Raw genomic sequence first — 72,089 nt, 5'->3', positions numbered from 1 at the left:
GAATGACACGGAGGCAGGGAAGACTCGGCAGTTGTTTCCCACGCGGAGGGGCGTACGACTGTACGAGGGTTTACTGGTTCGTCTGCCGTCGCCGAAGAATAACAGCAGGTGTGGGTGAGTAGAGGGATGGCTAGGCCAGCGATGGGAGTACGGTGGGGCGGTGAGGCCTGCGCGGCAGCAGAGCCGGCCGCGGGGAGGAGGGAGCAGGCAGTCCCGCCGGCGCTTGTTTGAGCGGGTGGAGCAGGAAGAGCAGAGATTGATGAAGCACGACGGCCGTTGGATGGCCATCCAACAGTCACTGCTTGTGCGTCAACCTTTTTTTAGGAAAGCCTCAAATCTGTGGAAAACAGCATACAGCCCATCTGCCATTATTTCTAATAATTTACATGCCATTTGCTAATTATTAAGGTTTATTTTGGAGCCCATATTCTTTTTATTAGCATTACAGCCCATATTGTGGCCACGGTTAAAAAATTATACAAAATTTTGCATATTTTGGTGCGGTCCCAACTGTTTTTAATCCCGAAATTTTGATTCACATTCAAACTGATTTTAAAAATAAATGTATATCAATCTAAAATCCAACAAATTCTCCACGCATAAAAATTAATGTAATTTAAAATATCGAAATGAAAAAAAAAATATTTGAAACTAATTGCCGGTTTGATGTGTTTTAAAAATGTACAGCCCATTTCTCATTACTGATGGGTCATTTTCTCGGCCAGCCGAATGAAAGCTCTCCTCGTCTTGAAAGATATGCAGCCCAACAGGCCTGACAAAGCAACTTACTTGGCAAATCATAAAAAAACTGGGCTGTGGCCGTGGACCCAACTGTCAGCCTCTCCATGTACAGTACTCTTCCGATGGAAGTCGTTCCTTGACCACGTTGACCACGCCGTGCGGAGAGCACCACGGTGGTGGACGACGGCGAGGCCTAGGAAGGGCACGATGCGGAGCCGGGGAAGATGCGGCAGTGGAAGCCCGCGCGGAGAGGAGTTCGAGGGTTCACTGGTTCGGCTGTGGTGTGAGGCTGCCATCGCCGTAGGGCCTGGCCAGCGGTGGGAATAGTAGGGGGCGGTGAGGCCTCCGCGGTAGCACAGCCGGCCACGGGAGGCAGGAGCATGCGGCACGACCGGCGCTGCTTTGGGCGGCTGGAGCAAGAAGACCAGAGGTTGAAGAAGCACTACGGCCGTTGGATGGATATCGTACGGTCACTGGAGCTAGAATCGTTCATATTGACTAAAGTTGACAAAGGCCCCCGTCCCAGTCAACTTAGTAGGCCCACAAGTCAGCCTCCCACCATGGTGGTTCCCAGCTAGCAGGGGGAGTATTCATTTTTTTGTGCTCAATAAGGAGGCACTTCCTTGCGTGCGAAGATATAGCTGGTGGGTCCAAGCTGTCAGCGGCGGTAACGTTTTTTTCGCGAAATACAGAGGCCCTTTCGGTGGGTCCCTGATGTTAGGTGGAGGAATCATTATTTTGCGCGTTATAAGGAGGCATTTCCTTGCGTGCGGCCGTGGACCCAGCTGTCGGCCTCTCCACGTACAGTCCACTTCAGATGCATGTCGGTCGTTGACCACGTTGACCAGGCCGCGCCGAGAGCACCAGGGCGGTGGACGACGGCGAGGCCTAGGAAGGGAACAACACGGAGGCTGGGAAGACTCGGCAGTTGTTTCCCACGCGGAGGGGAGTACGACTGTACGAGGGTTTACTGGTTCGTCTGCCGTCGCCGGACAATAACAGCAGGTGTGGGTGAGTAGAGGGATGGCTAGGCCAGCAATGGGAGTACGGTGGGGCGGTGAGGACTGCGCGGCAGCAGAGCCGGCCGCGGGGAGGAGGGAGGAGGCAGTCCCGCCGGCGCTTGTTTGAGCGGTTGGAGCAGGAAGAGCAGAGATTGATGAAGCACGACGGCCGTTGGATGGCCATCCAACAGTCACTGCTTGTGCGTCAACCTTTTTTTAGGAAAGCCTCAAATCTGTGGAAAACAGCATACAACCCATCTGCCATTATTTCTAATAATTTACAGCCCATTTGCTAATTATTAAGGTTTTTTTTGGAGCCCATATTCTTTTTGTTAGCATTACAGCCCATATTGTGGCCACGGTTAAAAAATTATACGAAATTTTGCATATTTCGGTGCGGTCCGAACTGTTTTTAATCCCGAAATTTCGACTCACATTCAAACTGATTTAAAAATAAATGTATATCAATATAAAATCCAACAAATTCTCCACGCATAAAAATTAATGTAATTTAAAATCTCGAAATGAAAAAAAAGATATTTGAAACTAATTGCCGGTTTGATGTGTTTTAAAAATGTACAGCCCATTTCTCATTACTGATGGGCCATTTTCTCGGCCAGCCGAATGAAAGCTCTCCTCGTCTTGAAAGATTTGCAGCCCAACAGGCCTGACAAAGCGACTTACTTGGCAAATCACAAAAAAACTGGGCTGTGGCCGTGGACCCAGCTGTCAGCCTCTCCACGTACAGTACTCTTCCGATGGAAGTCGTTCCTTGACCACGTTGACCACGCCGCGCGGAGAGCACCACGGCGGTGGACGACGGCGAGGCCTAGGAAGGGGACGACGCGGAGCCGGGGAAGACGCGGCAGTGGAAGCCCGCGCGGAGAGGAGTACGAGGGTTCACTGGTTCGGCTGCGGTGTGAGGCTGCCATCGCCGCAGGGCCTGGCCAGCGGTGGGAATAGTAGGGGGCGGTGAGGCCTCCGCGGCAGCACAGCCGGCCACGGGAGGCAGGAGCATGCGGCACGACCGGCGCTGCTTTGGGCGGCTGGAGCAAGAAGACCAGAGGTTGAAGAAGCACTACGGCCGTTGGATGGACATCGTACGGTCACTGGAGCTAGAATCGTTCATATTGACTAAAGTTGACAAAGGCCCCCGTCCCAGTCAACTTAGTAGGCCCACAAGTCAGCCTCCCACCATGGTGGGTCCCAGCTAGCAGGGGGAGTATTCATTTTTTGTGCGTAATAAGGAGGCACTTCCTTGCGTGCGAAGATATAGCTGGTGGGTCCGAGCTGTCAGCGGCAGGTAACGTTTTTTTCGCGAAATACAGAGGCCCTTTCGGTGGGTCCCTGATGTCAGGTGGAGGAATCATTATTTTGCGCGTAATAAGGAGGCATTTCCTTGCGTGCGGCCGTGGACCCTGCTGTCGGCCTCTCCACGTACAGTCCACTTCAGATGCATGTCGGTCGTTGACCACGTTGACCAGGCCGCGCCGAGAGCACCAGGGTGGTGGACGACGGCGAGGCCTAGGAAGGGAATGACACGGAGGCAGGGAAGACTCGGCAGTTGTTTCCCACGCGGAGGGGAGTACGACTGTACGAGGGTTTACTGGTTCGTCTGCCGTCGACGGACAATAACAGCAGGTGTGGGTGAGTCGAGGGATGGCTAGGCCAGCGATGGGAGTACGGTGGGGCGGTGAGGACTGCGCGGCAGCAGAGCCGGCCGCGGGGAGGAGGGAGTAGGCAGTCCTGTCGGCGCTTGTTTGAGCGGCTGGGGCAGGAAGAGCAGAGATTGAAGAAGCACGATGGCCGTTGGATGGCCATCCAACAGTCACTGCTTGTGCGTCAACCTTTTTTTTGAGGAAAGCCTCAAATCTGAGGAAAACAGCACACAGCCCATCTGCCATTATTTCTAATAATTTACAGCCCATTTTCTAATTATTAAGGTTTTTTGGAGACCATATTCTTTTTGTTAGCATTACAGCCCATATTGTGGCCATGGTTAAAAAATTATACGAAATTTTGCATATTTCGTTGCGGTCCGAACTGTTTTTAATCCCCAAATTTCGACTCACATTCAAACTGATTTAAAAAAATAAATGTATATCAATATAAAATCCAACAAATTCTCCATGCATAAAAATTAATGTAATTTGAAATATCGAAATGAAAAAAAAGATATTTGAAACTAATTGTCGGTTTGATGTGTTTTAAAAATGTACAGCCCATTTCTCATTACTTATGGGCCATTTTCTCGGCCAGCCGAATGAAAGCTCTCCTCGTCTTGAAAGATTTGCAGCCCAACAGGCCTGACAAAGCGACTTACTTGGCAAATCACAAAAAAACTGGGCTGTGGCCGTGGACCCAGCTGTCAGCCTCTCCACGTACAGTACTCTTCTGATGGAAGTCGTTCCTTGACCACGTTGACCACGCCGCGCGGAGAGCACCACGGCGGTGGACGACGGCGAGGCCTAGGAAGGGGACGACGCGGAGCCGGGGAAGACGCGGCAGTGGAAGCCCGCGCGGAGAGGAGTACGAGGGTTCACTGGTTCGGCTGCGGTGTGAGGCTGCCGTCGCCGCAGGGCCTGGCCAGCGGTGGGAATAGTAGGGGGCGGTGAGGCCTCCGCGGCAGCACAGCCGGCCACGGGAGGCAGGAGCATGCGGCACGACCGGCGCTGCTTTGGGCGGCTGGAGCAAGAAGACCAGAGGTTGAAGAAGCACTACGGCCGTTGGATGGACATCGTACGGTCACTGGAGCTAGAATCGTTCATATTGACTAAAGTTGACAAAGGCCCCCGTCCCAGTCAACTTAGTAGGCCCACAAGTCAGCCTCCCACCATGGTGGGTCCCAGCTAGCAGGGGGAGTATTCATTTTTTTGTGCGTAATAAGGAGGCACTTCCTTGCGTGCGAAGATATAGCTGGTGGGTCCGAGCTGTCAGCGGCGGTAACGTTTTTTTCGCGAAATACAGAGGCCCTTTCGGTGGGTCCCTGATGTCAGGTGGAGGAATCATTATTTTGCGCGTAATAAGGAGGCATTTCCTTGCGTGCGGCCGTGGACCCAGCTGTCGGCCTCTCCACGTACAGTCCACTTCAGATGCATGTCGGTCGTTGACCACGTTGACCAGGCCGCGCCGAGAGCACCAGGGCGGTGGACGACGGCGAGGCCTAGGAAGGGAACGACACGGAGGCAGGGAAGACTCGGCAGTTGTTTCCCACGCGGAGGGGAGTACGACTGTACGAGGGTTTACTGGTTCGTCTGCCGTCGCCGGAGAATAACAGCAGGTGTGGGTGAGTAGAGGGATGGCTAGGCCAGCGATGGGAGTACGGTGGGGCGGTGAGGCCTGCGCGGCAGCAGAGCCGGCCGCGGGGAGGAGGGAGCAGGCAGTCCCGCCGGCGCTTGTTTGAGCGGCTGGAGCAGGAAGAGCAGAGATTGAAGAAGCACGACGGCCGTTGGATGGCCATCCAACAGTCACTGCTTGTGCGTCAACCTTTTTTTAGGAAAGCCTCAAATCTGTGGAAAACAGCATACAGCCCATCTGCCATTATTTCTAATAATTTACAGCCCATTTGCTAATTATTAAGGTTTTTTTTGGAGCCCATATTCTTTTTGTTAGCATTACAGCCCATATTGTGGCCACGGTTAAAAAATTATACGAAATTTTGCATATTTCGGTGCGGTCCGAACTGTTTTTAATCCCGAAATTTCGACTCACATTCAAACTGATTTTAAAAATAAATGTATATCAATATAAAATCCAACAAATTCTCCACGCATAAAAATTAATGTAATTTAAAATCTCGAAATGAAAAAAAGATATTTGAAACTAATTGCCGGTTTGATGTGTTTTAAAAATGTACAACCCATTTCTCATTACTGATGGGCCATTTTCTCGGCCAGCCGAATGAAAGCTCTCCTCGTCTTGAAAGATTTGCAGCCCAACAGGCCTGACAAAGCGACTTACTTGGCAAATCACAAAAAAACTGGGCTGTGGCCGTGGACCCAGCTGTCAGCCTCTCCACGTACAGTACTCTTCCGATGGAAGTCGTTCCTTGACCACGTTGACCACGCCGCGCGGAGAGCACCACGGCGGTGGACGACGGCGAGGCCTAGGAAGGGGACGACGCGGAGCCGGGGAAGACGCGGCAGTGGAAGCCCGCGCGGAGAGGAGTACGAGGGTTCACTGGTTCGGCTGCGGTGTGAGGGTGCCGTCGCCGCAGGGCCTGGGCAGCGTGGGAATAGTAGGGGGCGGTGAGGCCTCCGCGGTAGCACAACCGGCCACGGGAGGCAGGAGCATGCGGCACGACCGGCGCTACTTTGGGCGGCTGGAGCAAGAAGACCAGAGGTTGAAGAAGCACTACGGCCGTTGGATGGACATCGTACGGTCACTGGAGCTAGAATCGTTCATATTGACTAAAGTTGACAAAGGCCCCCGTCCCAGTCAACTTAGTAGGCCCACAAGTCAGCCTCCCACCATGGTGGGTCCCAGCTAGCAGGGGGAGTATTCATTTTTTTGTGCGTAATAAGGAGGCACTTCCTTGCGTGCGAAGATATAGCTGGTGGGTCCGAGCTGTCAGCGGCGGTAACATTTTTTTCGCGAAATACAGAGGCCCTTTCGGTGGGTCCCTGATGTCAGGTGGAGGAATCATTATTTTGCGCGTAATAAGGAGGCATTTCCTTGCGTGCGGCCGTGGACCCAGCTGTCGGCCTCTCCACGTACAGTCCACTTCAGATGCATGTCGGTCGTTGACCATGTTGACCAGGCCGCGCCGAGAGCACCAGGGCGGTGGACGACGGCGAGGCCTAGGAAGGGAATGACACGGAGGCAGGGAAGACTCGGCAGTTGTTTCCCACGCGGAGGGGCGTACGACTGTACGAGGGTTTACTGGTTCGTCTGCCGTCGCCGAAGAATAACAGGAGGTGTGGGTGAGTAGAGGGATGGCTAGGCCAGTGATGGGAGTACGGTGGGGCGGTGAGGCCTGCGCGGCAGCAGAGCCGGCCGCGGGGAGGAGGGAGCAGGCCTAGATGGGGCAGCCCAAAACCACGTCCAACACTTGCCAAAACTTCGTCCCTCGTTTTCTCTATGTTTCGCACACTCGACATTGTGTTGGCATTTTGACTGTGCATCATATGAAGATGTGCTATGCATGAATGTTGATCAGCATGATGTTAACTGGCTGGTAGTTCCATTTTCGACCATGAATAAAACTTCCAACATGGTGTTAACCCTGTTTGAAAAGGCCGTGTTAATATAAATGCTTTGCCTCTGAAAGTTGCTGTTTCTTATCTGAAACTGAACTTGCAGTTTCTTATCTGAAACTGAAACTTGCAGTTTCTTCTGTGAGAATCACATTGTCTGCACTTTTATACTCATATGAAACTACATTTTTTAAGTGCTAAAAATAGATCTCTAGAATTCATAAAATACTTCATATGCTCAATACTGCAAATCTGAAATTCAAAAGACATTCATATCTGAAAGTACTCTCAAAATACACAACACAAAACACAATTCACAACCTGCAAATACTGACAACCCTAAGCTCCTCCTGACAATTCACAACCTGCCCGACTATTGGGCTAGGGGCAGCCCCTTCCTATTCCTCGGCAGCAGACAGCCGCCCCGTGAGACGATGTGAACGGCGAGGGAGACGATGGCGGGGAAGCGTCGTCGGGCCAACTGCTTTTCTCCTCTTGCAGTTGGGTTCGGTCGACGAAGACTCCGCCGGCTCGCTCTGGCAGGACACCCTCACAAACGGCACCCTGTAGATGCTCGATCCTTCAATCTCTGGTGGATGCTCCATCTGGGATCGATACTCCCACCACCGCTCCCTCACGATCGGATTCGGTGAATCTGTTTGCTCCATGGCCCAGAGGAGCAGCTCTATGTACTCCGGCGCGACTCCCTCCAGGAGTATCGCCGCCTTTTTGCTCTGTTGCAGATATTTGGCCATGGATGTCACCGTCGCCGCTAGTTGGTCCTTGTTGTCAAACCAAGACTGTATCTCCAACATCCTAACTAGCTTTACAGGGTCGCCGTCTGCGATCCTCACGTATCGGTTGTACTCCTCCATCGATCTACTTCTCCACAACACCTTCACTCGCCGGCGGTAGTTTTTGAATGGAAGAGGAGAGGAGCAGCGCTGGTTTTGGATTAGAACAGGAGAGGAGCGACGCTAGTTTTGGACTGGAACAAGAGAGGAGGGGCGGTGGTTTAAGACGAGAAGAGCGGAAGAGCGGCGCTGGTCTTGGAAGTATTTTTTTATTGTTTTGCGTATTTTGGGTCAAAGTTTGACCACGTACTCTATTTGACAAGCAAAATGTGAATGCATGTCACCAAAAATTGTATTGTTTGGTTCGTATCTGAATGTACTTTCAAATTATATTATTTTTGCAACGTATAACATATATTTTATGTGCGAAGAGAGCAACACTAGCAAGAAAGCGCGGAGGCTCCTGCCTATATAGTGGAGTAGTACTAGTTTTATTTTGTCTACCGGAGCCGGCTTGACCTCGTCAATGACTGTCGAGAAGTCTTCATGCACGTGGCCCGGAGGCGCAGTTGTCGTCATTTTGATCTGAAGCGCCGGATTATAACATATAACACGAAAACATGCCACATGACAAGAAATCATAACCTCACTGCCCAAAGGAGACAACATGAATCCCGACGGACAAACTAGACGAGGAACAAAGCTCAAATTAAAGATAAACTCGTACAAAAGGGGTCCGTTGATAGATGTCCTAATTAACATAGCTGGCTTGACCTAGATGGCAGCCGAGTAGTCACTGTTCGTGCATGTGCCCCCAATGACTAGCCCAACTCAGTTGTCGCTGTTTAACCCTCGCAGTGATCCGAAGCACATGACACATAATTTTGCGAGATGACAAGAAACCTTTTTTTAGATTTCTCACCACAACTACAGCCATGTACAACACAGCCTGCATGATATGTAGACGATAGCCAGTCCAGGCGTGTCTGCTGGAGTATGGTCACATGCATGGACGAACTGATCTTCCGTGTCTTGCAGGGATCGTCCAGGCACCAACGTAGTACAACACTTCTCTAGTACTATCGCTCGTCTCCCTCTTCTATTAAGTCACCCGACTTGCGGGGCCGGGGAGTGTGCCTATGGTCGGTTCTCAATTGCCGTCCCACATGTGTGTGCAAACGCAATATGACGTGTGTTCCATTCGGAGAGCAGCGTGCCAGACCGACCGACCGTCTGGGGTGCGACGCGAACGCGACGGGCGTGCTGTATACTCCGTACATGTGTACCGCCGTTTTCTAGACGCTTTGCTCCATGGCGCGGGTGCAATCCATGGATACAAAATTAGTATACTGTATACTATTTAAAAGTCGAGGGCGGGGCTTTTCCTGCGCGGTAGGCGGGGCAGTTCCGCCTAGTCGGTTCGACAGAGACGCGAGAAGACGAGGGAGTAGGCTGCTGCAAACGTAGGGCTGTGTGATTTGACAGCGAGTTACTGCTGGACAGGTGGGGCCCCGTGATTTGACTTGCCATTATCATTTTAACTGCGGCGCTACGACCGGCGTGAGTCTCCCGATTCCTGACCACCTCCATACAGGTGCCTCTCCCAATGCTCCACCATGTAGTAGAGGCTGGCTCTTGCATGAGAGCCCACTTCTCCACTTTTTCCTTGCCTCTCTTTCCTCCACATATGCAAAAATGCCATGTAAAGCGCACTATTGTACTTACTTTTACTTGCTCCTACAGGTGCTTAAGCTTGCCACATAGGCATAAAGTCTGATGTGGCAAGTTAATCAAGAAGAGAGAGACTAGTTTGGTGACCCAAGGAAGAAACGGTGCTAAGCGCGTGTACCTAGGTGAAAAGACAATTTTGAGTCTATAGCTAATTAAATGAAGCAAACTTAGCAACACCATTTCATTGGAAGAGGTCACTCCTTGGCAAATGCAATAAATACTAGTACTCCCTGTGTCCCATAATATAAGAACGTTTTTGGCACTACACTAGTGTCAAAAACGTTCTTATATTATGGGACGGAGGGAGTACGAAGAAAGAGATAGAGAGGAGTAAAAAAATTACACTTATAGCCAACCTTATAGCCAACCTTGTTGTAGTATGAGTGACTAAGTGATGACTATGTATGACATGCCAACATCAGATAGCCTAACGCACCGTGTTAAATCTCCAAGGGCGCGACCGCGCGAGCGACGCGACGGTCGTGGTAGGCGCGACCATGATACGGGCTGCTGGCAGCCCTTGGATCTGAGATCAAACGGTCGCATGCTAAGTTGCTGAAAATTTGCAGAATAACCCTCCAGGATAGGATATTCACCCATAGGTCTAGAATCACGCCATGCAACCGTTCGATCTCAGATCCAAGGGCTCTCGGAAGCCCGTATCATGGGAGAATGGAAAGCCACTACCCTGCCGTTCGCACGCTGGCAGTTCGCTCCTACTCGTCCCCGCACGTCCTTCAATACTACGGCGGTTCGCTCCTAGTCGTCCCGTCCATTCACATTACGGCAGTTCCACTAATCCTAACCCTCCTCCCAAATCCATGGCGTCCCAAATCTCCACGATCGGCGGTGAGTACAAGGTTAGAACCATCACCGGCGATGAGTTCGACGTCATCTACACCCGTTCTTCCGCGAGGTGAAAGGATGCCTTTCTCGCTTCAGACGCATGTTCGAAGACTCAGATGATGAGTGGGTCGCTGGGCTAGATGTTGAGTACACCACAGTCCTGGGACGAGAGAAGGATCTAAAGGACGAAGAGAGGAAGAAGCCCGCCGTGATCCAGGTTTGCGTGCATGACTTATGCTTGGTCTACCACATATGCCATGCCGACGTTGAGTGCCAGGATTTTAAGGACTTCCTCGAGAGCAACCTAGTCAAATTCGTTACTGTAGACTTTGGTAACGACAAAGAAGTCCTGCGTCGGATAGGCCTCGTTGTAGGCAACACCTTCGACCTCCAGAAGAATCGGCTGGTGTCCTCTCGTCAGCCTTCAATGCTGACCCTGGCAGGAGCCATGGTTCATCCTTCGTACGGTAAACTGGAGAAACCTCCATACACGTTTCATCGTCATGCATGGCAGCGGAATGTACTAGATATAGACCACATCCACTACGCTGCAATGGATGGCTACCTTTGCTTCAATATCTACAAGGGTTGGATGAAGAGCAACAGCCAAGTGTGCGGTTCAAGCAAAGAAGTATCGGCCAAGAGGAAGAGGGACAAGGACGAAGTCGAGGACGTGGACGAGGACTCCGAGTAAGGTGGCAGTGTCGTTGCTCATGGTGGTTCTAATGCAGTGTCTACCGGAATAGTTGCAAAGTTTAATTTCAGGTGTGCTTAATTTAATTTGAGGGGTGTGTTGTGCTGAGCCCCCAGCAGAACTATGTTATGTTTCTTCTCGTTACTTTAACTCTTCAGTACGTACATACTAGTATTTCTTACATTTCATCTTTTAGTTGGTATAGTACTACCACTCGTTTCTTCACATTATATACGTACAATATATATGGCCAACATCATATAGCCAGCAGTTTAGTTGTCAAAGAATTTCAGGGTGCTTAGTTTTGTCAAAGAATTCCAGGATGCTTAGAGGGTGCTTGGATCCAAGGGACTTATTTTAGTCTGACTAAAAATAGTCTCTTTAAGAGGCTAAAGTTCCAAGCACCCCTGACTAAAGAGGGGCTAAAACTAGTCTTGAGACTAAATTTTTTTAGTCAGGGGTACCCCTACTAAAATGTGGATTAGTCCTCTCTCTACTCATTTAACTCCTCTCCTTTAACACAGGCGAGTTCTGGATTGGAGGGTTTGGAGGATAATAAATGCTCATTAACTTGATTTTAGCCTTTTTAGTATTTGGATCCAAGCATGGGTGAGGCTAGCATGTTTTAGTCCCACTACTTTTAGTCATGGGACTAAAACGTATCCAAGCACCCTCTTAGTTTTATTTGAGGGGTGGGTTGTGCTGGACACCATTATTGTGACTAGCCTTTTTAATAGTACTATATGCATAATTTGGTGACGAGCGCTCTCTATATGTACCACCTTTTTTTAATTTCAAGTTTTGCTCCATGGCGCAATCCATCGATACTACTGCTGTACAAAAGTATACATTTTTTAAAAGGCTAGAGGGCGGGGCAGTCTAGCTTGGTCGGTTTCACGAGAGGCGAGGGCCTTTGTGATTTGACGGCTCATTACTGCTGGAAGGCGGGGCCTTGTGATTTGACTGCTCGTATAAATGCGCCGACGACCTGATCGAGGAGGAGCAAAGAACCAGTGCGGTATACTCAAGTTTTCCACTGGAGTAGTACTGCGACGGAGGAGCACGAAACACGGCAGCCCAGTGCCATATGGCGATAAAAAATGATCTAATTTGCTAGTCATCTCATTGTTAGCATTGTTCTATTCATTCCCTAAAAAAACATTGTTCTATTCATGCCTCGCAGAGAACGTGACACGTGCGGCGAAACACCCGAAGCAAAAGATGAAACACAGGAGCAAAGAAGAAGGAAGATTATCACCCCAAATGATCTAATTCGCCGTGGAGTCGTAACTGCTTCTTCATCGCCTCCACGACCTCCATCTCCTTGCGCGTCTCCTCCGCCATCTTCTTCATTCTGTCCATGACGCGGGATTTCTCGACGCGAGCCTTCATCATCTGTTCCACGGCCGCATTACGTACCTTGACAGCAGCCGGGTGCTCGATGCGGAGCTTCGCCAACTCCTCCTTCTGTTCCATGACGAGGGCCTGCAGCATCTTCATCGAGGAACTACTATTCTCATGCAGCTTCTTCCAGCCGGCGTTCTTCTCCTTCAACAGGTCGATCTCGTGGCAGAGCTTCGCCTTGTCCTCCTGAAGTCGCAGGATTTCGCCGGTCGCCTTCTTCTCCGAGGCAATGCTCTTCTTCAGCAGCATCACCAAGCCGGCGGTCAACTCCCCCTGCTGATTGAGCTCAGCGGGCATGTCGTCGAGGCTCTCCTTCAGCAACTCCATCAAGCCTTGGATGAACTCCTTCTGCTTATTGAGCTGATCGGGCATGCCGTCGAGGGATAATGACTCCAGCTCCGCCGGCTCGGCATGTTCGCCTCCGCGGCTAGGGCACTCCTGGGAGCCATCGCCAGCCCGTGAGAGATCTTTCGAGGTCTCTGCGTGGCGGCGTGCCCTCTTTTTTTTCCGCAGCCTTGGTTGCCGCTCCCTTGTTACGAGTAGTTCTCGACCTAGAGCTCTGCTCACCGGCCATGGCAACGACGGACGAAGAAGAAGCACTTATGAGGAGGAAAGGTAGAGTAATTTTCAGTTAGGTAGTTCCCCTTTTTATAACCTAAGTACTAGCACTAGTACTAATACCTGCATAGTGGGAACACGTTCAGGTTTGGTACGTACTAGTAGGTGTGAGCAGGCTTTCGAATGTGATGGGAACAAGGTAAAGATTAATTGATGGTTTTGGTTTCGAGGCCCGAAACGGCTCCCGATGAGTTTAGCGGAACATAAATTTCAAGTACTACACTGCTCAAATGCGTAAATATTATGTTACTGTCAAAAATTGGCACAAAATACGAAGGAGACCAATGGAAGTACTACTAGCAACCCACGATTTAACTACTCGCATGCGCGCAGTGGAGTAATAATGTCTTTCTTCCGCCCTCACGTCCACTCAATTTGCATGCGTTGTATTAATTGACCATCAATGAAGTGAACGACTTTACATGCGTCAAATTATCACATGGGGTGGATCTTGGTACAAAATTGCGTCCGCCCGTGTACCCGCGTGTGCGTGCGAGGGAATGAGTGCGTGCGTGGCGTGCGTGCACATCTTCGCTTCGTGCATGTACCGCCAGTATGGCTCAGGGAGGACGAGTACATTCTTCTAGAACCAGCAGCACGTCACTGTGATCAATCCACGCAAGGAGGTCGCGACAACGCCTCCACATGTGCCACGTGGCTTCATGAACTGTAAGAGAGACACTGTGTAGCTTGCCATTGGTATTCTAATTTACGTGTTTTGCACATACTCAAAGTACTAGTAAGGTACACGTGCATTGCACGCATCAGATTTTGCAACCAAATTATGAATAAATACCACACTATAGCATGTAAGCTCTGAGTCATGTATGCCTGATGTAGCCCTTCGTTTAATTCTTATAGTTCATCTCATTCAAAATCAATTAGTTCTTATAAAAAAGCTAAGAACGCGGGAATAGGAAAACAGGGGATTATAGTGGAATGTCGTCTTGAATCCTACAAGATTGTACGAGTGTTTGATTGTGCATAGAAAAAACACAGAATTCTTTCAAAGATGTTTGAGTGGATGGGATGTTTCCTATGAAATCTAGTGCAAATGAATCATATGGAAAAATTCCTACGAATCAAACAACCAAGATAGGAAAAATTCCTAATGATTAGAATCCTCCAAAATTCCTTTGAGAATCCTTTGAATCAAAGAAGCCCTTAATCTATTTTATGATTCATGGAATTGTGCGTTGTAAAGCATAAAGTAAAAACAAATAATGGCAATTCAACTAGAAAAAAGTTTGGGCAGTTATGATATGGAAGATTCTAGAACAAAAGAGAACCACTGTTGTTTTGAGGTTTGTCCATTATGCTTAAGTTCAACCAAGGAGTCTGCTAGATTGTACATGTGGCAAAATCCGGTGGGGGGCTAGAAGATGGTGCGAGGGGCCGAGTGGAGGGAGACTATGAAGGAATGCACAAGTGCGAGATCGATATTTAGAGAGAGGGGGCGAACACGTGCGCTGTTGCGCGCAGTGGCGGAGCCATGAAAAATAAATGAGCTAGGGGGCCAAGCATTGCTAATCCTTTACAAGGAGGGTCAATTCATGAACTTAAACCATTTTTAGCAGCAATTGTCTAATGATCACATTCATATTAGCCTCGATATATAGTGATGTTAGGGGGGAGGGGGGCGGGGCCCTTACTGCCCCCTGTCTTCGCCATTGTGCACGCGTCTGAGAGATGAAGCGGAAGGCATGGATGATGAGAGGGGGACGTTGGATATATAATTAATGTGGGTGTATTAGCTATATATTTTAATCCTATATAGAGGGGTATAGATTGATCGATGTGGACGTGGGAAAGAGGGTGAGACCTCACTGGATATATCGATTGATCGGTTTGTGTGGAAAACTATGAAAGACCTAGCTATATACACACATACATAGAGGAACATCGATCGTTGCGCATGCACGCGTGAGAGATAAAGAATGCCCGATATGATGGAGAGGGGGATGTGTGTGGGTGTGTGCCTTCATGGGAGACCGACCTGAAGAAAAAGATTGTATGCGTGCGATGGATAATGCCGACTGGTAGTGTGTGTGCATCCATGCACGAGAGAAAGTTAGTGGTACAATTATAAAGAGAAGACTACTGTGTGGGTGTAAAAGAATAGGTGAGGTCATAATCAATGTAAAGTTGAATTCAAATATTTGAATAAGAGATCCTGATGTTTGAAACCCATGCATGCATGAATATAACGGAGATCTGCGCGGTGTGGTTTGGAAACGAGCATGTTGTAATGTATACACATTGAACAAGGTCAGACTGATTTAAATTTGAGATACCGATGGCAGACATCATTTGTCCACGTCGCATCCGTGCATGGACACACTATTCTAATTGGAGATGATGGGCGGCTTTCGCATCACATATCTATTTCTATACCCCTATATATATTATATATTATATTTTTTTTTATATTGTGTGCGGGTAACTTTAACTTTGAAAGATGGTCGTTGGATGAGGCGAATCCGATGGTCCAAAGATGGCAAATTTGAGCACTACTGGCCGTTGGATATCATCTAGATTCCACCAGATTTCGCCACATGTATAATCTAGAAGACTCCATGGTTGAACTTAAGCATAATGCACAAACATCAAAACACAAGCACTTCTTATTTGTTCTAGAATCTTCCGTATCAGAATTGCCCAAATGTTTTTCTACATGATTTGCCATTATTTGTTTTTACTTTATGTCTTATGATGCACAATTCCATGAATCTTAAAATAGATTAGCTTTCTTATAAAAACTAGATGATTTTGAATGAAATGAACTATAAGAATTAAATGAACAACTACATCATGCATATATGACTCAAAGCGTGCATGCTATAATGTGGTATTTATTCATAATTTGGTTGCCAAATCTCATGCGTGCAATGCACGTGTACCTTACTCTAGTCTAAATGGTGTTTGTGTGTGTGTTGTGCGTGTCGAGGTGCAAATTGTCTTTTTTTGGGTACACGTTAAGCTTGTTCTTCCGAAATTTCAAGCCGCGCCTTGTTATGCCGAAAATTCAAGCTAGCGTCTCTGTCTATCGTTCTGCGAAACTCCCGCCTCTTCAACCCGCGCCTTGTTAGCCCAAAATATTTAAGATATATCTTTGTCTCGTTGTGCTCCGACAACTCCCTCCATCTCAACCCGCGCCTTGCTATTCTGAAATTACAACACGCACGAAAACTCCCTCCTCCTGTGAAATCCCGACACGCGAAATGCCCGTGGTACCCCTGAACCGAAAGAACCGCCTCAAATCGGTGGTGGTACTTTCGTAACTTACCCCAAATTTCGGACAAGCGCGTCTCTAAGCCATGGTTCCCCACTGCCATCCCATCCGCCCACCCATTCGTACATCGAGGCCGCGAAAACCCGCGACGAAACCCCACACCCTGCTCCGTCCGCCACCTGTGACACCCAAAATTTTATTTGGATTTTTCAAAAAAAATTATTTTGACTTGAGGGAGGTGATTTAATTTTTTTTAAAGAACCCTCCCTTTCAAATCATTTTTTTTGTGGCAAGAGTTTTAATTGGATTCACCCAAGACTTGTTTTGATCTTGGAGGTTCTTGTTTTTATTTGGACTCAAACCAAAATGCTTTTCACTTGGGAGAAATGCCTTTTGAAAATCTCTTTGAAAATGCACTATGGCTTTCTGTTTTGATTTTTGCCCCCAAACCTTTTTCCCTTCCTAGTCCTTTGAACCCTCAACCAAGATCTATGAAGATCCACTGGTCTTCAGTTCAAAATTTTCAAACTATACTTGCTGCAAGTTTGGACCAGATTTGTCAAATTTGGTGAAATTCATTCAAATCCTTCTCCAAAAATTCTGAGTAAAATCAGGCAGTCCCTGGGTGCATTGAGTGGTCACCTCACCAAGTACCAGCTCCAGAAAAAAATTCTGCTTGCCTAATCATTCTGTCGAACACCTACTGGACACTGTTGATGTCATTGTTCAGTTAAGTTCAGAGAACAGTTTCAGTGCACTGTCGTTTTCTTCAGAACCCGACGTCGATCTCGCCAGTGCCGCGGTGTCGCCGTGCACCCTGCGCTTTCCTCCTTGTCTTCTGCACCGCACGAACGCCTGGCAGCTTGCGGACGTCGGCGACGAGCAACAGAGAGGTGCGCCGCCCCGTGACCGACGCCAGCGGCGGCTTTGCGGCCGCCAGAGAGAGGCGCGGCGCTGACGGCGCCACCCAACGCCGCCCAAGCCACCGGAGGTCGCCGCGTGGCCTTCCACTCCCCAGAACGCGCTGCCACTCTCGTCGTGAACCGCTGGGCGCGGAGCGCGCTCTCTGCCGCCGTCGTGCCCGTGCGGCCACCCCACCGTGGACCGGCGCCGTTACGCCAAGACCGACCAGGATTAGCGGGGGAACGACACCAGTAACTTCCACTGATGCTGCCTGGCCACTCAAACCTCCTGCCAATCCACTGCATCGCCGTAATTGCTCACCGGAGATTCTCCGTTCACGGCCACCCCGTCGATCCGCCTATAAATAGAGGCCCCGAGCTCCAACTCGAACCCACACCACCTCTGCACTCCACCTAGAGCACGCCTAGCCACTAGTAGAGCCACGGGAGAGCTTTCTTCCCCGTCTCCGGCCGCCACGACGCGCCACGGGATCCAGCTCGATTCGCTCCCGTGTGTGCGCCTCTGCATCCCATCTCTTGCCAGTAGCTTCACTATGCATCCCTCCTTCTGACCCGCGCTTCAATTCGAAGTTTGCAGCCCTCCACCGGAGTTCTCCACCATTACCCGAGCCGCCGTCCGCCGGAGAAAGTGTCGCCGTCGATGTGGTGCTCTCCGAAGGTCGAGTCCACCACCCACCGACGCGGAAGAACACGCTGAAGCTCTTGAGCTTGCGCATTTCCAATCGAACCGTTTTCTGTTTTCTCAGTTAAAACCATGGAACTTTTCTGTTTCATTACAGATGGGTCCCTGGACAGAAACCTTTATAACTTTTTGGTAAAAAGTGATTTTTGAGTGATTCTTTTTCTGACAGTCTTAAAATTTTGTCTAGTTTTTTATGGGATTTATTTGGAAAAATTTTGGAGGATTTTTTATGCACGCGTTGGTTTTCACGTTAGTGCCCGCTTTCGTTATTGCCGTAGGTTCCGGAAGAGGTGACGGAGCCGCGAACTTCGCCGAGCTAGACTCCGACTCCTCCGAACCAGGCAAGCATGTTTGAACCTTTGATATGATAGGTGTTTTGCATGTTTGCGTGACAGTTTGTGCGTGGCATATGAGTGTCAGTGAGTACCTCGTTGCTTGTGAGACAACTACCCGCATGTTCCAAAGTCGCGATGATCTCTGGTGAGAGATGGCCTAATCATGTGGTGACATGAAGGGCAGCAAGGTGGTACTGTTGTAGCATACCAGCCTTGCGTCATCCGACAACTTCCGACGTTAACGTGGACGGAGTCACGTTATCGTTCTTTCCCCTTCCGTGCTACCACATGTTTCATTTGCCAGGATGCGGTTTAGTAAGTTGGTAACCTCTTTCCGTGTACACACCAAACAGAGGGGCCGGGATGATGGTTCCTTGGCCCAGGATTAAAGCCAGTCATCCGGTCAGGGGACATGGGTGTTTCCGGTTGGGACCGAGAGGGGGGGCACCCCCTTAGAGCGCGCGTATAGAAATTTGATCCCATGCTACGTAGCCTCCCCGTCTCAAGGTTTTTCTTGAAAGTTGCCGAGGGTGATCCCTGGCTTCGGAATGTTGAATATGTGTGTACTGGTTAGACGTGTTTCTTCCAAAACACCGTAAACGGAACTAGTCCACGTGACTACTGAAATCCGTTGGCTGTGGTTAAGTACAAACTCTGCAGAGTCAATTCCTTCCAAGTCATCATGATCAATAGAGTAATCAGTATATCCATATCTATCCTCGTGGAAATTTTTATCCCCGGTGAACAAGCTCAAGTTGAAAACCCAGTTTGATTATTATTCCTGTGGATGGACTAACCTTATATTTCGTCTCGTACTTGTAATAATTTATGTTCTCGAGCTACTGGATTATCGAGTATAATATAAGCCCTTTATGTGATGTCGCTCAGACGTCCGACTGTGGCATGTATGTCTTTTATTTTCTGTTAAAAGCCCTTTATGTGGTGTCGCCCTGACGCCCGACTGCGGCATTACTATTCTTGCAGTTTCCTCTCGAGGAGTCATTCAGACCCTCGTTTGGCACCAGTATTACTATTCTTGCAGTTTCCTCTCGAGGAGTCATTCAGACCCTCGTTTGGCACCAGTATTACTATTCTTGCAGTTTCCTCTTGAGGAGTCTTTCAGACACTCATTTGGCACCGGTATTACTATTCTTGCAGTTTCCTCTCGAGGAGTCTTTCAGACACTCGTTTGGCACCAGTATTACTATTCTTGCAGTTTCCTCTCGAGGAGTCATTCAGACCCTCGTTTGGCACCAGTATTACTATTCTTGCAGTTTCCTCTCGAGGAGTCTTTCAGACACTCGTTTGGTACCAGTATTACTATTCTTGCAGTTTCCTCTCGAGGAGTCTTTCAGACACTCGTTTGGCACCAGTATTACTATTCTTGCAGTTTCCTCTCGAGGAGTCATTCAGACCCTCGTTTGGCACCCAGTATTTATTATCTCTATGCCTGAACGCACTGGTTAATCTGTTCATATGCTTCATGTTTACATTTGTTAAATCTTATGTCCGAACTGTCTTGCGAGTACTTTCATAGTACTCACCTGGCTTGTTGATTTGGCCAGATGTTGACGAAGGCGATCCCTTGGATGAAGAGTTTGATAGTGCGTCCGACGCCTAGAGGAGTCCCAGTCAGTCCTGTGCGATCCCGGATTTTGGTCACTTGTATTGTATACACTTCCGCCACCCACAATAAGTCTCCTCGAGCCTCACTCCGACGCTCGAAGAGCTGTAGTTTTCAGGAGTCACATCACCCACTCCGCTGTGATATTTTCCCACCACCGTTGTCCTCGTGAGTTAGTAGCTATGCCACCCTATCCACCGATATGCTTTATCGGCATGTTTGTAATAAATTGTTGAGCGGTCTCCGCTCAACCTTGTATTATATTCAGTACTCCTGGTATTTTTTCTTCTGTGACCAAGATATTGTCTACCAGTGCGAAGGGATTCTTCTTTACTGGTCCGTAAAAGGGATTGGTCTCTCAATAATTATTTTATTGAAAAACCGGTCGTGACAAGCTTGGTACCAGAGCCAGGCTGACTGTAGGAAGCCACTAGGTGCGATCGCTAATCGGTTATTAGCGTCTTTTTCAGCATTTTGCAATTGTAGCTATTTTCTGTTGGTCATCATAAATTTATGACATGACTACTCAGAATTTTTGCCTTCTTTTGTAGATGGCTGGCAGCAGCTGTGAGAATCGAGTGTTCACAAACGTGCCCGAGGGGTTTGTCAAGCTCCTCGTCTCCATCACCAAGCTCGCGCTCGGGCCAGCGACTCGCTCGGAGTTCACACTTTATCAGCACAAGCTCAGCGACGACGTGTCTATGCACCAAGCTGTGGTGCAATTCAAGGGAGGACGTTCTGCAGCTCGCCACTTCCGTTTTGTGGGAAGGGCCATGCCTACGGAGAGGCATGCCATGCAGATGGCTGCCCATGAGGCGATAGCTCGCCTTCGGGACATCCTTCCTGTGATGAAGACTCGCCGCTACCGCTACCTCCCATGCCATGTGCCATACACCAATCACTATGCATTCGCCTGCCATCGGGGAGAACGAGATGAAGCCATCGAGATGGTTGTGGAGTATCTCAAGGCTCTGGAGGAGTCTTTCGACAACCTAGTAGACGATCTGGTGGCTGCCCGCTTGGACTTAGTCCGGGGCGGTCCTGCCAGCAGGAAGGAGCTTCTCCACATGGCTTCGCCTCTGACATTCGTCTCGTCTTCAGCCTCTTATGCACCAGCCGTTTTGGCCACTGCTCGCCGTCTGCCTACAACTGAGGAGTTCGACCGTGTCATCGCTCCTATTCCAGTCAGAGCTAGACCGCCTGCCGCACCCGCTTTGCCGCCCGTCGCTCCCGCTCCATCACCGCAGCGCAGTGCTTCGCGCCAGGAGCCAGCTAGAGAGGAGGTGGAGGTTGATTCTCCTGGACCGCTGAGTCTTGCCCTCGGCAAGGGAAAGGACATCGTCACCATCTCCGACTGAGAGCGCCGAGTAGCCGCGCGTTATGTCTGCCTGTATGATGTGTTTTATCTGTACGCTAGTCTGTATTAGTGTGTTCGCTGCTTTCCGGAGGAGTATGCTAGTCTGAATAACATGTCAGGATTGTGTACGCACATCCTGAGTGATGTATCGTATGTTTGCGTTTCGCGTGTAAGATTTGTGTTAAGCAGTCTTTTCTCCGTGCAAAATCGTTTATGTTTTCTTGAAAACCTTGAGGTCTTTTAAATTGTTGCCTTGCAAGTTTTTCCTTGTGCCACACAGTTTTTCTCATGAGTTTTGCAAAATAATACCCCCAGACTGGAAAAATGTCCCGTCCATGGACTCGTTCCATGCCCAATCAGCCAGAAGAAGTATTTGGGACTCAGACCAGCAACAACTTCACTCAGGGACAGTCTAGTCAACAAGACAGTGAGGCCGCCTTATCTCAAGTATGCCGCCTTTTTGAACAAAGCCAATAGCAACACCAAGAGATGATGAACCACGTCATCAATATGGGAAACCACCGTGAACCCTATCAGCCCCATTCCAAGTTATCTGAGTTACAGAAGACTCGCCCTTCAACGTTTGCTCACACCGATAGGCCACTTGAAGCCGATGATTGGCTTCGTGACATCGAAAGGAAACTGATTATTGCTCAGTGTTCAGATCATGAGAAGGTGCTTTATGCGCCACATTACCTTACTGGAGCAGCTGCAGCATGGTGGGAAAACTTCCTGCACATGCATCCCAGGGAACACAACATCACCTGGGAAGAGTTCAAGGAAGGCTTCCGTGGGGCGCACATCCCCAGGAGCATCATAAAAATCAAGAAGAGAGAATTTGATGACCTGAAGCAGCGAGGCATGTCAGTGACAGAATACAACGGTCAGTTTACCCAGCTATCTCGTTATGCCTACGACAAGCATATGACTGAGAACAAGAGGATGGAGAAATCCCTGGACGGCCTGGCACCAGCACTAAGATGCCAACTGATTGTACACACCTTTCCGGATTTTAAAACTCTAGTGGACAAGGCCATTACCTTGGAGAATGAGCGCCATAGTATGGAAGATATCCGTAAGCGAAAGAGGGACAAGACGACTCTTGCTCGCAACAACCGAAGCAGGACTAAGGTCCCTAGGACTGAAGCAAGGAAATCCACGACTACTGACCCAAGGCCAGTCAAACAGTTTCATTCAAGGGACAAGGATTTCACGTACCGTCCAGGGGTCACATGCTATGCTTGTGGTGAAGAAGGGCACTATGCCAAACAGTGTCCAAAGCCAAGGAACTCGGCTCCCAAGCCGAACAATGGTGGGAATAATCCAGCCCCCAAGCGCAACAACTTCAACCCCAACAACAACCACAGGAAGGGTCACCTGAACCATGTGACCAGGGAAGAAGCCCATAATGCCCCAGACATCGTGCTCAGTACGTTCCCTATCAACACAGTACCTGCCACGGTTTTGTTTGATTCTGGAGCTTCCCATTCGTTCGTTTCGAAGAGTTTTGTTTTGCAACATGGTTTTCCGATACTTCCCTTGGAAAAATCTATGATCATCAAGTCCCCCGGAAATAAGCAAATCACGCAGAGTTACTGCCAAGGAGTGGTCATTGAGTTCGAAGGACTACAGTTCCAAGCAAATCTCATCGTGTTGGAGAGTAAAGGACTGGATGTCATTTTAGGGATGGACTGGTTGACCACCAACAAAGGATTCATCGACTGTTTCAATCGGACCGTGATTCTCACTCACCATCATGGCAAAACAATAAAGGTCACAGCTCAAAAAAGGCCACGATCACGGCAACCAAAGCTGAACAAAGTGGACATTTCAGAACTAAGAAAAGTTCCAGTGGTATGCGAGTTTCCTGACGTATTTCCCGAAGAACTACCAGGCATGCCACCAGACCAAGAGATAGAATTCAGCATCGAACTAGCACCTGGCACTGCTCCCATCTATAAGAAGCCTTATAGGATGGCACCCTCAGAATTGGTGGAGTTGAAGAAGCAGATAAAGGAATTATTGGACAAAGGATTTATTCGAGCCAGCTCCTCACCATGGGGTTCGCCAGTGTTGTTCGCCAAGAAAAAGGATGGGACACTGAGACTGTGTATAGACTATCGAGCTCTCAATATGGTCACCATCAAAAACAAATATCTGATGCCACGGATAAATGATTTGTTTGACCAGCTCGCACAAGCCAAGGTGTTCTCAAAAATTGATTTGAGATCGGGATATCATCAATTGAAAGTACGGACAGAAGATATCCCCAAGACAGCATTCACTTCCAGATATGGATTATATGAATTCACAGTGATGCCTTTTGGACTGACAAACGCCCCCGCATATTTCGTCCACCTCATGAACAAAGTGTTCATGAAATTCATGGACAAATTTGTTGTGGTATTCATTGACGATATTCTGGTTTACTCAAGGACACCGGAAGAGCATGCTGAGCATCTCAGAATTGTTTTGGGAGAATTAAGGAAACACCAATTGTATGCCAAATTTAGCAAGTGTGAATTTTGGCTAAGACAAGTTGGTTTTCTGGGCCATATATTGAACCAAGAAGGCATAGCCGTAGACCCGGAAAAGGTCAAAGCCATACTTGACTGGAAGCCGCCAGCCAACGTGACTAACGTTCGGAGTTTCCTAGGAATGGCCGGATATTACCGGAGATTTATTGAAGGATTCTCCACTGTGGCAAAACCAATAACTCAGTTGCTCAAGAAGGACAAGAAGTTTGTATGGACGGAAGCATGCGAGAAGAGCTTCCAAGAACTCAAGAAGAAGCTAACAACCGCACCAGTCTTAACTGTGCCAGACATACACAAGAGTTTTGAAGTATATTGTGACGCATCCCGGAAAGGTCTCGCATGTGTACTAATGCAGGATGGCAAAGTTATCGCATATGCCTCTAGGCAGCTGCGAAAACATGAGGAAAATTACCCAACACATGACTTGGAGCTAGCAGCAGTCATACATGCACTCAAGGAGTGGAGGCACTTTCTGTTGGGAAATCGCTATGAAATATATACGGACCATAAGAGCCTCAAATATATTTTCACGCAGCCAGAGCTAAATTTACGCCAACGACGCTGGTTGGAATTGGTCAAGGACTATGATGTCGGTATTCACTACCATCCAGGGAAAGCAAACGTAGTGGCCGATGCACTTAGTCGAAACCCCAGCCCGGACAATGACGGTCCCCAAAACTTGAGGCCTGAGTTTCAGCAAGAGTTCCCTAGGCTCAACATGGTGTTAGTCCCTGAGGGCACCGTATCAAATCTGGAGATACAACCCACCCTAGTGGAACAAATTAAGAAGGCTCAACAGGGACATCCCAGCATCGAAGGTATAAAGAAGAAAATGAACCTTGGTAAGGCTTCAGAGTTCATCACAGACAGTGAAGGGATATTATGGTACGGAGACAGACTTTGCGTACCTAACATTGAGGAGCTCAAGCAACAAATCTTAACCGAAAGCCACACCGCCCCATACTCGATCCACCCTGGAGGAACCAAAATGTACAAGGACATTCAGGAAAGATTTTGGTGCCACGGTATGAAAAGAGATATAGCCATATTCATTGCCTGTTGCGATTCATGTCAACGCATCAAGGCAGAGCATCAAAAGCCAGCAGGGCTACTCCTGCCAAACAGGATACCGGAATGGAAATGGGATGAAATAGGAATGGACTTCATTGTCGGACTACCCCGATCACAACGTGGGAATGACGCCATATGGGTCATCACAGACCGACTAACCAAGGTTGCTCATTTCATTCCCGTGAAGACTACCTACTCCACGCAAAGACTGGCCAGACTTTATCTCTCCCGTATAGTTTGTTTGCATGGAGTCCCAAAGACTATAATATCCGACCGAGGCACACAATTTGTCTCCAAATTTTGGAATCACCTGCAACAAGCTCTGGGCACGCAACTAGCATTCAGTACATCGTACCACCCTCAAACTGATGGACAAACGGAGCGTGTAAACAAAATCCTAGAGGATATGCTGAGAGCCTGTGTGCTCACCTATGGATCCAGTTGGGAAGAGAGTTTGCCGTATGCCGAATTTGCTTACAACAACAGTTACCAAGCCAGCTTGCAAATGGCCCCCTTTGAAGCATTATACGGACGGAGGTGTCGTACCCCACTGAATTGGTCAGAAACAGGCGACAGCCGTATCTTCGGCCCAGACATGCTTAAAGAGGCCGAGGAGAAAGTGAAGCAGATCAGGGACAGACTCAAAACGGCGCAGAGCCGACAAAAGAGCTACTACGATCAAAAGCATCGTGAGGTCAGCTTTGAACCCGGTGACTCTGTATACCTGCGAGTGTCACCTATGAGGGGCCTGCAACGGTTCAAAATTAAGGGGAAGCTAGCCCCGAGATTTATTGGACCATTCCGGGTAGAGGCACGAAGAGGCACAGTGGCCTACAAACTAGACTTACCCAAGGAGCTGTCAGACGTCCATGACGTATTCCACGTCTCGCAATTGAGAAAGTGTATGAGTAACCCGGAGAAGCATGTACTTCATGAGAGCATTGATGTGCAACCAGATCTCACCTACAGAGAAAGGCCAGTAAAGATTTTGGAAGGGTCTGAACGGAGGACCCGTCAGAAAACGACAAAGTTTTTCAGAGTTCAGTGGAGCAACCACACTGAGGATGAAGCCACATGGGAAAGGGAAGATTTTCTTCAGGCAGAATATCCATATCTATTTGAGGATCAGCAGAAATCTCGAGGACGAGATTTTTCCTAAGGGGGTAGGTGTTGTGACACCCAAAATTTTATTTTGATTTTTCAAAAAAAATTATTTTGACTTGAGGGAGGTGATTTAATTTTTTTTAAAGAACCCTCCCTTCCAAATCATTTTTTTGTGGCAAGAGTTTTAATTGGATTCACCCAAGACTTGTTTTGATCTTGGAGGTTCTTGTTTTTATTTGGACTCAAACCAAAATGCTTTTCACTTGGGAGAAATGCCTTTTGAAAATCTCTTTGAAAATGCACTATGGCTTTTGGATAAATCCTTTGCCACTTTCAACAATTCTCTCTTGCCATGGCCTTAGTGCAAATCCACTCTCCTAAACCTTCCCTCATCTTTGGATCATGATTTGCATCAAATCCAGCAGGTTGAACCTCCCCCTAGATTTATTTTCCATTTAAATCATGTTCAAACAAATTTCTGTCTTCTATTCTAGCCATTGGTGATTTACAAAGGAACTCCACTTTCTGTTTTGATTTTTGCCCCCAAACCTTTTTCCCTTCCTAGTCCTTTGAACCCTCAACCAAGATCCATGAAGATCCACTGGTCTTAAGTTCAAATTTTTCAAACTATACTTGCTGCAAGTTTGGACCAGATTTGTCAAATTTGGTGAAATTCATTCAAATCCTTCTCCAAAAATTCTGAGTAAAATCAGGCAGTCCCTGGGTGCATTGAGTGGTCACCTCACCAAGTACCAGCTCCAGAAAAAAATTTCTGCTTGCCTAATCATTCTGTCGAACACCTACTGGACACTGTTGCCGTCATTGTTCAGTTAAGTTCAGAGAACAGTTTCAGTGCACTGTCGTTTTCTTTAGAACCCGACGTCGATCTCGCCAGTGCCGCGGTGTCGCCGTGTGCCCTGCGCTTTCCTCCTTGTCTTCTGCACTGCACAAACGCCTGGCAGCTTGCGGATGTCGGCGACGAGCAACAGAGAGGTGCGCCGCCCCGTGACCGACGCCAGCGGCGGCTTTGCGGCCGCCAGAGAGAGGCGCGGCGCTGACGGCGCCACCCAACGCCGCCCAAGCCACCGGAGGTCGCCGCGTGGCCTTCCACTCCCCAGAACGCGCTGCCACTCTCGTCGTGAACCGCTGGGCGCAGAGCGCGCTCTCTGCCGCCGTCGTGCCCGTGCGGCCACCCCACTGTGGACCGGCGCCATTACGCCAAGACCGACCAGGATTAGCGGGGGAACGACACCAATAACTTCCACTGATGCTGCCTGGCCACTCAAACCTCCTGCCAATCCACTGCATCGCCGTAATTGCTCGCCGGAGATTCTCCGTTCACGGCCACCCCGTCGATCCGCCTATAAATAGAGGCCCCGAGCTCCAACTCGAACCCACACCACCTCTGCACTCCACCTAGAGCACGCCTAGCCACTAGTAGAGCCACGGGAGAGCTTTCTTCCCCGTCTCCGGCCGCCATGACCCGCCACGGGATCCAGCTCAATTCACTCCCGTGTGTGCGCCTCTGCATCCCACCTCTTGCCAGTAGCTTCACTATGCATCCCTCCTTCTGAGCCGCGCTTCAATTCGAAGTTTGCAGCCCTCCACCGGAGTTCTCCACCATCACCCGAGCCGCCGTACGCCGGAGAAAGTGTCGCCGTCGACGTGGTGCTCTCCGACGGTCGAGTCCACCACCCACCGACGTGGAAGAACACGCTGAAGCTCTTGAGCTTGCGCATTTCCAATCGAACCGTTTTCTGTTTTCTCAGTTAAAACCATGGAACTTTTCTGTTTCATTACAGATGGGTCCCTGGACAGAAACCTTTATAACTTTTTGATAAAAAGTGATTTTTGAGTGATTCTTTTTCTGACAGTCTTAAAATTTTGTCTAGTTTTTATGGGATTTATTTGGAAAAATTTTGGAGGATTTTTTATGCACGCGTTGGTTTTCACGTTAGTGCCCGCTTTCGTTATTGCCGTAGGTTCCGGAAGAGGTGACGGAGCCGCGAACTTCGCCGAGCTAGACTCCGACTCCTCCGAACCAGGCAAGCATGTTTGAACCTTTGATATGATAGGTGTTTTGCATCTTTGCGTGACAGTTTGTGCGTGGCATATGAGTGTCAGTGAGTACCTCGTTGCTTGTGAGACAACTACCCGCATGTTCCAAAGTCGCGATGATCTCTGGTGAGAGATGGCCTAATCATGTGGTGACATGAAGGGCAGCAAGGTGGTACTATTGTAGCATACCAGCCTTGCGTCATCCGACAACTTCCGACGTTAACGTGGACGGAGTCACGTTATCGTTCTTTCCCCTTCCGTGCTACCACATGTTTCATTTGCCAGGATGCGGTTTAGTAAGTTGGTAACCTCTTTCCGTGTACACACCAAACAGAGGGGCCGGGATGATGGTTCCTTGGCCCAGGATTAAAGCCAGTCATCCGGTCAGGGGGCATGGGTGTTTCCGGTTGGGACCGAGAGGGGGGGCACCCCCTTAGAGCGCGCGTATAGAAATTTGATCCCATGCTACGCGAGGTTGTAGCCTCCCCGTCTCAAGGTTTTTCTTGAACGTTGCCGAGGGTGATCCCTGGCTTCGGAATGTTGAATGGGTGTGTACTGGTTAGACGTATTTATTCCAAAACACCGTAAACGGAACTAGTCCACGTGACTACTGAAATCCGTTGGCTGTGGTTAAGTACAAACTCTGCAGAGTCAATTCCTTCCAAGTCATCATGATCAATAGAGTAATCAGTATATCCATATCTATCCTCGTGGAAATTTTTATCCCCGGTGAACAAGCTCAAGTTGAAAACCCAGTTTGATTATTATTCCTGTGGATGGACTAACCTTATATTTCGTCTCGTACTTGTAATAATTTATGTTCTCGAGCTACTGGATTATCGAGTATAATATAAGCCCTTTATGTGATGTCGCTCAGACGTCCGACTGTGGCATGTATGTCTTTTATTTTCTGTTAAAAGCCTTTTATGTGGTGTCGCCCTGACGCCCGACTGCGGCATTACTATTCTTGCAGTTTCCTCTCGAGGAGTCATTCAGACCCTCGTTTGGCACCAGTATTACTATTCTTGCAGTTTCCTCTCGAGGAGTCATTCAGACCCTCGTTTGGCACCAGTATTACTATTCTTGCAGTTTCCTCTCGAGGAGTCTTTCAGACACTCGTCTGGCACCAGTATTACTATTCTTGCAGTTTCCTCTCGAGGAGTCTTTCAGACTCTCGTTTGGCACCAGTATTACTATTCTTGCAGTTTCCTCTCGAGGAGTCATTCAGACCCTCGTTTGGCACCAGTATTACTATTCTTGTAGTTTCCTCTCGAGGATTCTTTTAGACACTCGTTTGGCACCAGTATTACTATTCTTGCAGTTTCCTCTCGAGGAGTCTTTCAGACACTCGTTTGGCACCAGTATTACTATTCTTGCAGTTTCCTCTCGAGGAGTCACTCAGACCCTCGTTTGGCACCCAGTATTTATTATCTCTATGCCTGAACGCACTGGTTAATCTGTTCATATGCTTCATGTTTACATTTGTTAAATCTTATGTCCGAACTGTCTTGCGAGTACTTTCATAGTACTCACCTGGCTTGTTGATTTGGCCAGATGTTGACGAAGGCGATCCCTTGGATGAAGAGTTTGATAGTGCGTCCGACGCCTAGAGGAGTCCCAGTCAGTCCTGTGCGATCCCGGATTTTGGTCACTTGTATTGTATACGCTTCCGCCACCCACAATAAGTCTCCTCGAGCCTCACTCCGACGCTCGAAGAGCTGTAGTTTCAGGAGTCACATCACCCACTCCGCTGTGATATTTTCCCACCACCGTTGTCCTCGTGAGTTAGTAGCTATGCCACCCTATCCGCCGATATGCTTTATCGGCTTGTTCGTAATAAATTTTTGAGCGGTCTCCGCTCAACCTTGTATTATATTCAGTACCACTGGTATTTTTTCTTCTGTGACCAAGATATTGTCTACCAGTGAGAAGGGATTCTTCTTTACTGGTCCGTAAAAGGGATTGGTCTCTCAATAATTATTTTATTGAAAAACCGGTCGTGACACCACCTAGCCGGAGCCTCTTCCCCGATGACGTCGTCCACAGCAACACCTCGACGTCCCTCATCCATCGTACCGGATGAGGATCCGTCGTCGATCTCATCGTCCCGCCGGTTCAGCCACCCCGTCCTCCACCTCCAAGGAGCTGCCCCGATGTTCCCCTCGTCTTTCGCGCCACCTCCATTCCCACACCGCCGTCTTCACCTGCACCACCGGAAGAGCATCATCATCACCGTTTCCTCGGATGAAGCTGTGGCCTAATCGGCGCCACCAAAGAGGTTGTACACTAATCGCTGCATTTTCTTCTTGATTCGATCTCATGGTGCTGCCGGCACTCGGTCCCGAGCAGACACGGCGCGGCTCCATCCACGGCGGCGTCGCCGGCCACTTCCTCCACGGCGTCGCTCCCTTGGCGACGACGTCCACATCAGTAGGAGCTGCTGCTACTTTAGCTCTCGCTCGCGCTGCTGCTCTGCTCTTGCTCTCGGTCCCCTGCCTGGTCTGCTCTTGCTATTGCTCTTGCTCGCGCTACTGCTCTTGCTCTTGCTCTTGTTTGCGATGCCGCTTCGATTTTGCTACACTTCAGTCGACTGAATCGACTTTTGGGTCAGTCGATTTTCAAGGGGTTGGGGGGCTCGCCGGGGTGAAGGAAGAACCAGCCGCAGCGGGGAGGGGGGCTCGCTGGAGAGGTACCCCACTATCTATCTTAGGATTCAGGATGGGGGCGGCGGTCGCCGGCGGTGGCGGGGCGGTGGCGTGGGGATCGCTGGAGAAAATGCTCGGCATGGGGGGGGGGCTAGAGGGATGTCCGGGGCGGCGGCGGACCGACGGTGGGGAGTGTTTTCGGGGCAGGCGGGGCGGCGCACCGCCGGCCGCGGAGGGCGAGGGGCTGCTGTTTGGCCGGTGGTGGCTGGCGGCTCAGGGGGTGGAGGTTGAAGATGAACCGCAGGCCCTTGATTTCGTATCCAACGGCTGCAAAATTGACTGACCAGAGATGAAAAAGTCAGTCGACCGACGTGTAGCCTCACCTTGCTAGTGCGTTCAGTTTCGACAGCAAAATTCAGTTTCGACAGTTAAGTTCAGTTTCGACAGTTAAGTTTAGTTTCGACAGTTAAATTCAGTTTCGACAGTTAAGTTCAGAGATGAGCGGCTGATGTATTTTACATCTAGCACTTTGTGGTTATGTGTTTTACGTCATGTATTGGAGATGCTATTAGAATTCCACTCAGGTTAACGTTGTTCGTTGTCTCTCTTGTCCTGCTTCAGCCTCGGCGTCGTACAACTCACCGGAGCTGCTCCAATGACGAAACCCTCCATCACAGTGGAGCAGTACCTTGGGCTCCATCTCCAGACGCCTAAGATCTTCTTCCCCTCCTCCGACAGCCAAGTCAGCCGGAGCATCCTCACCGGCCAACCCAATCACGCTGAGATCGACATGGCTTCGCCAAAGAGGTTGTACACTTGTTGCATCTCTTTTTTACTCTACATGTTATATATATTGTCCACTGAGCACTCGTAGTAACGGGAAATACGATTATTTTATCCTACAATATGAAAAGCAGTGAGGTACCAGGCAACTTAGCTATCCGTGATAGACTCTCTTGAACGCCACAATTATTTATCTCTGCGTGTTTGAGCTGTGCATTTGTCGATGGGCCTGGGAGTTGAGCTAGTATGGCAGTGGCCAGGGTCCAAAGTAATAGAAGTAGCACAAAAACATTTTTTTAGTGTAGGATTTTCCTTGCTCAAGCCTGCCTACTAGAATCGCCAGTGCTTGAAAGGAAAAGTGAATGAAAAACATCGGAATTGGAAAGTTTCCTATGGTACTACTTTTCATGAATTTGGTGCAAAGGAATGGAGCAAAGGAAAACTGTAGGATTTGTTCCTTTAGTGTCTCCTTGAAAGAAAAACCGTAGGAATTCTAATTTCCACTTCTCCTTCCTTTCATATTCCTATTCATCAAGCACAAGACTAACAGATAGTAGCATAATAGCATTATAACCGTACATTTTCTTGTGGTTTGACTTAATCTCACCATGCTTTTTTGCATCCTGTGATCTTCCAATTGTTGTGAATCAAACACCCAGATTGGCAGAAATCCTGTGCTTTTAAATTCTCTGTTTTGCACGTGCATTCCTATCCTATTCCTGTCTATTTCCTATCCCTGCATTGTTAGAATCCTCAAATTCAAACAAGCCCTTACTCAATTACTTCTGTTACACATATGTGTCAAAGAAAACCTTGTGTGGTTTGTCCTGCTCCTGCGGCGATGTGTTCCACCCCATCTCAGCTGCTCCAACGACGGAAGGGTTCACCACAGCAGGGATCCGCTCTCCAGACTGTCTTTCGCCGCCTCAGATCTTCTTCCCCGCCGCCGGCAGCCACGGCAACTGCATTACCATCATCAACTGAGCAGATGACGTTGAGGACTACACGGGTCCGCAAGAGAGGTCGCACTCTTCCGTGTCTGCTTACGTTATGCGTCGCTTAATATGATGACATGCTACATTATCGTCGTGTTCACCTATTAGACTCCGAGTCAGGTCCAAACTAATGCTGAAACTTGAGTTTTTAAATGGTTGTGGGGTACATATAGGGGCAGCAATCAGTACTATCTGTCTACTATCTGGTTAATCTCCGGTGTCTACTATGAGTTTCATGTTGGGTGCAAACAAACATTAAAGGAGCCATTATCTGTATTTTTTAACTAAAGCTATTATCTGCCTGCTATCATTGGTTTTGGGTCTATCCACAGTTTGCTACCATCACTCTGGATTTGTGCATGCACTCCTTACATAATCTCACTATGTTTTATTCCTATGCATGCCAGTTATTGTACACAATGGAACTGATCATGTAGAGCAAAAGAGACGAGCCTTGCGTGGCAATAAAATTTCATGCAGACGTCGTTCCATGGTGGGCGCAAAGGCAGCCCCCCTCCACCCATTTCGGATCGTAATCAAGAGGAAGATAACTGTCCTGAGGGGGATTCAGAAGGAGAAGACCACTCCTATTTACCCCATGATGTCTTCGCTCTAACTTGCATGCTGATGTTGGTAATATCATGCATATGGTGCATTGCATTGCTTACTGTATACATTAAAGATGTCATCTGCTTAGTTTAGACATGCTTTGTGTCAATGCCATCTGTTTAGTTTCTTTATCGTATATGTGAATCATGAATTGCCATCTTGTCTAGCCAAGCATCATATATGTGAATTTTGCAATGCCACCCTGGTTCGCCAGTCATCTTATATGTGAATTATATCATGCCATCATTTTTTATTACGTGTTAAATTTGTCAACAATTTTAGTACATTCAATTACTCTTCCTGTGCATCAGCCATTGGCACGGTCATGGAAAAATCTGGAGTGGAAACAAGGTCTTCAGAGCAGACAATGCTATTTGACGAAGCGCATGTCTTGCTGGTTATCGATAGCTCCTCAGAGGAGGATTCAGAGATAGATGACCAGTCATATCCCCCCCCCCGTGGTGCATGCCCTAACTTGGCAGGGTTATGTTGCTCATATCGTGCATATGGTATCTTGCATTACTATGTCATTTGCTTAGTTTAGACATGCTTTGTGTGAATGCCACCTGTTTAGTGTCTAATTACCATATATGTGAATTATGCAATGCCATCTTGTTGCAAGACATTATATATGTGAATTATGCAATGTTATCTTGTTGCAAGGCATTATGTATGTGAATTATGCAATGCCATGTTGTTTAGGCAAGCGTCATATATGTGAATTATATCATGCCGTCCTTTTTTGTATTTCTCATTGCTTTTGTCGACAATGTTTGTATATTCAACTGCTCTTCCTGTGCATCAGCCATTTGAATTGGTGATGGAGAAATCTGGAGTGAAAACAAGGTCTTCAGAGCAGACAGTGCTACCTGCTGAAGCAGATATCTTGCTGGTTACGGATAGCTCTTCAGAGGACGATCCAGAGGCAGATGACCAGTCCTATTATCCCCCTGAGGTGTATGCTCAAACTTGGCAGGGTTATATTACTCATATAATGCATATGTTGTATTGCAATGCTTAGTTTTTACATCATATACACAATATTGAATGCCATCTCCTTAGTTGACACATCATATATGCGATTGCCCTCTGCTCACTTCCTTAGTATATAAATCATATATTTGAATTATGTCATGCCATGATGTTTACATAGACAGCATGTATCTGAATTATGGCATGCCAACCCATTTTCTATAGACATAATACAGTTATGTCATCTCATCCTGTTTACATAGTCATCATATTTTAAATTATGTCATTCTATCCATGAATTATATCATGCCATCATGTTTCCATCAACGGCATGTTTGTGATTTATGGCATGCGAACCACTTTAATAGACACATCGTATAGTTATATCATGTAATCCTGTTTACATAGTCATCATATTTTGAAGTATGTCATTCTATCCTGTTTAGTTAGCCATCATACATGTGAAATTGTGTCATGCTATCCTGTTTAATTAGCCATCATATATGTGAAATTATGTCCTGCTATTCTGTTTGCTTAGACAACATAAATGTGAATTATTTCATGCCCTGTTTTCTTCCCTACTATCCATTGCACCTGTCTATCTTACAATGTCTGTACATTCAATTATTTTTCTTGTTTATTAGCCATTTTAATTGGAGGGAGTGATGGCAGTATCTGTGGGACTAAAAACTCGGTCTTCAGAAAAGATCATGCTACCTGTCGATGCAGATAGAACCACGGTTGTACTTGCCCAAGAACCAGCACCACCACACATAACCCACACTCATGCAGATTGTACCCCTACCCAGTTGGACAGAGAACCAGCTACACTCCTTCTAACCCCAACCCCAGCAGATAGACACACAGTTCCCATTGACACAACACCGTCTCCACCACAGAGCACCCAAACACGAGTAGTTAGTAAGGCAACTACAGTGCCCAAATCACGAGGACCACCACTCCGAACCCGAAGTCAACACTTAAAGCAGAAGAAGAATTGTTCTCAGGTCAGGTTCCGTAGCTATGGTTCATACTACTTTGCTCTTGCATCACTGTATTTACTGATACCAACTAATTTCAAATTTGAAGGATGCAATTGAAACTCCAATGGCGCAATAGGTGTGTTTTAAACATGTTTCTTCAACATGTTTGGCTATTTGCTGTTGTAACTTGCTCTATGTTGATTTCAGTTTCAATTGAATAAATAGTTATGTTCTCATGCCATGCACATTACAAGTGTTGTTATTGCTGTGTAGTTTCCCACACTTATATTCTGTCTATGCTGCTTTGTCTTAAATAGATATGATTCGAACTGTATCTATCTTGATTTGGCAACATAAACTAGAATGATATAGACCATACAGTGACCATACTACATAGATATATGTTTGTTTCATGCTGTTATCCTGTCCACCTTACTACTGAACTGGTTTACCAAAATGAGTTTCATATACTACATTGTAAACCTGAGATGTGTTTGTTTGTTTCTCTTTTAGAACGCGGATAAAATATTGGAGAAGAGTACCCTGTTATGCAATGGTAAAGGAAGTAATGCAGATAAGGTTCAAGATAGTGAGACATCCCTGTTGGTCTCCAAGAAAGCTGATAAAAACTATATTGAAGACACTGAGACAACCCCAAAGTCCTGTCTTGATGTAGTGTTCGAGTTACTGGCTACCACTGCTGGCACCAGCTCTTCGAACTCGTTTGCTGAATCAGTTCGGCTTCTTGAGTCTCAACTTCAAGTTGAAAGACATCGATCAGATGTTATGCGACAGGAAGCCGAAGGACTAAGGAAGTCCCTGCAGAATTCAGATGCATACTTTCTGGTGCAACAGCAAGCGCTGGAGGACTTAAGCGCCAAACAAGAGAAAGTTAATAAGCTTGCTAAGCATCTTGCCAGCATTATGGGTACCCAGGATATTGTTTCTTGAGCTCTTCTGAAGTGGTTTCAGTTCTGGAGTTGTTTTGCTGCGGCGTTTATATGCTGCTGTGTTCCCTATATTTGCACTGGTGGCGAACTTTGATGCCCAGTGGATGTAATATGTGTAATAGCCGTGATAGCCTAGTGTAACTTGCTTGCTTATTTATTTCCTTGTTGTCTTGTTTATTTGTTTGCTTGTAGTCAGTGCAGTTCTTTTTCTGCGGTTTGCTAGTGGCTGCAATAACCTATTTTTTAAAACTAGGCCACAATAACCATGGGCTAATATTTACTGTAGTGACACTGGGCCTCCTACGGGTCGTAGAAACAGTGGGCCTTCTACGGGCCGTAGAAACAGTGGGCCTTCTACGGGCCATAGAAACAATGGGCCTTCTACGGGCCGTATCATCAATGGGCCTTATACGGGCCGTATGATCGATTGGCCAAACATGGGCCAAACAGACCGCATTCTGGCCGTAAATGGGCTAGAGTTGGAATCGTTCGTTCATGGGCCGACCATAACGGGCCATCGTTAATAGGCCGTATTTGATGACGCTATGAAAACGGCCCAACGTATTAACGGACCACAAATGGGCCGACTGTAACCACGGGCTGAATTTGGCCCACAAGCAGAAAATGACAGTAACGGGCCGTAAGTAAACGAATGATGGAAAATAGCCCAAGAATAAATGGGCTCTGAGAAGGACGAAAGATAACATGGGCTGGAAATGGCCCAATGGAATAACGGGTCGTTAATGGGTATAAAGTGATACACTATTCTTTACGGGCAGTTTCACCACGGGCCGTTAATGGGTGTAAAGTGATACACTATTCATTACAGGCCAGTTTCACCACGGCCGTTAATAGGCCAAGCGTTACATAGGGCCTCATATGGGCCGAAAGACGTCATGGGCCATACATGGGCCAGAAGTGAAAACGGGCTGGAATCATATTGGATGGCCCAGATGACGCTACTGGGCCTAATTCGAATAGGGCGTAACGGGCCTTGGGTTAGCGGGCTGTAAATGGGCTATATGCGAACAGGCCGTTAAGAGGCTTTCCATGGGCCGGCCCGCCACCTTTTGACCAAGTCAAACGGGCCGGCCTTTTCACAGGAATGGGCCTCTGTTGGGCCGTGTCACGTGTCGACGTATCATAGGCGCCTTCTGTCCAATGAGTGGATGACATCTGTCCCAGCGATGAGCCGACACGTGTTTCCTCCAGCCAATGATGATTTTACACGTGGAAAATCCCCATTGGTCGGGGCTGTTAACGGGTTATCGGATCCAAAACCCGACCCGACAGCTTAACGGCGTTCCGTTACGGTGGATGCCACGTGTCGGTCACCCTTGACGAAAGCACTTCTGTGATGCGCGATTTATCGTCATGGAAGTGGACACTTCCGTGATGATAATTTTGGTAATGTCATGGAACACTTCTACGACAGCACAGGTATGAGTATCTTGATTCTGTCATAAATTTGTCATGGATGTACATGCATGACAAAAAACGCGACCTACTGTGACAAACACGTATCATCACGCAAGTGTATTTTTTTTTGTAGTGATGGCAGACACACCATCATCACCAACTTAGTCTTCTGTAGGAGTACTAGCAAGATCCGTGCATTGCACGGAACATGAAGATGCATTTTTTATAAGAAACACTCGTTGTGATTGACCCATGCGGGAGTAATCCCATGTGTAAAAACTAATGCTATCTCGAGAAATAGGAGATAAGGTGAAGAGGAGTGGGGTGTGGTGGTGATTGGTGGTCGGACTGAGCGGAGGCATGGGGATTGACGACGCCGGCAGCGGCCACCGGGCTAGTTTGTTCCAGAGGCTTCCTTTCTTAATTGCTCAACAATTAGGTTGTTGGAGATAAGGATGAACGAGGGAAGGCCTTGTCTGCAAATGTGAAGAGGGGTGCGGGTATCTTTTAGTTTAATTTCCATTAGTCAGATATAGATTGGACGGTCTATATTGCAAGATGGCACGCGTACCATCATCACCAACTCGGTTTTTTTATAAGAGAAGAAATATAAGTATGGAGATACAAACGTATTATCGATACTTGTTTCCGTAAACTAGCATCTACATTCTATTCAACGCCTCAGCATGTGAGGCCTTAGCACAATGACTTCTCGACTGTGTAAAACAAAGGTTTTCCCGTCGTCGATAAGGAGGGGGTGACGGTGGCGCGCTTTTTGGCTTGCTCTAGTCCTAGTAGTCATACTAGGTGGTCTAAGCACGTGTAGATTTATTCTTTTTCACGTCTCGTGTTCGCCATACTTCCACGATTGTTGATGAATAGACGGTAAGTTATTCACGGGGAAACCCTTGTTGAGCGTGTTTGCGAGAGAGAGAGAGACGGTGTGCGTGTGTGATATGTCTAGAGACTGAGGCAATGATAACAGACTCTTTGTGTCTATGTGTGTGGAGGATAGAGAGAGACATGTACATGGGGCTTTCTGTTGTGTAACGTGGAGACACATATACATAATTAGAGAGTGAGTGTGCGAGATACACATGCGGACATGGGGAGAGATGAGGATCCAGATTAATGGGTGTTTGTGCGTGTCTGTGTGTGTTTGTGTGCGCGTTTGTGTGTGAGAGGGAGTGTGTGTATGTGGAGTAGAGAGACCACTAATGATGTAAACCCAGTATAAGGGAAGGGGGAATGGTGTGACATGTGTAGTAGCGGGATAGCATGGGTGCGGGCGGGGGGAGCAGACTATTTGGAAGAGACATCGATTGTGTGTGGGGGAGGGGTGTGAGAGCGCGCGCGCGCGAGAGAGAGAGAGAGAGAGAGAGAGAGAGAGAGAGCTAGCGACGGAGAGAGAGAGAGAGGAAGAGAGGGGGCATTTGTGTCCATAAATGGCGTATAGATAGGGAGACAATGTTGATGTTGTTTGAAATTAGCCTATGTACGGAGACGCAAGGGAAGCAAGTCATCGTGTGTGTGATAGGGACTTCATGAGAGATCTAGAACAGATGGTGTAGAGAACAATTGTGCGAGATCGAGAACGATGATACAATAGGGAGCTATGAAAGAGTCACGACATATATGTATACAGGGAGGAGCTGGGGCGGGTCCGCATGTGGGAGAGATAGAAAGAGGAGAGTGGTGCACAAGGCGACAAAGTGTGCTTGTTTTGTAGTGGGGGTGGTGTGTGAGGTGAGTGTGCGAGAACCACATAACTAGGGAGATAGACGTTTGGGGGCGACGTTTTGTGTGTATGGGAAAGATACACTCTAAATAGTGCATGTGCTTGGGAAAGAGAGATGCCGGGAGACCTAGCTAGAGAGTGGGGGAAGAGATGTGTGCATGCCCAAGAGACAAAGTGATAGAGACCTATATTGGGGTCCGGACTTTAGAAGAGAGAGGGGTGTTAATGTGCTCGTGTGTTGGTGCTTGGGTGAGAGAACGACTTCTCTGTGTGTGGGGGGGGGGGACGAGTGGGGGGGGGGGTTGGCTTCAGATAAAGTGAGGTGTCTATATTTGAAGGACTTTAGCGTAATTGAGATATACCTGGTCAATAGTGTGTGCACTCAAGGTTGATCAATTTGTTTCACAGTTTGGACTATGAGATAACGATACTTTTGAACATGCGTGATATACTTTGATGTACCAGAATTACAAACCTAAGATTGGAATTTTGGAATTGGACTCCATCATTAGCTTTTGTAATTCATTTAAACAAAGGTACATTTTTAAGCCGGGATTTCGTGATTTCAAATTCATATATCAAACCTAGAGATATACACATACGGGCATGTTCAAACTTTATAATCATCCACTTTATTCATACACATACACATTTTTGCTTTTCTCATCATATTTAGGATAAACACATTTGGAATTTCATTTGAATTGGACCATATGATGGTATTTGCTTGTAGTAGCTCAATGATCCATATTTCAATTGAATGGACAATCTAAGTTTCGAGTTGGAGACATTGATTTTCAAAACTTGCACTTTTTTTGCGTGCAAAACAAACAAATTCTCGGCCATGATATCATAGTCGGCCGTACAAGAGCAGAATATAATTTCAGGTGCCAAAAGCTTTCAAACTTCCCGCTCACATCGAAATATCTCGCGCTCGAAAGTTTAGCCCTGCGATATTCCTGTTTTACCCCTGCCACATGAACGGAAAAGGGCTGCTTTGGTATCTCCATTGTTTTCCCCTCTTTGCCCCCCACATTCTTCCCCAGAGCCCCTCCCCTTCCCCTCCCCAACCCCCCAACCATGGCAAGCCGCCGAATCTAGTCCTCCGCCGCAGCGGTGGACCCCGACGGATCTACCTTTCGCACCATGGAACCCCCAACTGCCAACTCACCACTTCACCGGAGTCGCTTCAGCGACTGCCTTGTACACCGCTCCAGATCTCCTTGACCGCCATCATGGTCCACCGCACCGGATCTGCTTAACCGGCGCCCTCGTCCACCACAGTGTAGGCCCTTCACTGACTCCCTCGTCCGTCCCTTCGCTGGCCCTTCATACAAGCCCTCGTCCGCCGCAACAGATCTGCCTCACCGAAAGCACTGTACAATGCGCCCGCCGAAGCCTTCATCCACTGCACCAGACCCGCTCCACGGACGCCATATTCAACTCCACCGGCCCTGCTTTACCGACGCCGTAGCCTCATCCACTACAAAAAAGACACATCCGTGACATTTTGGGCCGAACGAAAATCTTTTCTGTCATACTTATGACACTTATATGACGATAGTTGTGACAAAACCCGGTATCATCATAGATGTGGTGGGGTCCTACTTCGATGACAAAAGATCATGAAAGAAAATGGGCTTTTCGTCCTGGGCAGGCCGGAGACGCAGCTGCATGACATTCTTTGGGCTGTCCATGACGAAAAAACTGTGGTAGAAGCAAGGGCGCGGAAAATATCGGGGAGTCCCCGGTTACGGTGGGTGGTCGGGGGCCAAGCGATGCGCGTTTCTCTCGTACGTACGCGCGTGTGTGCGAGGCGTTGGGCTCTAACTGAACCCGAGCGAGGCGTTGGGCTCTAACTGAACCCGAGCGAGGCGTTGGGCTCTAATTGAACCCGGGCGATTGCAGTGCACGCTATGCGTTACTGAACCCGACCGATCGATTGATGGTTGTTAACTGAACCCGATCGAGCGATTCCTTTGCTACTGCTGCTAACTGAAGTTGATCGATGCTGCTTCTGGATGAACAGTGAGCGTTGCCGGGGGGGTTGGATGAACAGTTCCCGGTGGGGGTGGATGAACAGGACCTCGTGGCGTTGCCTCTGGATGAACAGTGAGCGTTGCTGGGGGGTTTGGATGAACAGTTCCCGGTTGGGGGTGGATGAACAGGACCATGATCGTTCGAGCCGGTTGGGGCTGGATGAACAGGACCCCGTGGAGGGCAGGATGAACAGGACCACCCCATGGAGGGCAGGATGAACAGTAGATGGTGGAGGGCTTGATGAATAATAGCCCGTGGAGGGGTGGTTGAACAGGAGCCCGTGGAGAGGGCTGGTTGAACAGTAGCCGGTGGAGTAGAGCGCGGTGGAGGCTACATGAACAGGAGCCCATGGATGAACAGTCGCAGGTGGAGGTTGGAAGAGGTCGATGGTGGATGAACAGTAGCCCGTGGAGGCTGGAGGGGGTCGACGGTGGAGATGACCAGTATCTTGTGGAGTCCCGTTTTGCGGTATGCCACACGCCTCCCGATGAACAGGACCCTCGTTTCGACCGTAGCGCTCCAATACAAGTCTGTTTCCTCTGTTTTGCTGTATGCCACACCCCTCCCGATCAACAGGACCCCCGTTTTTACCTAGAGGTCCGTTTCCTCCGTTTTGTGGTACGCCAGACCCCTCCTGATGAATAGGATCCCATTTCGAATGTGGCCGGTCGAACACAAGGCCGTTTCCTCCCTTCTGCGGTACGCCAGGCCTCGTTTCCATCGGTTGTTCCGTCCAAGCCGGTTGGCTCCGTTTCCTCCCGATGAACATGACGCATTCCGTTGCCGCCCCATGAACACGACGACGACGCTGTTTCTCCGTTCCGACCTAGCCATGTACACGAGCCCTGGCCGTACGTACGCGCGAGTAGGCATTCGAGACCCCGCCCGTATGTACGTACGTGGCCGTATTTACTTTCTTGCACCCTGGCCGCTGTACGTACGTGTACATGCTACGTGCGCGCCTATACTACGACACGTCCGCGCCTCTACGTCGACCAGTATGTACGTACACGTTCGCGACCGGAATGACAACGCTACGTACGCTTCGACGAGGTGGGTCCCGACTGTCAGGCACTTCCTTGCGTGCGAAGATGTAGTTGGTGGGTCCCAGCAGTCAGGGGGAAACGTTTTTCGCGAAATACGGTGGCCCGTCCGGTGGGTCCCCGCTGTCCGGTGGAGGAATAATTATTTTGCGCGTAATAAGGAGGCACTTCCTTGATGTGGTCGTGGACCCAGCTGTCAGCCTCTCCACAACAGTACTCTTCCGATGGAAGTCGTTCCTTGACCACGTTGACCACGCCGCGCCGAGAGCACCAGGGCAGTGGACGACGGCGAGGCCTAGGAAGGGGACACGCGGAGCCGGGGACGACGCGGAGCCGGGGAAGATGCGGCAGTGGAAGCCCGCGTGGAGAGGAGTACGAGGGTTCACTGGTCCGGCTACGGTGTGAGGCTGCCGTCGCCGCAGGGCCTGGCTAGCGGTGGGAATAGTAGGGGGCGGTGAGGCCTCCGCGGCAGCACAGCCAGCCACGGGAGGCAGGAGCATGCGGCACGACCGGCGCTGCTTTGGGCGGCTGGAGCAACAAGTCCAGAGGTTGAAGAAGCACTATGGCCGTTCGATGGACATCGTACGGTCACTAGAGCTAGAATCGTTCATATTGACTAAGTTGACAAAGCACTCCGTCCCCGTCAACTTAGTAGGCACACAAGTCAGCCTCCCACCAAGGTGGGTCCCAACCAGCAGGGGTAGTATTCATTTTTTGTGCGTAATAAGGAGGCACTTCCGGTGGATCTGAGTTGACAGCGGGGGGAACGTTTTTTTCGCGCAATACGGTGGCCCGTCCGGTGGGTCCCAGCAGTCAGGGGGCAAACGTTTTTTTGCAAAATACGGTGGCCCGTCCGGTGGGTCCCTGCTGTCAGGTGGAGGAATCATTATTTTCCGCGTAATAAGGAGGCACTTCCTTGCTGCCGTCGTGGACCCAGCTGTCAGCCTCTCCACATACAATCCACGTCCGATGGAAGCTGTTCCTTGACCACGTTGACCACGCCGCGCCGAGAGCACCAGGGCGGTGGACGACGGTGAGGCCTAGGAAGGGGACGACGCGGAGCCGGGGAAGACGCGGCAGTGGAAGCCCGCGCGGAGAGGAGTACGAGGGTTCACTGGTTCGGCTGCGGTGTGAGGCTGTCGTCGCCGTGGAATAGCAGGGGGTGTGGGTGAGTAGAGGGATGGCCTGGCCAGCGGTGGGAGTAGTAGGGGGCGGTGAGGCCTCCGCGGCATCCCAGCCGGCCATGGGAGGCAGGAGCACGCGGCACGACCGGCGCTCCTCTGGGCGGCTGGAGCAAGAAGACCAGAGGTTGAAGAAGCACTACGGCTGTTGGATGGACATCGTACGGTCACTGCAGCTAGAATCGTTCATATTGACTCCTTCTTCTTAGTAGGCCCACAGGTCAGCTTCCGAAACGGTGCACCCCAGATGTCAGGGGGAGGAATCTTTTTTGGGCGGGTGAAGCTAGAATATCCGAGATTGAAGAAGAAGCACGGCATCCGTTGGATGGACATCCAACGGCCACTGCTGTTAGAACCGTGTGTTGACTATAATAAGTTGACAAAGCCTTGCATACACGTCAACTTCTTTTTTTAGGGGACGCGTCAACTTAGTAGGCCCACAAGTGTGTGGGAGAGAACTTATAGCCCATTTGCGATTTGTAAGAATGTACAGCCCATTTTTGAATTCTAATGGAATTTACTACAGCCCATTTACAGTTTGTTAAAAGTACAGCCCATTTCAACCAACCGTTCAAAACAGAATTCAAATAAAATTTCCCACATTTTGATGGGATCCGAAATATTTTTACCCTGAAATTTCTAGTCAGATTAAATACAGTTTCAATATAAATTTATATTACGTAAAAATCCAACGAAACATTGCGCACGCAACAATTAATGAAATTAAAATTTTCAATATCCAAAAATAATATTTTATAAAGTAATTACGTGTTTGGTGCATTTTTTATAGTTATTGCCCAGTTTTTATAATTACATCCCATTTATTATTTCTTAAAGCCCACTTTCCTGTTAAGCCTAATGCATCCCTCCTAGACAAGATTTGCAGCCCAGCGGGGCGGAGAATAACAACTTGACCTTGCCTGGGTATTCCTAAAAAAAGTATAGCTGGGCTAGCCATTTTCAGCTTGAAAAAAATTAATATCTAGGCTGGATATTTGGCCTGGGCTAGACGGGCCACAGCCCGCCCAGTTAATAGCTGCAGCGATGTTTTCGTTGTTGTTTAGAGGAGAAAAATTAATATCTGGGCTAAACATCACTCAAGAAAAACTCTGCAGTGCTCACACCTCAAAAACAAAAATACTGCTCAAGCTGCTTGGTCCCAGCTGTCGGCCGCTTCTTGTGCAATTCTCTTGTTTATTGACTACATAGGTTCACAATGGTGTGGGACCGTGATGTCAGGAAACCAGGAGGAAGCCAAAAAAAATAGTTTTATATACTAATAAGGAGGCACTTGTTGTTATCCTCTCCAACTAAAGTCATCTCCACATCCTCATGTCCGTTGACCATGTTGACAACGCGAGACGGCGGCGCCACAGCGAGCGCAACAACTCGAAGGACGACGGAGAGGGCCTCGCGGGCCCTACGGATGGTCTGATACAACGCCCGCTGCTCATTCGGGATGCCAGGATCATAGGGCCAGATGTCCGCGACGGCATTGTCGTTCGCTTGTTCACCGGTGCTCGTTGAGGAGACGGAGCTTGCAGCACAGGTCCTCCTGCGCTGGTAGCTCTTCCGCCATTAGGGCGTCGAAGTGCTTCCGCACCTGCTCTATGGTGAACACGGCATGAACCGGCTTGGACAGTGGCGCCGGCTCCTGGTCGGAAGCTACGTCCATCGTCTGATTGTCGTCGCTCAGCTCGGCGAGGTAGCTGGCGAGCCAGCATGTCCGGCTGCTGGACTGACCCGCTGCCAAGCACGAGTCTGACTGCCCTGGCCCACCCAGACCGCCTCCCTCGCCCGCGCGCGCTTTCCACCCGAAACGGTCAGCGCCGCCCGCCCCGCTTCCCGGTGCATGCGATTGCTCCGCCTTCAAACGACACAAGTGTCGTCCGTCCATCCTTCTGCCGCCCACATTAATGATACGTGGTTGCCGAGGCGGCTACTCCGGCTCCACACGTCCGTCCCTCCGCCGCCCACCATTGCTATATAAACTGCTGCGCCGGCCATAGCCGCAGTCATCCGCATCCGTTCCTATTCTCCTGTCCACACCACTACTGCTCACCATGGCTTCCTCGCGCTCCAGCGCTCTTCGAAACGGGCAAACGACGGACCACAAGGAGATGGCAGCCATTGCTGCCGACTGGCTGGCCGGCAGGCAGCCGGAGGACGACGACGTCCCAATGGAGAACATGGTAGTCGACGACCCGGCGCCAACCCCCTCCTCCGCGCCATCCTCGCCGGTGCATTGCACCATGACCATCGGCGAGGCCCGTGCCCAATATATGGACACGGTGAGGCAGAAGCGTGAGGAGCAGTTCCGGGAGGCGCAGGCCGACGCTGCCTACAACCACCATCTCCTCCAGGAGCACCTGCAGGCGGAGTAGCAGATCGTCGCGGAGCGGGCGGAGCAGGAGGCGCTGCTCGACTCGTACCGCTCCGCCCGCGAGGGCCACCTCGAGCGCTGGCGGTACCGCATGCGGGTGGCGGAGGCTGCGGCCACCTACAAAGAGGGCGATGAAGCAGCCGAGGCGCTATTTGGCGAGACCGGGGACGAGGCAGAGGACAATGCCGGCTCCGATGAGGCCCTGCTCCGCTGAGGCCCCACGGCGCCAACAACGAGGCAGAGGACACCGCCGGCTCCGTCGAGGCCCCACCCTGCTGGCAACGAGGGGGAGGATTTTCCCCCGCTCCGTCGAGGCGTCGCCCGCCAGCAACGAGATAGAGGACATCGCCGGCTCCGCCGAGGCCCCGCCCCGCTGCCAACGAGGCCGCGCCACACAGAAAACGAGGAAGAGTAGAACACGGTAGGTCGCCGCCGCTCTGGTCGAAGTAAGGCCACCGCTGCTACCCTCCGGTTGCTGGCACTGAGCTGTACATCTTGGAGCAATTCTATGATTACAGGCTGATTGAAGAGCGCTCCGTGGTTGAGCAAGCTCATGAGATAGTCATTTGCTAGAGAACTTGAGCACTTCAGTTGTATGCTACCGGACAATGTGCGAAGTAAAAAGGAACAGAAGGAGTACAAAGAGTTTGAGCAGCTTTTTAGCGTTCCTGTACATTGCAATCACAGCGATTCACATGTCATAGAGAACATTCAAAACAATCGATGATTATGCATCTCAGTGATTCACATGTCAGAGCCAATATTTACTTCACAACTAAAGAATAAAGAAAAAATGGATCGACGCTGTTGACAGCAAAGGGCGTCCCATTCGAAAATATCAAACGCATGTCTTCTTGCTAAAATCAATGAGCAAAATTTGACAAGGTTTTCCCATTCCAAAATATCAAATGCCTATGATTGTGGAATGGGCAGGGTTTGCCATCAGTTCGGACATTGACATGGCACCTCGTGCTAAATAAACCAGCTGTTCTTTTTGTGCAGTTCCACCAAAATCAACCAAATTCGCGCGTAGCTTGTATGATTTCGCCCTTATATGTTGCAACGCCTTGAACTTATCGGCACCTCCTTTCTTGTGGTGGAAATGAATGATTCGATGTATTCATGAACATTTTGTGCAGTTCCCATTGAAATCAAGCTGAGCACCCCTGTTTGCACAAATACAAAAAAAGTGATTAGTATAAAGCAAACTGTAATATGAATTGACAGTTTAAACAGGCACCTACATGGTCCATGTAGAGCACACTTTTACAAAAATGGAACTCACCGGAAAGAATCCTAGAACAACATTGTACTCGCGCATCACAGCAAGAAAATGGAGATTTGTCAGTCCTTCTGAGCTGAAGTTAGTTTGGTCTTGTGGGGGGTAATGTAACCATCCTTCAACTGCTCCTTCTGATGAGAAGATAGACAGGGCTTCTTCATCCTGGCATAATCGGAACTAGTCACTTCACGTACTCCATATTCTTCTTCAGAGGAGGATGATCCTGTTGTGCAAAGACAAGAGGATAACTAAATGCTAGCATCCCTGTTTGCTCGAAAAAAAGGAAAGGAAATATTTAAAACAGCACAGATGAAGCACTTCTCAAGGACAATACCACTTTTTGATGACAGCATCTAAACAGTAGCACAACACCAATAGAGATGACAAAGCTCAATCATATGGATGAAATCAGTGGGCGAGTACCAACCTTTGTCAGGAGGCTTATTGTGTAGAGCATACAGATGAAGCACTTCTCCGGAACCATCTGTTGCTATCTACTGTGGTGGCCATGCTTACTATATATACTCCTCGATTAGATTAATGTTTCCAACATCTTCTTGTGCAGTTCCACTAAAATATATGGTATCTTCAAAGAAGATCCCTGTTTGCACAAGTAGAGATAATTACGTATTACATTAAGAGTGGCATCAAATCAGTGGCAAAACAATTGCTCGTTCCAGCCATAGCAATAAATTAAGATGCAAAACTATATCATTACTTGTGTCATCACAGTTCCAGTGCTTCATTACAGCACCAGGAGTTGATTTTTGTTTTCCTTCCGCTTGTTCTTCCCCTTCATCACTTGGTTCAATAACAGACAAGCTTGGCCTTCAATGTAAGATTTGTTATGTCAATTAGGTTGCACAAGTATAGCACTAAACAATGACATTAATTTTCTGATGAAAGTGGCAAAATACAGGCCAACAGTTGTGAAATACCCTTATCTAACCTCAATGGGATATTATGGTGCACATACAGATTGGAAGTCTTGTCTCCATTTGTGCAGTTCACTAAAATCAAGCAACATTACCGTACAAGTAGCACAACATATGAAAGCACACTGCAGAATCATGTGAAAGAAGGCTAGTACTGACCTCTCATGACGCGGAATTCAAACAACTCACAAGAAGAAGTTCTGAACCAAATTTGCCAACACGGATAGGAAGTAAGATCTCCTCTTGTGCAGTTCCACTAAGATCAAGCAATCAAGCAACATTGTCGGTGTGACATTTTGGTTGAACTGCACAAAACACTCTTAAAACAAAAGTGTTTTGTGCAGTGCAACAAAAGGTCACAATGGCAACGAGGTGAAGTAGATAACCCTGTTTACACAGAGGTGCAAAGGAAACAACTAGTGGTCAATAATGGTGGATGACACAGAAGCCAACAAAAAGAAGCATCTACCTTATCTAAATGGGAAAGAAAGCAAGACAGTAGCATTTCTCAAACGGTGGCATTGATTAATATTAACAGAGAGATTATATTAACAATAAAATTTGTTAAACATGTAATTTGCTTTTAACTGTGGCATTGCATCAATTTTCCAGCGGCATTATTAGAGGGTGTTTGTTTACAGGGACATTTTGGTGGAGGGACTAAAAAAACTCCGTGTCAGTCCCATCTAAACCAAACAGGAGGGACTTTTAGGGACTAAAAGTGGGCATTTGGGACTAAAGAAAGAAGACCCCGAGGGAGTCTTTTTGGGACTTTTTCCAACAGTTGCCCCTGCCACGCATCGCACCTTGTCTCTATTAGTTCACTACTAGGGGTAACATGGTCTTTTAGCATGTCATTTAATAACCTCTAGTCCATGTTTAGTCCCTGGAACCAAGCAGGTAGGGACTAGAGAGTTTTTAACCAAACAGGGCTTTGATTAACAACAGCTAAAGAGTTGCACGGGACAGTGGACGCACCAGCACCATGTGCATCTACCGATGTACTGGGGTGATGCACAGTCTGTTGCAACAAAGAACAAACAACCAAGGAGCATATTTGTGTTGGTCCCAGTTTTGTTATCTTTAGACACCTTTCCCTATGTGAGCGCAGCAAATCTAGTCCTGCTCAAACTCTACAGCCTTGTCCCCCAAAACAAAAGATCAGTTCGTTATAGATGTGTGTACTGCGTTTGTCATTGTTTTCCCTTTTTGACCAATGTAGGTGCTGGATAGCCAGTCTGTACTAGTACTTTCCCCACTTCCTTTCCTCTGTGAACCACATCCTAGATTTATGCTATACAACTTTCCCCACTACTTTCCCCCCTTCCTGTCCTCTTTGAACCACGTCTTAGATTCATGCGATACAACTTTCCCCACTACTTTCCCCCTTCCTTTCCTTTTTGAACCACGTCCTAGATTCATGCTATACAACTTTTTCCACTACTTTCCCCCATTCCTTTCCTCTTTGAACCACGTCCTAGATTCATGGTATACAACTTTCCCCACTACTTTCCTAATTGATCCAACACCTAGATTCGAGTACAGAAGCGGAAAAAGCCCACATGCAGCTAGAGCAATGCATGTGGAATAAGTAAATTATACCTTAAGGTTCTTGGGGTGTGGTTCGGTGGGCGACCGGAGGCCGTTCGACCCACACTATGTACGGCGGCGAAGAAGAAGGGGTCGGAGGCCCTCCCGCGCCGCCGCTGGGTGAAAGTGAACAGCTGCGCCGGTAGTGGATTCCCTCCCTCGGCGACGGCGAAAACGTTAAGCCTCCTTCCCTTCCCGGCGGACGGCCCTTTGACCAGCAGTGAGGGGAGACAGAGAGGCCAGCGAAGTCTTGTTTAGATCTAGAGAGGGTGAGAGAGTGTGAAGAGAGCAACTACAAGCAGACCAGCAGTGAGGGGAGAGAGAGAGGCCAACGAAGTCTTGTTTAGATCTGGAGAGGGTGAGAGAGTGTGAAGAGAGTAACTACAAGCACTGAGGCTCCAACGTGTATATATATATACTGGAGAGAGTGTGAAGAGTGCAAACCCTAGAAAACAAGCGCCAAGGCTGCAGCTTATACGTGATGAGGTGATTATACGGTCACTACGAGATCGTATAGCTCTGTATCCATCCATTTTGACCAGTCAAAGAATCCTCCTGGCACGAATTATGCTCAAGTGTAGTTATCGAACCCGAGACCTCAAGTTTGATGAGCGAACAGGCTAACTAGCTACACAACCCTCCCATTATGTTCAACGAGAGGAAAATAACCTTTTATACATTCCTGCATTTGTGTGACAAGCATGCCATGTTTTTTTGTGTGTGGGAGTCATTGGGATTTAAATCATAATCGTGTCATGTGGCTTTGGTGGTAAGACTATCCACAGTGGTGCAGAAATAATGCAGCCTTAGTCACCTTACCTCTCTCCACGTAGTACGTTGGGTCCCACCAGTCAGAGGGTGAAACAAACAAATTAATAAGAAAAATTAAAAGCGCCAGCGGTGTATCTTACCTCACACATCTCGCTACTGCTTGGGAACACTGTCCAATTGATCCCTCTGTTCGCTCACGTACTATTTTAAGTGAATCCTTATTATAACATGCACACAATTTTGGGCACTTGTATTCGACCTAAGTTGTGGTGCCACCGTATCTCGTACGACTCCCTCCATCTAGGTGTAATAAGTCACGTTAGAAGGTGCAGCGGGACCAAGGTGCAAGCAGATTGGAGGAGAAGGAGGAACTGACCAGTCATTCCTCCAATCAAAGCCCTGATTTCTGTCTCTAAACGCAACAATTAATCCAAACAACTAAGAGATGCCTCTTCTCTTCTTGTATGTACTCCATTTTTATCTCACTTCCTGTGGCTTCGCACTCGCACGGTTTTCCTATTCTATGAACCTGTGTGTGCGTGTGCGTGTGTGTGTGTTTAACAGCATGTGTGTGTTAGAGAGAGCGACAGATCGACCTACTCCTACAGAGAGATGGTGTGTAGTGTATGATTTTAGCCGCGAGATTCGGTGCATCCTCTCGTTTCCAGGCGTCCGGTAGGGACAGGCGCACAGCTGCCACGCCCGCTCCTGACCAGCCTGGCCCACCCAAAGCCCCTCCATCGCCCGCGCGCGATTCCCGCCCGAAACGGTCAGCGCCGCTCCAAAGACTCAGTGCCGCATTCATGCCCGGGCAGAGCGGACGCGACCTCTCACTGGCACCTGCGTTAAAGGGAGAAGCGGATTCAAGAGTGATGGTTGCTTCGTCCGTCCAACTTACTGTTGGGTCTATGTGATTTGATGGCTCATTGGTCATTATTATTGAGGTGGTAGGACTACTGGATGTCCCACGCTTTCGGCGAAAGGAGGTACTACTAGATTACAATTTTCTCCATTCTTACGGCGGAGGAGTGCAAGAGCAGTGGAAACCATGACAGCAATGACACCTCCCACCCTCCCACCCTCCCAAGGCGACTCCCATGGCGATTTTGGCCCTCTGCCCTAATCTCCATCCTCAGCGACCCCAATGGATGGCCTCCTCCATTGGGACTTCTCCCACGGCCTTAAGGTCGAGGGCCAGGTGCGTTCACGTTTTGGATCTACGGTCCACTTCGTCCCCAACCCCAACTCCAAGGAGTTCTTCCTTGAAGTTTCCTTCTCTTCGGCCTCTTTTCCTCTTTCGGTGGAATCTGTTGGTTTGGCCCTCCAATCTTGTATTGGTGGAATCAGTGATGGTTTTAAGGTGCTTTGTTTGGGTGATCGTCGTTTTCGATTTTCGGTGGCATCTAATCGTGTTGGTCATTTCATCTATGGCTTAAGAGATCGCATTTGGCCGGACTTCGTATGTCACTTTCATCTTCATCGTGGAGCCAAATCTCACCATAGACCTCATGATTGGCATGCTGACACTGAGATCAATGATTTGGCCTCATCACCAGGTCTGGCTATCAAATCCAAATGGCTATCTTCCAAATCAGATGTGGATCTTGATTCGGCTTCTATCTCCGTCCTTGAAAAATTTGGGTTGACATCCACGCCGACGGTGAGACATTCCGGCGAGGATACCCCACCGGAGATTTCTTTTGGCAGGTTTTCGGTTCCGTTTTCTCGGGATAATCATAATCTTTTTTGGATTGGGGTCGTTAACTTGCCAATTAGATCGGGGTCATCAGATAAGCTGCCATCTTATCAGGGTCATCGGTTTAAGCAACTTTTATGGGATTCCATTCCAGATGATAAATTGCATCATATTCTTGATGGCTGGCAAGCAGGTTATGATAATGATTGTGTTATGCACATGTTGGATATTGGATCAGTGCCATCTAAGGATTATATCTATGCTCGGCTTCAACATTGTTCCATTTGTGATTGATTTGGCCATCCGGAATCAGTTTGCACAGGTACTTTCTGTCAGCGATGTGGTGATATGACTGATACGTTTTCATGTTTGGCATCTTTCAATCGATCAAGGGCTGTTATCGTATCATCAGATGCTGCACGTCATGAGCCATGCATATCGGGCCGGCCTTTGCCACCCCATACATGTTTGGTCTGTTCAGCCTCGGGGCACCGGTCTGCTAGCTGCCCTGGGCTCTTGAGATGCCCGCGGTGTCAAGTTATTGGCCATTGGGCCCGAAAGCCCAATGTTTGTCATAAGTTACCCAAGCTTTGTTGGGCTCCGACCCCACCCCACGCTACCGTATCTAGTGAAATCCTACCCAACAGTGGAAAGAGATCTTCTACAGTTTGTAATCCTATGGTGACTCGTACGACCCGTGCTTATAGGGATTCAGGAGCACATATGGTTTGGATTCGGAAGCAAAAAATCCCGCACCCGTCGGACGTGGCATCGTCTCATTGCTTGACGTTACGACTCCCTCCGCCAGGGGCAGTCAAGTCGACCTGCCAAAAACCCCAATCGGGTGCGGAGCAGTCCTACTCGAGTTTGCCACCTCTGTCACCCCTGCCTCTGCCAAGAACCACAGCTTGCTCCTCTTCGTCGGCTGCCCATATTCCAACCTGCCGCCCTCCCTCATCGGCGGCTATGGCAAACTTTCCGGTGCGTCCCTTCGCCTTTGCTCCGGATGCATCGACGTTTGACCGCGGGCCTCCTCATCGCGTCCAGCGACATGTCATGGTGGTGGATGAGCCACCGCTCAACCATGATAGGTACTCTATCGTCACCATCGACCCGCCTGTTCCTGATCATCAGAAGGAGTTTTGGCTTGCTGAGGTCTGCCGCATTATCACAGTCGACCTAGATTATGAGTTGCTTGATGATTTCGTTTATCCGCTGGGAATTGGTTGCGTGGTTTTTTCTGATATGGAGAGCAGAGATGCCGCGATTAGAGAGGCTCCTCATGCTTTGACTGAGGACTCTACTTTCAATCTGGTTCCCCATGATGAGGGTCTGAATATGCGTATGCCTGCGTTCGAGTATGAGGTCTGGTTTATGTTACTTGCTTTTCCTATGGATTATCAGACTGAGCATTATGTGCATAAAGCAGTATCTAACTTTGGTAAACTTCTGGTTTGGCCTCACCCCGGGCAAAACAAGGTGCGGGTTCTTGTCAAATGCCATATCAAGGATGTGACCGAAGTCCCACACAGTCTTTTAGTTGCCAGAGTTGGTTTATTGCCGGGTTTGGGTTGCTCTTGGTATGTTCATGTGTACGTGCTCAATGGTCGCAATACTATTCCAGGACTGATGGGCACGGAGGAACCACCACCCTTGCTCAATGCCTCGCCACACCCGTATGAGCTTCTATATTATACTGTCATGCAACATGCTCACCTGGATGAGATGGAAGCTCAGCAAGCTCAGAATGAAGCTACTTGGAATGCACCTCCTGCCCAAGAACAGCTTCAGGAGAATGGTTGGAGAGCTTGGCCTGTGATTCCTCCACCGTACATAGGTTTTAGTTTCAGGTCCTTTTTTCAGTATGATGGCCCTTCACTCATGGATGGAGTGGACCCTGAACACAATGTCATTGATAACTTGTCTGATCTTTGGTCCTCTGAAGATGAAATTGCTGCTGTTGAAAAGTTGCCGACAGTTTCATTGTTGGCAATCTTGCTGCCAGGACTGCTTTTGTCAGAGCTGGGGGAGAGTCCATCAACGTTGCTATTGTCATGGACTGTGAACTACTGCTGTGGTTGGGTTCTATGCTGAAACGCATCTATACTCGTGCCCTCACCGAGGCACCGGCCCAGAACACATGCTTTCCTGTAAACCCCTTCAAGTTTATTCAGAGACAACTGGAGGCAATCAGTGTGGCTTGGATGCTCAACCTACAGCCGGAACCTGACTACTTCTTCGGGATTTTCAGTTCTCAGTTTCAGTTGGGAATTTGCATTGCTTCTTCGCACATGGCCGATGGTAACACTGTGGTTTCTGCTGGTGTCTTTCTGAAAGATTCTGTTCAGTTTCAGTTGCGGGAGTCCCGGGATGGGGTTTCGGTGCTGGAAGCTGACGCCTATACCCAGCAGGCGGATTCCACTGCCCCACCTCCTGATGATGCACTTCATCTGATTGCGTCTTCCTCGCTGTTCAATGAAGCTGCACCCCGTCATGGCAAAGTTCCACTTGATACCACTGCAGTCCGGAGGAGCACTCATTCGAACAAGTATGACGGCTTCAAGGTCCACCAGATCACTGATGTCAAGCAGACCCGATCTAGGGTGAAGGCCAGAGTCGCTCCATCTGTCCAAGCAATCTCCATGGCCGCGACCCCTGTCCAGGCTTCAACCGAAGAGTGCCCGCCCCCTACTTCCATTCAGGATCTACAGCAGGTGGGCATTCGATGTGGAATTGCACCCAAAGATCTTTCTGAAGATAAGCTGCTGGCTGCCCAGCAGACTGCCTCTGATGAGGCTGTCTGATCTTCTTTATGCTCATGAATAAATCTTGGAATGTTCTGTCATGGAATATCAGAGGGATTAACTCTGATAGTAAACTTTTGGCCATTAGGAATGCGATCAATATTAGTGGTTGTTCGGTGCTGTGTATCCAAGAAACTAAACGGGAATCTTTTGATTTAGCATTTGTTAAATCTTTCTGCCCCAAGCGATTTGATAAATTTGTGTTTGCACCTTCGATTGGGGCCTCGGGTGGTATTCTCACTGTCTGGAATAGTTCAGTTTTTGTGGGCACACCATGGCATGTGGAATCGTTTGCGGTGGGGGTTTCTTTTGTGTCCACACAGTCGAATGATTCCTGGAATTTGGTGAATGTCTATGGACCATGTACTGGTCAGAGACGATTAGATTTTACTTCCTGGCTGTTTGATCTTCATATTCCAGATACTGGAAATTGGCTAATATTTGGAGATTTTAATTTCATACGTTCCACAGATAAGAGAAACAGACCAGGGGGGACACTGATGATATGTTGCTTTTCAATGAGATAATTCGAACGCAATCATTGATGGAAATTCCGGTCAAAGGAAGGGCTGTCACTTGGAGTAATATGCAAGATGATCCACTTTTGGAACAACTTGATTGGTTATTTTCTTCTTCGAATTGGACCACCTCTTTCCCAAACACAATGGTTCTATCATTGGGGAAACCGGTGTCTGATCATATCCCGTGTGTACTCTCAATTGAATCCAAAATCCCAAAGTCAAAGTTGTTCCCTTTTGAAAACTTCTAGGTTAACTGCACTAGATTCTCTGAAGTTGTTGCATGATCATGGGAAAACCTTATTACGCCCCAAACTCAGCGGCGATGGTGTGCAAAAAACTTAAGTCACTTAGGTATGACCTCAAGCATTGGAGCAGAGGCGTCTCTAATCTGAAAGTTATGATCCAGAACAGCAATGACACCCTGACCAACCTGGATGCCCTGGAGGACAAGAGAAATTTGTTTGTGCAGGAAGCGAATTTCAGGCGAATCCTGAAAGATCATCTAAACCGTCTCCTGAAAAATCAAAATGAATACTCAAGAAAGAGATGCACAATCAGATACTTTAGGTTTGCTGATGAAAACACCAAACTCTTTCAATCTTTGGCAATGGAGAGGTTTAGGCATAACTCCATTGCTAGTCTGCGAGAAGGAGATGTGGAGATCACTGATCATGTTGGGAAAGAAGGTGTGTTGTTCAACACGTATAAAGATCGTCTGGGTTTTTCTAAACCAACACACATGCGATTTGACCTGCAACGGATCATCAAAAAGGTTGAGGGCCTGGAGGTGTTATCGCTGCCCTTTTCCACTGACGAGATTGATGCTGTTGTAAAGGAAATGCCAGCCGACAGAGCCCCTGGACCTGATGGTTTTAATGGCTGTTTCCTCAAATCTTGCTGACAAATTATCAAGAAGGACGTCTATAAGATGTGCTATGATTTCCATGACGGCAACCTTGATATTTCTAGCATTAGTGAGGGATACATCACCCTAATCCCAAAAACCTCCTCCCCGGAGACTGCCAACGATTACAGACCGATCACTCTGCTCAACTGTTGCTTAAAAATCATCACGAAGATCCTGGCCAATCACCTACAGAAAGTAATCCTTAAAATCATTCACAGAAACCAGTATGGGTTCCTCAAAGGTAGAACCATACAGGATTGCCTTGCATGGTCTTTTGAATACATTCATCAGTGCCAAACATCTTCGAGTGAGATTATTTTTCTTAAGTTGGACTTTGCCAAAGCTTTTGATACGATTGAACATGAGCCGATGTTACAGATCATGAAACATATGGGGTTTGATGAAAGATGGTTGGGTTGGATGAAATCCATTTTCTCCTCTGGTGTTTCCTCGGTGTTGTTGAATGGGGTCCCGGGTAGGAAATTCCCATGTAAGTGTGGTGTGAGGCAAGGGGACCCCCTGTCACCCCTCATATTTGTACTGGCAGCTGACCTCCTGCAAGCAGCAATCAATGACGCTTTCGCTGAGGGCTTGATCGAGTTACCATTCCCGTGCAGCCGAAGAGGTGATTATCCGGTCATCCAATATGCGGATGATACGATACTGGTCATGCCAGCCTGTCCCGATCAAGTCGCCTGCATGAAATCCATCCTAGTTGATTATGCTGACTCTGTTGGTCTGAAGATTAACTTCCAAAAGTCCACGTTGATTCCCATAAAACATGGCTTGCAACAAGCTTCTGCCCTAGCGCAAATTTTTGGTTGTACGGTCGGATCCCTACCCTTCACATACCTGGGTCTTCCCTTGTGAACGACGAAACCAACCCTGCTTGAGCTCATGCCAATGGTTTGTGCAGTTGAGAGAAAGCTGTCCACGGCCCTCTCCTTGCTTTCAGCTGGTGCCAAACTCACTCTGGTAAACTCTACCATTACTTCGATGTTGATCTATGCCATGTGTACACTTAAGCTGCACCCCAAGGTGATTGAACACATTGATAAGCTGCGTAGATACTGTTTGTGGGCCAAAAACACAGAGACAGGAGTTAAAAATAATTCTTTGTCTGCTTGGGAGTTGGTTTGTAGACCGAAGCGCAATGTTGGTCTTGGGATGATTGACATCAAAACGCAGAATGTCGCACTCCTCCTCAAACACCTTTTCAAGTTCTACAATCATCACGATGTCCCGTGGGTGACTCTAATATGGGACACCTACTATGTGGGTCGAGTGCCACATGCAGCAGACTCGATCGGCTCTTTCTGGTGGCGTGATATCATGCAGCTCAGTAATGTGTTTCGTGGCATCACTCAGGTTGCGATTGGGGACAGATCTTCAGCTTTGTTTTGGAAGGATGTCTGGATTAAACATGATCATGATGCACCACTCTCCGAGGTCTTCCCCCGTGCCTTTTCCTTTTGCACAAACGAGGATGAGTCGGTTGGAACTATTCTGACGGCTACTGACCCCGCTATGCTTTACCATCTACCTCTGTCTACCCAAGCGAGACAGGAGGTCAGAGAAATTCAGCAACGATCCAGGCATGTTGTGCCGGAGAGGGATTCTGCTGATTCTTGGGTTTGTACCCTTGGAGGAAAGTTCTCGGCCAGCAAATACTACAACCACTTCTTCATTGAAACGATAGCCGATGAGGCCTTTCTGTGGCTTTGGAAAGCTAAGAGCCCCATCAAATTCAAGCTGTTTGGCTGGCTGTTGCTGGTTGACTGTCTAAACACAAGGAACATGTTGAAACGGAGACACTACACTGTTGTGGACAACGTTTATACATGCATGATGTGCCAAAACCCGCCGGAGGAAACGGTTGAACACCTCTTTTTCTCATGCCCATTTAGCCAGCGATGTTGGGCCAGAGTGGGATTGTTTTGGCCGAATGTGGGTAATAGGGTATCTTTGTTGCATGCTGGTAGAAATCAATGGAGTCAGCCGCTGTTCATGGATATTTTCTTGCTAGCTGCATGGAGCATTTGGAAGGAGAGGAACAATGAGTATTTCAGAGGGGTGCCTCACTCCTTCGCGGCATGGCTAGATAGATTCAAAAACCTACTAAGCCTGCTTGTGCACAAATGTAAAGAAGAGCTTCGCCCCTTCCTAGACTCTTATATACAAAACCTGTAACTTAGATACACTCTTTTCTCTTGCTTGGTCTGAGGGGGGCCCTCGAATACCCCTCACTTGTAATGATGTAATTGTTGTGGTGTGAGTAATACAAAGTCAGTGGGAGCCTCTCCCACTGTCGTTACTGTTAAAAAAAAGAGCAGTGAAAACACGCAGGCTCAATGATTACATGGCCCACCTCACACTATCACCATATTTTCTAGATACCGTGCGACACCTAACTCTTTACATAGTATTACTTGTATAGTAGGTACTGTAATTTATCAGCGAGATAGTACAATGCTATGAAGCTTCCAGCTTCTGTTACATGTATCTTGCGTCCAAGGTTGCCCGTTGCAACATTTCATCAAATATAAAGGAGACTAACATGCATGCTATTGCATCTCAATGATTGACAGATCATAGCAAATATGTACTCCCTCCGTTCCAAAATAAGTGTCTCAACTTTATGCTACATACAGAGCAAAATGAGTGAATCTACACTCTAAAATATGTCTATATACATCAGTGTTTGGAGTATGTACTAGTAGTTCATATTGAAATCTACTAAAGTACATATATATTCCAAACAATATGATAATCTCTCTAACCAAGGTAGTAGGGACGAGGAGTAAACGGAGGGAGTACTAGTAAAATTTTCTCCTCGTCCTGCGAGCCACCGCGCGCGTGGGCGAGGGAGCGGGCGTAAGGCGTACAGTACTACTACTACTCATCCAGTCCCTAGCCATTGAAACAGAGACAGCTAAAGAAAAAAATGATCCATGCAGTCCCTAGACCTTGAACCGTAAACCTTAACCAGGCTTTAATTTGCTGGCAATGTCGGCGCTTCCTAAGAAATGAAGTTTGCAACCCTTTGATCATCGGATCATTTTGTGCAGTTTCACCAAAATCGAGATGAGCATCCCTGTGGCAAAGAAATTGAAGAAGCGTGATTAGAAGAAGATTACTGGGACTAGTTGATGAGACATAAACTCATCACAAATACAGTACGTAGAAGCGAGTAGAGGTATGTGCGGGGCAAAGAAGTAGAGAAATATCCACATGGAGTGATGTGGGCAGCTGGAGCAGTGGTGCAAGCCGGCTGTAAAGGGAGTTTTACCTGAGGGATGTCAGGACGTAGCTCAACCTAGAGGAGGGTAGCGGGCGGAGGAAACTACCCACGTCACGGCAGTGACCAATGGACGAAGGCAACCTCACCGACTTTGTGAGAGAGAATGGCGGGGACCCCTGATCGGGACGTGCCGACAGTGGGTTTTCGCCGTCGGCGACGACGACCGCATCTACACTAAGCATCCACCCCTTCCCCCGGCGGACGTGATCCGCCGGGATGTTAGAGATGTGGCCACAGTGGTTTTGTGCGAGAGAGTGTGAAAACTGAAGAGAGCAACCCCAGCAAGCAACGGTGTAGGCTCGTCCTGCCTATGTATATAGTGGAGCGGTTTCCTTTTCTCTCCATCTGAACCTATTTATATTGCGTACGTGCCACTGAAGAAAAAAACTTTATTTATAAATGACGTGGCACCTACTACTCGTTCTCCTATAAACCTTGCGCTTGGCATCTCTAAACTATTAACCTTGCGATTGGCTCTTCGCCTCTTCGGGAAGTCGAGCAATAATGGTACTGCAGTATATATCATTCTGGCTATATGAGACTGAATTAATTGCTGCACGTCCACCACGTGGCGAGGGTCGAGGGGCGAGGGAGAGTGCGTACTATTACGTCCGTTTCAATATGGACTACATACGGAGCAAAATGAGTGAATCTACACTCTAAAATACATCTATATACATCAGTGTTTGGAGTATGTACTAGTAGTTCATATTGAAATCTACTAAAGGACATATATTCCAAACAATATGATAATCTCTCTAACCAAGGTAGTAGGGACGAGGAGTAAATGGAGGGAGTACTAGTAAAATTTTCTCCTCGTCCTGCAAGCCAACGCGCGCGTGGGCGAGGGAGCGGGCGTAAGGCGTAGTAAGCAAGCTTCACCTCATCATGCGAGCCACGGCGCCCGTGGGCGGGGGAGACGGTGTACTAAGCAAGCTTCTCCTCGTTCTGCGAGTTGACGGGACACATCAAAAGTGCTCCAGTGTATAGAGCCTTGCCTCTAAGGTAGGCCCCACATGGTTTGCCTCTTTTTTAACATAATGCGTCAAGTTGCAATTTGTTTGTTCACCTGTGGTAGACGATCCTCCCTCCATCTAGTGGACAACCAGTACACGTGTCAAGTTACCACGTGGGCTGCCTTTTCGTATAGAAATGAGCTCCACCGTGTACCCGCGCGGGTGTGGTTGGGAAAGAGACAGGAGTACGTGCGCCGTGCGTGCACCTCTTCTCTTCGTGCACGTCCCCCCCCTACGTGGGTGTGTGTGAGAGATACAAACCTAGCCAAATGGCTTGTGCGTTCGTGAGTGTTTTTTGTTTTTTTTGGGGGGAGGTTGATTCGTGAATGTATTTGTGGGAATATGTGTCGATGACATCTCAAACAAAATTTTGCATGGAATGTGTGTGAAATGGAGGCCTATCCATATCATATATATAGGGTCGGGCGATCCACGTGAAGAGAGGGAGGGGTCATAGATATCGATAGAGTCGAAGAGAGGATCAAGTGGGTGGGTGCGAGATCGATGAAGATAGCTATCAAAATTGTGTGTGTGTGTGTGTGTGTGTGTGTGCAAGTCAAAGATATAGGGCGACTGACCTAGCTACCGGAACGTCAGAGGGCACAGGTCAAGTTTGTGTGTGGCAGGGAGACATGACTAGAGCGCTCGATGTATCGGTGTGTGTGTGTGTGTGTGTGTGCGAGGGGGTGGGGGAGGGGTAGGCAGAGGCCTAACTATAGAGGTAGAACGACTCGTACATGTGTTGAGAAGGAGAGACCCAGCTATGTCTTGAGGGAGATCGGTCGACATCCATACATAACTGAAGGACGGGAAATAGGATGGGACAGAGAGAGAGGAGAGAGAGAGGGGTAGAGTGCTGGATGGGTGATGGAGTTGCTTCTCGAAGATGGTGGGTGAGGCCTACTAGACAAACTGAGGGTGGAACTGCAATATTATCAATAAGAGTGGGGATGTGTTTCTATGTGTGCCTGTGTGTGATAGATCTGTCGGGACACATTCATGGATGATGAAGGGGAACCATGTGTTTGGTAAGCAAACCTAACTAGATCGGTAGATCAATTGTTGTTTGTCGGAGCAAGGGAGAGACATAACTAATGAGGTAGATCGACCGACGCGTGGGGAAAAACGAGTTATAAGGACCTAGCTAGCTATATGTATAGCGGGAGATCGGTCGGTGTACGTCCATTTGTTAGAGGCAAATAAGGCCTGACGAGACGGATAGACAGAGAGAATGGAGCTAGGAGGTGGTGCGAGAGGCCCAGCTACTAGCTAGATAGGGGAAGAAGTGTGCGGTTGTGAGATCGATGAAAAGAGGGGCGAGAGTTTACACGTGAGTGGGACCGTATGAGAGACACGAGGCAAGGACACATAAAGGAGGAGATTGAAGGTGCGTGTGTATGTTGTAGGCAGACATCGCTGTAGAGGTTTATCGATCGGTGTGTGTCGGAAAGGAGTTGTGGAGACTGTGGGAGAACGACCTAAAGAAGAAGAAAATGAATGTGCGCGATGGATAGAATGCTGAGGGAGGGGGAGGGCGTGTGCATGCACGAGAGAAAGTTAGTGGTAGCTACAAAGGTTAGAGGATTGTGTGGGTGTAAGAGACTAAAAAAGATCATAATTTGATATGAAAGTGGATTCATATATTTGAATAGGAGATCATAGTGTTTTAAACATATGCATGCATGAATATAGCGGTGATACGCGTGTTGTGGTTTTGCACATGTTATACCATAATGTGATAATGCATGGCGTTTGCAACTCACAGCAAAATGTCGAACAATCTAAACCATACTATACATCGAACAATCTCACATTTTATTTGAATTTGTGATAATGTGTGGCGTTTGCAGCTTGCAACTAAATATCGAACAATCTAAACAATACTATATATCGAACATTCTCACATTTTCTTTGAATTTGTGGTAATGTGTGGTGTTTGCAACTCACATCTAAATACTTGTAGGCGTAGGGGGCGGGGCACCATACATAATGTGATAAACACATTATACATATGAGACATGGTTTAGTTTGTGAAGATCTAGCTAGAGCTTGAAATGTACTATGATTTGAAATCAACATAAAGTGGATTCAAAAAATCGAGTTCGAGTTCATATAGTACACATAGTTCATATGTAACTCGAGACTAATCATGTGGTGTGCTGTGAAGATAATACACAAACGATGGTTTAACTTGACAATAATGACGATTGTAGATCTTATTAAAACAGAGAAATGAATTCAAACGCTTTGACTTCACAACAATTATTATTGTAGATCTTATTCAAACAGAGAAACGAATTCAAATTTAGTTCATATTGACGCGGTAGTATATACGTTTGGAATGCACTAAAACGTTCATTTGAGTACTAGGTTGCATGCATTATACACGTAGCGAAATATTTTAATTGAACATAACATGAATTCAAAGTTTTGAATGACATTTGTAGTGCGAATTGATTTGGTACAGTACATGTTAGGCTTGTCCAGAAATTTCAACCCGCGCCTTGTTAGCCCGAAATATTTTAGATATATCTTTGTCTCGTTGTGCTCCGACAACTCCCTCCATCTCAACCCGCGCCTTCCTATTCCAAAATTACAACGTGCGCGAAAACTCCCACCTCCTGTGAAATCCTGACAGGCGAAATGCTTGTGATACCCCTGAACCGAAAGAACCGCCTCAAATCGATAGGGGTACTTTTGTAACTTACCCCACATTTCGGACAAGTGCGTCCCTAAGCCATGGTTCCCCACTCCCATCCCATCCGCCCACCCATTCATACACCGAGGCCGGGAAAACCCGCGAAGCCCCACACCCTCCTCCGTCCGCCACCCAGCTGGAGCCTCTTCCCCGACGACGTCGTCCACAGTAACACCTCAACGTCCCTCATCCACCATACCGGATGAGGATCCGTCGTCGATCTGGTCGTCCCGCCGGTTCAGCCACCCCGTCCTCCACCTCCAAGGAGCTGCCCCGATGTTCTCCTCGTCTTTCGCGCCACCTCCATTCCCACACCGCCGTCTTCACCTACACCACCGGAAGAGCATCAGCATCACCGTTTCCTCGGATGAAGCTGCGGCCTAATCGGTGCCACCAAAGAGGCTGTACACTAATCGCCGCATTTTCTTCTTGATTCGATCTCACGGTGCTGCCGGCGCTCGGTCCCGAGCCGACACGGCGCGGCTCCATCCACCGCGGCGTCGCCGGCCACTTCCTCCACGGCGTCGCTCCCTCAGCGGCGGCGTCCACATTAGTAGGAGCTGTTGCTGCTTTAGCTCGCTCGCGCTGTTGCTCTGCTCTTGCTCTCAGTCCCCTGCCTAGTCTGCTCTTGCTCTTGCTCTTTCTCACGCTGCTGCTCTCGCTCTTGCTCTTGCTTGCGATGCTGCTCCGATTTAGCTACACTTCAGTCGACTGAATCGAGTTTTGGGTCAGTCAATTTTCAGGGGGTGGGGGGGCTCGCTAGAGTTAAGGAAGAACCAGCCCAAGTGGGGAGGGCGGCTCGCCGGAGAAGTACCCCACTATCTATCTTAGGGTTCAGGGTGGGCGGTGGTCGCCGGTGGTGGTGGGGCGGTGGCGTGGGGATCGACGGAGAAAAAGCTCGGCACGGGGGGGGGGCTAGAGGGATGGCCAGGGCGGCGGCGGACCGGCGGTGGGGAGTGTTTTCGGGGCGGGCGGGGCGGCTGTTTGGCCGGTGGTGGCTGGCGGCTTAGGGGGGTGGAGGTTGAAGATGAACTGCAGGCCCTTGATTTCGTATCAAACGGCTGCAAAATCGACTGACCAGAGATGAAAAAGTCAGTCGACTGACGTGTAGCCTCACCTCTAGTGCGTTCAGTTTCGATAGTAAAATTCAGTTTCGACAACAAAATTCAGTTTCGACAGTTAAGTTTAGAGATGAGCGGCTGATGTATACATCTAGCACCTTGTGGTTATGTATTTTATGTCATCTATTGGAGATGCTATTAGAATTTCACTCAGGTTAACGTTGTCTCTCTTGTCCTGCTTTAGCCTCGGCGTCGTACAACTCACCGGAGCTGCTCCAACGACGAAACCCTCCATCACAGCGGAGCAGTACCTCGGGCTCCATCTCTAGATGCCTAAGATCTTCTTCCCCTCCTCCGACAGCCAAGTCAGCCGGAGCATCCTCACCGGCCAACCCAATCAAGCTGAGGTGATCGACATGGCTTCGCCAAAGAGGTTGTATACTTCTTGTGGTTTGACTTAATCTCACCATACTTCTTTGCATCCTGTGATCTTCCAATTCTTGTGAACCAAACACCCAGATTGGCAGAAATCCTGTGTTTTTAAATTCTCTGTTTTGCACGTGCATTCCTATCCTAGTCATGTCTATTTCCTATCCCTGCATTGTTAGAATCCTCAAATTCAAACAAGCCCTTACACAATTACTTCTGTTACAGATTTGTGTCAAAGAAAACCTTGTGTGGTTTGTCCTGCTCCTGAGGTGTTGTGTTCCACCCCAGCTCAGCTGCTCCAATGACGGAAGGGTTCACCACAGCAGGGATCGGCGCTCCAGACTGTCTTTCGCCGCCTCAGATCTTCTTCCCCGCCGCCGGCAGCCACGACAACTGCATTACCATCATCAACTGAGCAGATGACCTTGAGGACTACACGGGTTCGCAAGATAGGTCGCACTCTTCCGTGTCTGCTTACGTTATGCATCGCTTAATATGATGACATGCTACTTTATCATCATGTTCACCTATTAGACTTTGACTCGGGTCCAAACTTATGCTGAAACTTGAGTTTTTAAATGGTTGTGGGGCACATATTGGGGTAGCAATCAGTACTATCTGTCTACTATCTGGTTAATCGCGGGTGTCTACTATGAGTTTCATGTTGGGTGCAAACAAACATTAAAGGAGCCATTATCTGTATTTTTTAACTAAAGCTATTATTTGCCTGCTATCATTGGTTTTGGGTCTATCCACAGTTTGCTACCATCACTCTGGATTTGTGCATGCACTCCTTACATAATCTCACTATGTTTTATTCCTATGCATGTCAGTTATTGTACACAATGGAACTGAACATGTAGAGCAAAAGAGACGAGCCTTGCGTGGCAATAAAATTTCATGCAGACGTCGCTCCATGGTGGGCGCAAAGGCAGCCCCCCTCCACCCATTTCGGATCGTAATCAAGAGGAAGATAACTGTTCTGAGGGGGATTCAGAAGCAGAAGACCACTCCTATTTACCCCCATGAGGTCTTCGCTCTAACTTGGCATGCTGATGTTGGTTATATCATGCATATGGTGCCTTGCATTGCTTACTTTATACATCAAATATGTCAAGTGCTTAGTTTAGACATGCTTTGTGTGAATGCATCTGTTTAGTTTATTCATCTTTTATGTGAATTATGCAATGCCATCTTGTTTAGCCAGGCATCACATATGTGAATTTTGCAATGCCATCCTGCTTAGCTAGTCATCTCATATGTGAATTATATCAGGCCATCCTTTTTTTGTTATGTATTACATTTGTCAACAATGTTAGTACATTCAACTACTCTTCATGTGCATCAGCCATTTGACACGGTGATGGAAAATTCTGGAGTGAAAACAAGGTCTTCAGAGCAGACTATGCTAGATGACGAAGCGCATATCTCGCTGGTTATGGATAGCTCCTCAGAGGAGGATTCAGAGACAGATGACCAGTCCTACCCCCCCCCCCCCCGAGGTGCATGCTCTAACTTGGCAGGGTTATGTTGCTCATATCGTGCGTATGGTATCTTGCATTGCTATGTCATTTGCTTAGTTTAGACATGATTTGTGTGGATGCCACCTGTTTAGTGTCTAAATACCATATATGAATTATGCAACGCCATCTTTTTGCAAGACATTATATATGTGAATTATGCAATGCTATCTTGTTGCAAGGCATTATATTTGTGAATTATACAATGCCATGTTGTTTAGCCAAGCGTCATATATGCGAATTATATCATGTCGTCCTTTTTTTGTATTTTTCATTGCTTTTGTCGACAATGTTTGTATATTCAACTGCTCTTCCTGTGCATCAGCCATTTGAATTGGTGATGGAGAAATCTGGAGTGAAAACAAGGTCTTCAGAGCAGACAATGCTACCTTGTGAAGCAAATATGTTGCTGCTTACAGATAGCTCTTCAGAGGAGGATTCAGAGGCAGATGACCAGTCCTATTATCCCCCTGAGGTGTATGCTCAAACTTGGCAGGGTTATATTACTCATATCATGCATATGTTGTATTGCAATGCTTAGTTTTTACATCATATACACGATGTTGAATGCCATCTCCTTAGTTGACACATCATATATGCGATTGCCCTCTGCTCACTTCCTTAGTATATAAATCATATATTTGAATTATATCATGCCATGATGTTTACATAGACAACATGTATCTGAATTATGGCATGCCAACCCATTTTCTAAAGACATAATATAGTTATATCATCTCATCCTGTTTACATAGTCATCATATTTTATCAACCATTTCAATTGGAGGGGGTGATGGCAGTATCTGTGGGAGTAAAAACACGGTCTTCAGAAAAGATCGTGCTACTTGTCGGTGGAGATAGAACCACGGTTGTACTTGCCCAAGAACCAGCCCCACCACATAACCCAGACTCACGCAGATTGTACCCCTACCCAGTTGGACAGAGAACAAGCTACACCCCTTATAACCCCAACCCCAGCAGATAGTAACCCAGTTCCCGTTGACACAACACCGTCTCCACCACAGAGCACCCAAACACGAGCAGTTAGTAAGGCAACTGCAGTGCCCAAAGCACGAGGACCACCACTCCGAACCCCAAGTCAACGCTTAAAGTAGAAGAAGAATTGTTCTTAGGTCAGGTTCCGTAGCTATGGTTCATACTACTTTGCTCTTGCATCACTGTATTTACTCATACCAACTAATTTCAAATTTGAAGGATGCAATTGAAACTCCAATGGCGCAACAGGTATGTTTTAAACCTGTTTCTTTAATGTGTTTGCTGTTGTAACTTGCTCTATGTTGATTTCAGTTTCAATTGAATAAACAGTTATGTTCTCATGCCATGCACATTACAAGTGTTGTTATTGCTGTGTAGTTTCCCACACTTATATTATGTCTATGCTGCTTTGTCTTAAATAGATATGATTCAAACTGTATCTATCTTGATTTGGCAACATAAACTAGAATGATATAGACCATACAGTGACCATACTACATAGATATATGTTTGTTTCATGTTGTTATCCTGTCCACCTTACTACTGAACTGGTTTACCAAAATGATGTGTTTGTTTGTTTCTCCTTTAGAATGCGGATAAAATATTGGAGAAGAGTACCCCGTTATGCAATGGTAAAGGAAGTAATGAAGATCAGGTTCAAGATAGTGAGACATCCCTGTTGTTCTCCAAGAAAGCTGATAAAAACTATATTGAAGACACCGAGACAACCCCAAAGTCTTGTCTTGATGTAGTGTTCGAGTTACTGGCTACTACCGCTGGCACCAGCTCTTCGTACTCGCTGCCTGAATCAGTTCGGCTTCTTGAGTCTCAACTTCAAGTTGAAAGACATCGATCAGATGTTATGCGACAGGAAGCCGATGGACTGAGGAAGTCCCTGCAGAATTTGGATGCATACTTTCTGGTGCAACAACAAGTGCTGGAGGATTTAAGCGCCAAACAAGAGAAAGTTAATAAGCTTGCTAAGCATCTTGCCAGCATTATGGGTACCCAGGATATTGTTTCTTGAGCTCTTCTGAAGTGGTTTCAGTTCTGGACTTGTTTTGCTGTGGCGTTTATATGCTACTTTGTTCCCTATATTTGCACTGGTGGCGAACTTTGATGCCAAGTGGATGTAATATGTGTAATAGCCGTGATAGCCTAGCGTAAGTTACTTGCTTATTTATTTCCGTTGTCTTGTTTATTTGTTTTCTTGTAGTCAGTGTAGTTCTTTTTCCGCGATTTGCTAGTGGCCGGAATAACCTATTTTTTTAAACTAGGCCACATTAACAATGGGCTACATATTTACTGTAGGCCTCCTACGGGCCGTAGAAACAATGTGTTGGGGAACGTAGCAATAATTCAAAATTTTCCTACGTGTCACCAAGATCAATCTAGGCGATGCTAGCAACGAGAGAGAGGGAGTGCATCTTCATACCCTTGAAGATCGCTAAGCGGAAGCGTTACAAGAACGCGGTTGATGGAGTCGTACTCGCGGCGATTCAAATCGCGGAAGATCCGATGAAGCGCCGAACGGACGGCGCCTCCGCGTTCAACACACGTACAGCCCGGGGACGTCTTCTCCTTCTTGATCCAGCAAGGGGAGAGGAGAAGTTGAGGGAGAACTCCAGCAGCACGACGGCGTGGTGGCAATGGAGCTCGTGGTTCTCCGGCAGAGCTTCGCTAAGCACTACGGAGGAGGAGGAGGAGGAGTTGGAGGAGGAGAGGGCTGCGCCAGGCCAGGGGTGCGGCTGCCCTCCCACCCCCTCAGTATATATAGGGGGGAGGGGACAGGGGGCCGGCCCCTCTAGATGGATCTGGAGGAGGAGGCGGCGGCCAGGGGAAACCCTAGATGGGTTTGGGCGCCCCCACCCCCTAGGAAACTTGCCCCCCAAGCAGGGAGGGGCGGCTGCCCTAGGGGTGGCGCCCCCACCTCTCCTGGTTACATGAGAGGGGTTGGGAGGGGTGCACGTCCCCTTAGTGGGCTGGTTTGCCCCTTCCCCTTGGCCCATAAGGCCCCCCAACGCTTGCCGGGGCCTCCGAAACCCCTTTCGGACATGCTGGCCATAGCCTGGTACCCCCGGAACAATTCCGGACTCCAATACCCTTCGTCCAATATACCGATCTTCACCTCCGAACCATTCCGAAGCTCCTCATCATGCCTGGGATATCATCCGGAACTCCGAACAACCTTCGGTAACCACATACTATTTCCCATAACAACTCTAGCGTCACCGAACCTTAAGTGTGTAGACCCTACGGGTTTGGGAACCATGCAGACATGACCGAGACACCTCTCCGGCCAATAACCAATAGCGGGATCTGGATACCCATATTGGCTCCCACATGTTCCACGATGATCTCATCGGATGAACCACGATGTCGGGGATTCAATCAATCCCGTATACAATTCCCTTTGTCTATCGGTATGTTACTTGCCCGAGATTCGATCGTCGGTATCCCAATACCTCGTTCAATCTCGTTACCGGCAAGTCTCTTTACTCGTTCCATAACGCATGATCCCATGGCTAACTCATTAGTCACATTGAGCTCATTATGATGATGCATTACCGAGTGGGCCCAGAGATACCTCTCCGTCATACGGTGTGACAAATCCCAGTCTCGATTCGTGCCAACCCAACAGACACTTTCGGAGATACCTGTAGTGCACCTTTATAGCCACCCAGTTACGTTGTGACGTTTGGTACACCCAAAGCATTCCTACAGTATCCGGGAGTTGCACAATCTCATGGTCTAAGGAAACGATACTTGACATTAGAAAAGCTCTTAGCAAATGAACTACACGATCTTGTGCTATGCTTAGGATTGGGTCTTGTCCATCACATCATTCTCCTAATGATGAGATCCAGTTATCAATGACATCCAATGTCCATGGTCAGGAAACCATAACCATCTATTGATCAACGAGCTAGTCAACTAGAGGCTTACGAGGGACATGTTGTGGTCTATGTATTCACACAAATGTATTACGGTTTCCAGTTAATACAATTATAGCATGAACAATAGACAATTATCATGAACAAGGAAATACAATAATAACCATTTTATTATTGCCTCTAGGGCATATTTCCAACAGTCTCCCACTTGCACTAGAGTCAATAATCTAGTTCACATCACTATGTGATTGTAATGAAACCAACACCCATGGGGTTTGTTCATATATCACTTGTGAGAGAGGTTATTAGTCAACGGGTCTGGACCTTTCAGATCCGTGTGTGCTTTACAAATCTCTATGTCATCTTGTAGATGCAGCTACCACGCGCTACTTGGAGCTATTCCAAATAACTGCTCTACTATACGAATCCAGTTTACTACTCAGAGTCATCCGAATTAGTGTCAAAGTTTGCATCGACATAACCCTTTACGACGAACTCTTTTACCACCTCCATAATCGAGAAAATTCCTTAGTCCACTAGTTACTAAGGATAAGTTTGACCGCTGTCATGTGATCAATTCCTGGATCACTCCTGTACCCCTTGACTGACTCATGGCAAGGCACACTTCAGGTCCGGTACACAGCATAGCATACTGTAGAGCCTACGCCTAAAGCATAGGGGACGACCTTCATCATTTCTCTCTCTTCTGCCATGGTCATGTTTCGAGTCTTACTCAACACTCACACCATGTAACACAGCCAAGAACTCCTTCTCTGCTGATCTATTTTGAACTCCTTCAAAATCTTGTCACGGTATGTATTCATTTGAAAGTACTATTAAGCGTTTTTTATCTATCCTTATATATCTTAATGATCAATGTTCAAGTAGCTTAATCCAGGTTTTCCAATGAAAAACACTTTTCAAATAACCCTGTATGCTTTCCAGAAATTGTACATCATTTCTGATCAACAATATGTTAACAACATATACTCATCAAAAATTCTATAGTGCTCCCACTCACTTCTTTGGAAATACAAGTTTCTCATAAACTTTGTATAAACCCAAAATCTTTGATCATCTGATCAAAGCGTACATTCCAACTCCGAGATGCTTACTCCAGTCCTTAGAAGGATTGCTGGAGCTTTGCATACTTGTTAGCATATTTCAGGATTGACAAAACCTTCTGGTTGTATCACATAAAACCTTTCCTCAAGAAAATCGTCGAGGAAACAATGTTTTGACATCCTATCTGCAAGATTTCATAAATAATGCAGTAACTGCTAATATAATTCCAACAGACTCTTAGCATCGCTACGAGTGAGAAAGTCTCATCGTAGTCAACTCCTTGAACTTGTTGGAAAACATCTTAACGACAAGTCGAGCTTTCTTAATGGTGACACTTACCATCATTGTCCGTCTTCCTTTTAAAATCCATCTGCACCCAACAGCCTTACGACTATCAAGTAGTTCTTCCAAAGTCTATACTTTGGTTTTATACATGGATCCTCTCTCGGATTTTATGGTCTCGAGCCATTCGTCGGAATCCGGGCCCACCATCGTTTCTCCATAGCTCGTAGGTTCATTGTTGTCTAGCAACATGACTTCCAAGACAGGATTACGTACCACTCTGAAGTAGTACGCATCCTTGTCGACCTACGAGGTTTGGTAGTGACTTGATCTGAAGTTTCATGATCACTATCATAAGCTTCCACTTCAGTTGGTGTAGGTGCCACAGGAACAACTTCCTGTGCCCTGCAACACACTAGTTGAAGTGACGGTTCAATAACCTCATCAAGTCTCCACCATCCTCCCACTCAATTCTTTCGAGAGAAACTTTTCCTCGAGAAAGGACCCGTTTCTAGAAACAATCACTTTTGCTTTCGGATCTGAAATAGGAGGTATACCCAACTGTTTTGGTTATTCTATGAAGATGCATTTATCCGTTTTGGGTTCGAGCTTATCAGCCTGAAACTTTTTCAC

The sequence above is a fragment of the Triticum aestivum genome, chromosome 7D (genome assembly GCF_018294505.1).
Source record: "Triticum aestivum cultivar Chinese Spring chromosome 7D, IWGSC CS RefSeq v2.1, whole genome shotgun sequence".
In the NCBI taxonomy this organism is placed as follows: domain Eukaryota; kingdom Viridiplantae; phylum Streptophyta; class Magnoliopsida; order Poales; family Poaceae; genus Triticum; species Triticum aestivum.
Note: the sequence above shows the minus strand (reverse complement) of the source record.